This window comes from Sinohyriopsis cumingii, unplaced genomic scaffold (assembly GCF_028554795.1).
Source record: "Sinohyriopsis cumingii isolate HCF-2022 unplaced genomic scaffold, ASM2855479v2 utg002917l, whole genome shotgun sequence".
NCBI classification, from domain to species: Eukaryota; Metazoa; Mollusca; class Bivalvia; order Unionida; family Unionidae; genus Sinohyriopsis; species Sinohyriopsis cumingii.
Window position 1 is genome coordinate 740,600 of NW_028316337.1, and position 72,089 is coordinate 812,688.

Sequence of the window (72,089 nt, forward strand, 5' to 3'; positions counted from 1 at the left end):
AATGTCCCTCGTCGCTGCCTTGGTCTGGAGTGAAATCGAAAGCCCACAAAGCATACCCTCCGTCATAATCGTCGTACGTAATGCCGTGACTGGTGTTGGTTCCTAACTGTCCCGTGGCTTCGTACAGGGACAAGTACGACCTCAAGTAATTCTTCTCTTTAAACTTAGGTTCGAAAGGTCGGGTACACAAGGTCTTGCCATCGCGACTGACTTCGATCTTGGACACGCCAAAGTGATGAAAGTTGAAAGGATTTTCAAGGAAGGCTCCGTTGAAGGCTGAATTCGAGACCATACCAAGGATTAAACGCTTGGGTAACTGTCCTTGGAACAGATGATCTTCGGTTATGGATTGAAGGTTAGCGGAAATGGTGAACGTTTTCACTTCCACGCGTCGGATGGGATACTTGGCGGTCGTTCTGTTCAACGTTTGACTGATGTCGTTAGCTACTTTAGGTAACACTTCCACGCGTCGTACGTAGAGTCTGGCTTCTAGGATTTTGCTTTTAGGATTGCCACCAGTAGTAGCATCACCATCAGCCAACAAATGGAAAGCAGTACTGCTACGATTCAGTCTCAGGCGAATATTCACTCCGTTTAGCAAATATTTCTCTTGCAACCACATGTCCAAATGCAAACGATCCATCAGTTCTAAACTCTGTCCATTTAATATTTTCTTTCTTCGTTCTACAAATCCCTCATTGGTGGTTGCTTTTGTTTTGGGGTCAGCTTCAAGACCTGTTTGATCAAATTCGCCCGCTTCGTCAGATTGCCACACCACACAGGCATCGAGATGAGTATCCTTGGCATCTATTCCGTACGTCAAGAGATTTTCCAGGTAGGCACGGTAAGGGTAAGTATCCATGCTGCTGCTAACCAGTTTGTTGTTCAAGTACAAGTCCACTGAGCTGAACAAGGAATGCATGAAATTGTTGATCGGAGCTACTTTCTCTTCGCCGCTTATAATATCTCCTCCTTTATCTAGAACTTGGACTTTCAAGTACAAGTAACTGCTATTCAAATCGATGTAATCTTCGGGTTGTCCTTTGATGTCAAACTCGATGGGAGCGGAATCGGTCAATGAGGAGACCGGGTGAAATTCCACCCACTGGGATTCTTGCATGGTCATCATCGTGGGGGGCATGGCAAACAGATCCAGTTCCGTCTTGGAACAGGCGCAAGACTCTCGATGCATCATTTTTTGTTCTGTGTTTCAATAATCGAAAACGTCTAAGTCTCGAACGGTTCTTCTTTTCTTGGCCTTTCTCGCTTGAAGTCTAGTGAAAGGGTGTTTTCTTCTTCTTCGTCGTCTCTTTCTGCCTTGTCCTTGCTGAATGTCTGACTCGGTAGCGTGCAGGGCATTTATAGGTGTGTCTCGTCGACCCAAAATGTCTTTGCCCGTTTGCAGCAAGACATTTTTGCCTGCCCTCATGAAGGCTTCTTTAGGGTTTTGTTTGTCGATGATGACATTTTGGAGAAATTCTTTGCCTTGTGTCAGTGCCGCATCTTTCAAGGCGTGCAATCCTCGTGTCACCATCGGTTTCAACACCGGGGCCACCGAACGAAAGGCCGATTTTAACATGTCTCCTAAACCGTGTCCTCGCTGTCGAGCCACCCCTCGGTACACTGGATACATGACTTACTTACGAATCGTGAGAGAACCGTTTTCGAAAATGGAGTTTCACCGTGACTTTTCCTTTGGTGAATGGAATATTTTGTCCCAGATCTCCTTTTATAGTAATGTTGACCGTGTCCAAATACGACTTGCTGACCGGCAAATAGTGAGGATGGACAAATTCGCGGTGGACGTGGTAAGTGTTTCCACCTTCCTCGTCAGCGTTCGTGGCAGAATCCACTTTGAAAGGAATGACACGCAGTAACGGTACGGAGGTGTGTCCCACCACGTTGTATTCCACTACATCGGAGTACACAAAGATCAAATTCAGTCCTTGGTTCAGTTCTACCGGGGTATTAAAATACTGACCAAAAGTCACGTTGTCGTAAATGATGGGTAATTCGTTTTTTTCTTCTTTTAATTTCTTCCTCATCTCCATGTTACCGCCCAACATGTCAAACAATTCAGGACAAAATTCAATGGACACGACTTTACTTCGCTCAAATTTCATCAAGAAGCGACGAGCTACTTTGTGGTACTCCATGGTGACACTTTTGTTCTTGACAATGTCAAAAGCTTTCCCAAACACGCCATTAAACTTGGAGGCTATGGCGCTGACCAAATGATGACCACTGAAATAATAGCCTGGGTGAATGAACAAGTTGTAGGTGGTCGTTTTAGTTTTGTCATTATAGGTTTTACTGATATGTGTGTTACACTATGTATCTTATCCAACTCCTCTTGCAATTGTTTGTCATGAACTTCCACCGTAAAAGTATTTTGCTGGGCAATGACATTGTGGACTTGGGTCGGGTGAATCATTTCCACTAAAGCCACTTCCCAATGGGCTTCGTGATCTAAGGGGATGGCTTGAGGTAATTTGGCCATGAAACAGCACAACGTGTTATTGGGAAACACCTCCATGGAACTGTCACTGGGTAAGGTTAAGTAAAATTGGTTTTGGTGACTCATAATTCCAGAGTTCTGTGGCTGTCCGAGGGGATATTACTGGACGTCAGAGGCGTGTCTCCGCCCAAAATGGGGTTCTGGTTGTGGTTGTTGTTGTTGTTGGAGTGGTGACTGGCACTGGCACTGGACACAACGTTCCCGTTCGAGGAGAATTTCAGGGAGGGATTGGGAAGCAGGTAACCGATGCAACTGCTCAATAAAATGGTCCACAATTGTTTGTCTCCTTGTTGCAAACTCAAATTGGCGATGGCTGCCCCGATGACACAATACACCACGAAGATTTGGCAGAAAAAGACGATTTGCGTTTTAGGCACACGTTCTCCACACCACACCCACAAGGGTTGTTTTTGTAAATCTTGCACAGAAGAACTAGGGGAAGAAGGACTGGTCGACGTAGCTGCGTCTGCTGCTGTGTGAAAGGGCATGATGGTCACTTCTTCTTTTTATAGTCGATGACTTGCGAAGCGTCGATCCAAGAATCGAAACTGGGTGGATATCCTTTCCAACGTACTTTGACTTCTTTGACACGTCGTTTGCCCACTTTACGGGTTCTGCGTTCGAGAATGCTTTCGATGTCGTACACGTCGTCTTCTTTTTTGGTGACACGTTGTAACTCGGGCAAATAAAACGTTCCTTTGAGTACTTCTCCGTTCATGTCTTCCAATTTATAGACGGCAGGATGACGGCCATGTACTCGTCCAGTGACGCGAAACAATTCGGTCGTCCAGTTAGGTAAGTAACCTTTGTCGAAAGTGCGTTTGGTTTTGCCAATGCGCACCCAATCTCCTACGGTCAACTCTCCACTTTTCTTGGGGACAGCCCTCGTCGGGGACGTACCGAACAGGAGCTCGAACACCAGCACTTCGTTGTCGGGAGTCACGTCTTGCGGGGCACGTCTGATGCTTCGATGGTAAGATTGGTTGTACGCTTGCACCAGGTGTGGTAAGATGTCGATGTACTTCAGAGTGTGGTGATGCGTAAAATATGTCCACATGCGTTCTTTCAAAGTGCGTTGAAAACGTTCCACGATGCTGGCTTTGGTTTCGGGATTCTCGGTGGTAAAAAAATGAATGTCACGTTTCTTTAATTCTTTTTGGAAAGCTTGGTTCAGAAATTCGGTGCCTTTGTCCGTTTGCCATCGAAGAGGGTGACGACCGCTTTGTTTCAACACCCGTTGCAGGGCTCGCACTAACTCGCTGCTCGATTTGGAAGTCAAGGGCACGACCCAGGCAAATTTGGAAAAGACGTCGATGACACAAAACAAATATTTGTAACCACGATTGTAGCTGGCCAAATGAGAGACATCGGCTAGATCGGCTTGCCATTGATGATCGATGCCTTCCACTCGGGTGCGACTTCTGGCAAACTTGCGTCGAATGGGTTTGTGTAAAGTGTAGGTAGCTTGTTCTTGTAACCATCGTTGCACTTGAGGTAAACGGAGACTTTTCAGTCGCGTTTTGGCAGCACGATACAATTTTTGAACTCCTGCGTAACCTGCAGGATGCGAGGGATCGTAGTAAATGCTGGCTAAGACTTTTTCCATTTTTTTGTGTTGATTGGTGTGTTAATAAGGCACCCACTCTTGGAAGAGGCTACTCTTTTTCTCTTGGGGTATTTTCTTGGATTGCAATGCTTTGCGTGTGCGGCCAGCAATAGGTGTTGAAGAGGAGGAGGATGTCTGAGCAGGGGATATCGGTTCTTGTTTCACTTCTGTCTTCACTTCTGTCTTCACTTTCTTTTTCTCTTGTGAGGAAGAAGGGGTGGCCATCATCTTTTTAATCCATCCAATTCTGGAGGTAGGTGGTGTTGTTAACTTGCGTACTTTTTCTGGTGGAGTTTGAAACCCTTCTTCTTCTTCTTCTTTTCCTTTTTCTGTCTTGGTCACGGGTACTGGTGGTACTGGTACTGGTACTGGTGATGGTGCTGGACTTTTCATCAAGGTCTTAAAATCTTTCAAAGTGGGTAGAGCTGTTTCGTCTAAAGCTTTCTGGTGAAAGAGTTGCAGTCGTTGCAAGAGTTGACCGTACTTTTGCGATTTTTCTGTTTCGGACAAATCTTGGCGATCCATCAAGGATTGCAATTCGTGTTGTAACTGGGACATCTCGCTCAAATTGGGATTGGGAGGTAAATGCGGGGTGCGTTGTTCTTGCCACCGATGGTATTCCATCCATCGTTTGTAAGGCACTAAAGCTAGTTTTCGTCCTTCCATGGGGTTGTCAGGGGTGAATTCTGAGATCTTGGGACTTCCGAAGGCCTTTTTATCTTGCTCCCATCAGTCCTCCCAACATGGTTCCCAAGACTCCTTTCAGTATGGGGCCTAACAAGAGAGGTAAAATTCCTCCACGTTGGACCAACATCTTCTTTTTTTGACGAATGGGAATTTTCTTTTGAACCATTTTCCGAAGAACGTGACGATGTTTGCCTAAGCATTGTTTCTGGTGTTTGGACAAAGGGATCGTGCCTTTCAAAACGTTCAAACAACATTCGCACACGGTATCGATGACCTCTTTGGAGGCCGTTTGAATGAGTTTTTTTCGTAGGGGTGGAGAAGCTTTGGACAGGACAGATAACAGGTCCCCATGTTTGGCTAAACGTGGTGGTAGTCCTTTCCTTTTCTTTCCTTGGGGTTTTCTGGAGGGTGACATCTTTGAGTCTTTAGGAGCACCTAAAAACACTGATACCCTACTCGGTCACAGGCCTTTTTTATACTGGAACGCGTCGCCACTGATTGTCTTTACGTTTTATCAGTTTGAGGACAGGCATGACACGTCGTGCAGGGGTACGTAACGGACTAAATCGAGCCAGTTCTTGCTTGGACAAATCCAGTAAACTTTGTAACATGCCCGATCTTTCTTGAACTTTGATTTTGGGAGAAGGTACTTTGTGAGCAGCAGCCACTGCCGCTAAATTGGAAGGTCCTGCCACTGGGGAAGTTCTTTTGGGGGTCATCAACGGAGAAGTTCTTGGTGTGATCAACGTCTCCAAGTACTCTTCAGTTCCTGGTGACATCAACGGAGAAGTGGACAAACGTGAGGCTGCCGGAGACGCTGTGGCAGGTCGTGGCTTGCGAGTGTAAGGTTGCGTCCTGGCCGAAGTGCCTCTCTTGCGACTAGTTTTCTTCTGTGGACTTTTCTTTTTCTGGGGACTTTTTCTCTGTTTCTTTTTCTGGGGGCTTCTTTTCTTTTTCCGGGGTGATGGTGGTGGTGTCTGGTAAGAGGAGGGTCCTGCCACTGGAGAAGTTATTCTTCTTGGGGACTTGGTCTTTTTCTTTTTCTTCTTCGGGCTTCGTTGAACTTTTGTCTTGGGGATAACTTTGGGGGCATTAGGATCCCATCTTAAGAGTGAGCGAATGATGACCCCTCCTAGAGTACCGCTCCCTCCAGGTTTCAAAATGATTTGTTTTTTGGTTTGAGTGTCGATGCGGGGATCGGCCAGTTGGACCAAAGCGACTTTGTTTCGATCGAAAAAGCGTTGGGTTTGATGAGGAATCTGAATGATTCCTTGGAGTAATTGACGTGCCGTCACCGTGAACCATCGTAAGACTTCTTTGAGACTAGCTTCTAAGACACGGGCTCGTGTTTGTGGATCTTTTTCTCGACTGATGCCATACAAGGCACGAATCAATTTGACGGGAAGATGCGACTGAAGGGACGTCATGTTCACACTATGTGAGACAGACGAGAAAGGGTCTGAGGTTTTTATAGATTTTTTTTCATGGGGAGTGAAATGAAGTCGAGGACGGAGACGTGTACAGGACAGGCCCTCCGTCTTGGCACCAGTGGTGAAACAAGTGGGTACGAAATCGCAAATCCTCGGGGGTCGTAGGTTTCAAATCGACGAGTAAATAGGCGTGTGGCGTTTGAGTGGCATCGTCGTACGCCTGAGTCAGCCAAGGCGTTCCTAACTGTTTGGCTAAGACTTGCACTTGCGATTTATCTCGAGGGCTTTTAAACAAGACCACGTAATGCGCATTGAGACTGATGGTGCGATGGGCTTTACTTTGTTGAAACAAATTTTGGGTGATGTAAACGACACTGGCATTACGGTGATGCCCTTTGCGCGTGAACCACAGTTTAATTTCTTCTTCGTCTTCTCCTAACATGTCGTCGAAAATGACCAAATGGGTTAGAGGGGAGTCAGAGACGATGCCATCGTCTTCTTTAGGAACGCCTTCCACAAACACGATGGAATCGCCTTGACTTTCTCGCAAGAGGCTGTACGCCGATTGCCACTCTTTGTAACACCACACGATCCGTTGAGGGGGCCGATCGATCAAATGATGTTTATGTTCGATCAAACGTTTGACGAATTCGGTTTTGCCTGAACCGCTAGGTCCAGCAATGAGCATGTTAAAGGGATGGCAAAGATACAAAGCCTCCCAACTGGCACGATCTAAGTGTTCGTCGATGACTTTGACAGTAGAGGAAGAGGGAGCAGAGACAGCAGAGGTAGCCATGGTGTGAGAAATGTCACTTGTGACACGAAAACAAACAAGACAAGAGTTTATATACTTTTTTTCAGAACACGTTTATTGAATGTTTCAAATATGAACACGAAAGACAAAAATACATACAACCCAAATAGTGATGTACAGGAATAAAAAACACATCAAAACAATCAAAGTGGAATATAAACAAGTGTCTGTACAACATGTTTTGGGTAACGAAGATGTCCTAGGGACAGTGTGTAATGTTCTTACAGTCTCTACATGAGGTATTGTCACACAAGTGTCCTCCCGGAATGACCTTTCAGGCATGTCCATGACAGTCCTGTCCTGAAGCGAGTGGTTGTTCTCGGTGACGGGTTCTTCTGGCACCGTCACTAACACAGGTTGAAAAGTAACTTTTTTCCTTGAACAACTCTTGTGCATACTGGGCCACTTCTTGGGTCCAAGCTTCAAAACCCCCTTTTTTCCAATCACGAACATCTGTCCAATGGGGATGTAAGTCACAAGCTACACACACATCGTCATACACGTCTTGGGTAGCTAAAAGTTGACGAATCTTTTTTTCCTGTTGAGGTCGAGAAGTATCCAGATGAAAACGCAAGGCTTTGAGCAAAAGGAGTTTTTCGTGACCATTTAAGGCCATGGAGGTGGTAAGTACTGATCGTAAAGAGTCCACAAAGAATCGGCTGGTAAACGAAATCCCAAAAAACAAGTCACTAAGACACACACCACTTGTCGTCCCAAATTGAATGGATACAGTTCTTGTAATAATCGATGGTAATGATCCACGGTTTGAATATGGTCATTGAGTTCCTTCCACGGAATCTGTTGGATGACATACGACATAAGTCGTGGCAAAGCAGCCTGTTTTTATAGTCTCTTTGTTTCGAAAAGAATACACGTACTTTCTAGCCAGTGATCTTCGTTCTCCAGTTGGGAATGTAAATCTTGCATACTGTAACCGAAACGTCAGAGTTCGATTAGAAGTTTCCTCTTCCGCTAAGTAGATTCCACGTAAAATATGTTGGTAATCCTTTACCTCGTCTTCCTCAATGGGTTGCTCTAGGTGAATCTCGAAGTAACCAAAATGATCAACACGTGAATCATCGGGGGCCTGGAAGTATTGAACAAGGTCTGACCACTGAAACAATTTCTGACGAATCAGTTCTCTTATACCCTTCAGGTACCAGTGGTTAAAAATCTGGTGACGTAACGGATGCAATTGTTCTTTACGTTTCACTTGTATTTTCACCAGCTCTCGGTAAATGCGTTCTCTCAACTCCACAGGCAAGCCCAAAATGTACTCTTGTAAAGTATCCATAATTATATACACTGTTTTTGGAATCGTTGGGTGGTAGCCAATAGCCTCGTTTAACTTTGTGCCTAATGTAATATCCACTCATAATCAGTCTTCTTGTACTTTGGAACAGAGCATAATTTAAAAACGGACGAATCACTTTGAGTTTGCGTTTCACTTGTATTTTGATCAGTTCTCGGTAAATGCGTTCTCTCAATTCCACAGGCAAAGCACGAATGTTCTCTAGCAAAGTATCCATGAATAGGTCATACTAAATCCTCTTTGGTCTGACACAAGAAATGTACTCTTTGCACAAACATGGTTTCACTTCAGTGTCGAATTTAAATCGTTGAGTCACTAATCTACACATTACAATTCGTTCAGAAGTTTCCTCTTTCACCAAGTTGACATTGTGTGAAAGATGTTGGTAATTCGTTAACTCTTCCTCTGGAATTCGATGCAGTACGTTTACAATGATGTAACTACAATCGTCCATACCAAACCAATCCTTTTTAAAACTAGAGGATCGTTGATCAATGTCTGTCCGATGGAACACTTTCAATTGAATCAGTCCTTGTATAGCCTTCAGGTACCAGTGTTTCAAACACCGGTGACGTAACGGATGCAATTGTTCTTTACGTTTCACTTGTATTTTGACCAGCTCTCGGTAAATGCGTTCTCTCAATTCCACAGGCAAAGCACGAATGTTCTCTTGTAAAGTATCCATGAACAGATTATTATGGTAAGAAGTTACTTCAATGTCTCGGTCCCACTAAAGGTAAGTAATGACAATTCGGTGACCATCGAGCATGTTCAACGTAGGCCGAATCTTGCGGTTCCCAGTAATGAAGTGACACACCGCAACTGAAGCACTTGACTTTATCTCCTTCGCCCAAGTAGAAAAATCCGGCTCTGGCTAATTCTTCGGGGGTCGGTCCTCCCAGATACTTTGGCCATTTTCCTTTGAACGATTGAAGACGATTTTCAAAGTCGCAGTATTCCGACAATCGCACAGGGAACGAATATTCGTTTTTCACAGGTTCGTTTCGATGAGGGTTGGGTGACAGGAACAGGAGTTTGCTCAGGGCTGGATGACATCCGTAGGGGGGTAGACGTGAAGGTGAACATTCCCCTTTAAACCCGGTAAAATGTCTAAGAGGACGAGCGGCATCGCTTTCGCATCCCTCAGGTTTGACACGCACAGCATCACTTTCCATGACAGGGGCAGTGAGAACAAAGTTCCCATGATGCTTTACGGCATCGCTCAGGTCACAAGGTACAGCATCGGTCCCATCGCAAGGCTCACAATCGCACTCGTCTGCAAACTCCGTTACACAATTACAATCGTAACCACATGGACAATCGCAGTTTCCTTCCGGACATTTTCCGTCGCAATGCATGGGTCTTATCCATCCAATATTAGTCACACTAGAGGAAGATACAACTTTTTTACAATCCCCAAACTGAAACGATGTCTTTTTCAAAGTATTCATCTTGATCGCTCGATCTTGGTAGTCACAATGAACTATCGATCTTGACCATGGCCCCCTTTTTATACTAGTCTCAATGCAGTCTCCAGCTTGTACATCTTTCCTTTTTTACGTTTTTTATGTCTTGTTTCGGAAGGTACCGTCTCTAAGGTACCGTCAACATTGTACCGTAGTGTAATGGGTGGAAAGGCCATAGAAAGGTAAGGGCAGTGCGGAGACCATCGAGTATGTTCCAGAATAGCTGAATCTTTATAGATACATAGATCCATTCGTAACTTCAGTCCGCAAGCGAAACACTGTACCTCGTATCCCAATCCTGACTCAGGTCCCAAGTAGACAAATCCTGTTCTAGCTAAAACATGCGAAGAAGGTAATCCTTCCCTATCCGTAGGCCATTTCTGAAACGTGTCCAATCGACGGGCACAATCACAATAGTCAGGTAAGAAGACTGGAAAATGGTAGGGTTTGAACTTGGAGTTCTCATCGGGTTTCTCACTCGATTCTTGCTGTGGCGAAGTCATCTTTCTGGTGGGTGGCTATCCTCTTACAACCAATGTTTTATACCAACGTGTCCATACGGTAAGGTGAAATGATTGGGAAGTCGAACTCGCTTCTGGTACACGATCTGATAGACTTTTTCCAAGGGTCGACTGACGATGTGGTGAGTGGGTAAACGTACAATTTTGTTCGGTTGGTGAGTGGTCACTTTAAAGTTTCCATCCTCTCCCGATTGCAAGGCTTCTTTCAATACCCCAAAGTTGACCACTCGACTGGTACGATAATTCAGAGTCAGTCCTTTCACTTTGCACGTCGTGTGCACTTCTCCTTGTTTGTCACGGTATTCGTAGCCGTAATTTTTGGGACCGCCACTGACGAAACTTAGAATCTTGTCGTCGGGATGCTCGTCTGTCCAGGCTCCTAAACGGTCTCCTTCGATGTTAGGGTGATGTTGAATCGTGTGATGGATGTAAATGCAACTGTCCGTGTCAAAGTACAGGACGCGTTCTTCTAACAGTTCTAAAGCTTCGTACAATTTTAAGCGAGCATGGGCTGTCACGTAAGCCGCAATGATGACATTTCCAAAAGGGTCGTCTTGTACAAAGTCCAGATCTTCTTCGTAATTGACCAAGATCAAATTCTCTCGGACGACGTCCACGTGTTTCATGTATTTGTTTTGTCGTGAATCATCTGGAAGTAGCGGGAAGGTTCTGTCAAATATTCCGTCTTCGGTAAACACGGTCGTTGTGCCATTTTACCCCACAAGCAATTTAACATCACTTTGGCAAACGATCGCCTGCCTTCGTTTTTCTCGATGTGGTCTAAAGTGATGCCTTCTTGTGTGTAATATTTCTCTTTGAATTGTATTTGGTCTTCGGGAGTGTGACACCAGGAAGGATAGCCGCTGGCTTCTTGCTTCAGTTTCAAAAAGGCATCCACGTAGTCTGCGAAAATGCCTTTCTGACTGGGATCACCCTTGTGGTATTGTTGTGTCTTGGGAAAGTGGCAAATTTCGTACACTTCTAACAGTTGGTATCCCATGTCCAGAGCTTTGAACAATTCTACGCTGACCCAGGTTCCCGTCAAGGCACGTTTTTCTTGGGTGTGCTGACAAGGTTGGTCTTGGTTGCACGTTTCGGCACAAGTACGGCACAATGGAAACATCAATTTGCCTTGACAATGGTGAGGTAAGACGGGATGGTATAGGTTCGTGGGAGGCAAAACTTTACATTTGATCAAGCCTTCGTATTGTCGAATGTTTTTTAGGTCGATGTGTTCCGTTAACAATTGCGGGTGCCCTACGGGAAAGCGACAATATTTGCACACGTAGGGATACAGCGAACACACGTCCAAGTATTTGATTTCTTCTCCTTTCTCTTCGTCGGCTTGGTACAGCAAACAGGTGGCATTGGTCCTTCCTCCGTACAAACTATCCCTCGGGTTCAGCGGGTCCATGAACTGGTAACTTTCCACGAGGCGTTTAAACTCGGGATCGGTTTTCATACGGTGATCGTACTCGTGTTCCCACATTTCCACCACTTGGTATCCTTGCTGTTCTAACTTTAGGCGCCGCTGACAAGTGTCCTGGTACAAGTCTTCCATGGTTCGTTGCAAAAACTGATTTTTAGTGCCACGGTCAGGGTAACAGACGGGACATCCGTGAAATAAGCAACCGTTAAACTCGTACACGATCTTGGGGTTTTCTAAGTCCCAACCATCGACCGAATACGTTCCGATGGTCTTTTCGCCCCCTCCGTTGCGGGCATGTTGAATCCACTTGTCTTCCTTGTCGCACAAGTAATGTAACCAACGTAGGGCTTTGACCGAGTATTGACGTTTGACAAAGTGGGTCGTTTGAGGACTGATGACAGCCACGGTGTTTTCAGGCATGAATCGTTGTCGATACACTAAGGAACACGCTTTGGCAATGGTGCAAGCTTCTTTCAAAGGATCGACCCCTCCGTGTTCCATGAACAGTTCTCGAAATTTTCCACAGCAACGCCGTAAAATGTCCACGTCGGAACGACAATACTTTAGCATTTCTTCCTGAAAGTCGAAGGGGTCCGAGGCGTGAATCTGGTACCAAGCGTAGAAAGCTTCTCGTTGTTCGGTACGCATGTTGTCGGGGTCGTAATAGTGAGCCTCGGGTAAATGGGGTAGAACGGCGTGTTGATTGGCTTCCGTATTGAAAAAGTGTGGAAAGTACCCTTTAGCCATTTCTGTCATTCCAAACGTTTTAGGCATTCGGCTCAAAGGCATGGCCAAATAGCTCATCGAATCTTTAAACTGTACTTGTCCCACTTGCATGAAAATGATTTTGGCTCCGTTCAAAGTCACTTTAGGACGCTCGGTGCCTTGTTCCGTATAGTACCTCAAAAGAAACTGTCCATCGTATCCGGAGAAATTGTGAGCCATCACCGTGGCATGACGATGACAATCTCCGTAACGTTCGATGTCCTCTTGGCTCCACGTCTTGTCGACGGGGTCTAAGACCCATTGGGCAAAATCGGCTAACGTGTTCGGTCCCCGAAAGATTTTTTCACGCCCTCCAGGAATCTTGCTGCAGTGAGGGCAATGACTGAAGATAGGTTCTTGAATGCACTTCTCGCACGCTCGATGAGCCACGCAGAAATTAGGAATGTGAATGCCAGTCTCTTGCATGCATTCGAAATCGAAAAAGATGAAATTGCCTTTCTTCTTGTGACCGTCCTCTTTCTCTGGTGGGGGTTGGTATTTTTGCACGTAACATTGGTGTTCCAAGTCCACGATGTGGTGACAAATGTGACATTTTTTCTTTCCTCGACATACGTGTGCCTTGGCAGCATTGGTACATATGACTTGTTCACACGTAGGGCACAATCTCAGGAGTTGACAAGCACATTTCTTCTGTGAAACTTGCGTTTTCAGATGTTGTTGGTAACAGGTAGGGCTGACAAACGTGCGCAGACAAGTTGAACAAGGCACTGGTTTTTCGCTCAGACAGGGTGAAGAGGCCAAACATCCTGAGCATTTCGATCCACAATGCTTGTGTTGCTCTCGATTGTTATAACCATGGTCACATTTCTCACAATAATAAACATATCCCAGGAATCCAGTGATACTGGTAATGGTATCGAAATGTTCATCGTGATGATAAAGGTGAATGTATTTTCCATCCTTAAAATCTTGACCTCGAAACAACAGAGGTCCGCGCACTTCTTGAGGGTGCACTTTCAAGGTGTAACGTAGAGCTAGGACATCTTGCAATTTTTGCATCTCGGGAATGCCACAGGGTGTGTCTTTGGACAGGCCAGCTTGTTGTAACAGGAGTTCTGCTTCGTTTCGTTGTTTGGCTCGGTCGGAACGTTGAATAGTGTCCCAGGTTCTTTTCCATTCTACCGTGTCGTTCTTGTTGGCATAGGTTCGTCCCACCACGATGGCACGGGCTAAACACATCTGGTCATGAGGGTTGTTAATTCGGACGAGACTTGTTTTGGTGTTGCGAAGGTCGTCCACCAATAACATCTTTTTGCGTCCTGTCCCTTGAGGAGGAGAGACGTGGGTCATGTCCAGTGTGGCTTTACCATCGGTGATGTCAAACTGATCATTAGATTGTTGTACGTGTTGAATCTTGTCCATGACTTTGGAAGCAGTCAATTCTGCAGGGGTGCTAAACTCGATCCAAACAGGGGATTTCAAACCGTCGTGTTGTATGGAAAGTCTCAAGCGATCGTCTTCTTTGGGTTGACATTGTCGCTTGAGTGCAGTGAGCAAAGAATCCCACACCTCAGTGATGAACACTTCTGCTTTCTCTAACGGCACTTCAGCCTTGAAATCTTTAAACTTCACCGTGTATTTGTAAGCCGTGGTTCTAAATTTTCTAGAGGAGCGCTTTTCCGTCTCTCGAATGGAATAGTAATTTTCAGGGTTAACTAAGGGTGATGAACTTGGTTTAGAGGGTTCGGATTCTGGTTCACTCATGTCCTCTTCAAAATCACTGGCATGAATTTGTGCCAAGATTTCAGCCCTGGTACGAGGCGATAGATCACGTTTCTGCCTCTTACTTTCTTCTTCTTTCTTCTCGAATGAATGGGATCGTTTCATCTTGAAAGCAAAAAGTCAAATGACTCAAGTTCAAACACCATAAACTACTTTATAGTCATAGCAGACCAGCGTATATAAAAGGGTGTGTGTCTTGTCCTTTCACTATTCATTTCACTCTCAAGCCGAGCACAACGATGGAAGAGACTAACCAGATGGAACGTTTCGTCAGAGCTTTGCGAGGGGTCATTAGAAAATTCTCTTCAGACCAGCCTACGGACTACTCTCCTTCCTTTAGAGATAAAAGTCAAGATACTTGCTATATCTGTCAGAAGAAAGGGCATTGGTCTTCAGAGTGTCCAGACCGTCAAAAAAGAAAAAAAAACAGGGGCTAAAAAAGACAAAAGTCAAGATACCTGTTATTATTGTAAAGGAAAAGGACATTGGTCTCCAGATTGCCCAAAAAAGAAACAAGAGGAGTCAGAAGAAAAGAGGAATTCTTCAGAAGAAGAGAGGGATTCTTCAGAGGAAGAAGAGGAAGAAAAAAGACAATTCTATTTAAATGAGGCAAAGAAACACGAGAAGAAAAGAAGAAGGAAAGAAAGCGAGGAGAAAGAAGAAGAGGAAAAGAGTGTGACGGTGAAGAAATTCAAAAAACAGAGAGACTAAACAAGGGGAAAAGAAGAAATCAATGAACTTTTTATTAAAGTGTTGAGTTGTGAACTGTGAATTGGATTGTAAAAAATGGAGAAAAGAATAAATGAATGATATAAGGTAAGAGTCTTTGAGTTTTGATTTTAAAATAAGAAGCTACACTCACGCACTCATACACAGACACATACTATAAGGGTAAAATGGGTGAGTTTTTTTTGAGTTATTGGCAAATTGAAATTGTATTTCTTTTCGAGAAATGTGGGTGGCCCTGAAAAGGGCCTTTTTCTTCATGGTGTAGGGGTGAGTTTAAGCAATCAATTTTAACTGCCTTAAACCTTTGCCACGGCCAAGGCGTACTTCTGGACTGCGTAATGTTGATGATGATTGGGTTGAAATCACTAAGGGTTGTACGGTAGGCTTAGTCACAGGGTTGACATGTTTGGCTCGGGAAGGTCGTATTCTCTTCGGTCGTGATAAAGAAGTCTGATACATTTGTTTCAGACTTCTTAACTCCGCTAAAATGTCCAACAGTACCGTGACCGTTTGATTTTCACCCTCTTGTTTCTTTGCTGCTACTTCTTCTTGCTGTTGTTTTTTTCTTACCTCTTCTGCTTGTTGCTGTTGCTGTAGGAGAAAAGCCTGTTCCGCTTCCTTTTGTCGTTGTATAAATTTCTCCAATTCTTCTTTCTGTCTCTGTCTAAAATTCTCCACTTGCGGTAATGAAGAAGGTAACGAAGGTTCCGGAGCAAATTCTTGCGAGGAGAGAAAATCCACAAAATCCCAATTCACCTCTTCTGAAAGTAAGTCAGGGTTCCCTTGGGCGGTCTCCCCTGCTGGTGCACCCCACTGGATCGTTTTCTGAGTTTCCGTCATGTTGAATCACTATCGCATAGATTGACTGCACACAAGCGCTAGCGAATCTATATTGACTACGTGACGTCACAGACTGCTCTTTTCGGATTGGATGCGGGCTGACTGAATTTTGTAAGGCGTGTTCGGATTGGTGAATGAACTCAATCCGTTTCAATCCTTTCTGTCCCTATAAATAAGCGCAGTTCACTGCATTGATTCACCTATTCTCGGAGCCTCAACATGTGGACCGACGTTGAATCTTCAACCCTTGTGTCAACAATGATGTTCAGGACGGACATGCTCATGTATGTCCGATCCAAGTGGACCGTTGTCCACAGGACCAACAGCAGCCTGTGGATAAGAAGAGTCTATATAGAGAGACAAGGTTGCCTCAAGAGGACTCTGATGTATGGCCCTGCTGTAAGACGAAGTTTGAGGAAAAGAAGATGTCGCAAATGCCCTTTATGTTAAGGGCATATTAACATAAACCAAAGGCCCTTTTCAGGGCCAGCCATATTTCTCGAAAAGAGATAGCCTTTCCATTGCCTACCCCTTTTTTAAAAAAAAAAATTTTTTTAAATTTAAAAAAATCCCATGTTAAATTCCCCTTGTCCGTAGAGTGACCCACGATTTATTGCCATGTTAAATTCCCCTTGTCCGTAGAGTGACCCACGATTTATTCCCATGTTAAATTCCCCTTGTCCGTAGAGTGACCCACGATTTATTCCCATGTTAAATTCCCCTTGTCCGTAGATTGACCCACGATTTTTCGCCATGTTAAATTTCCATTGTCCGTAGAGTGACCCAGGGGTCCCTGTAATGCTAATTCCCATTGTCCGTAGGGTGCCCCTATTCACTACTCCTGCCACGGCGGTGACCGCGTCACCGGCAGCCTCAAGTTCATCCACTTCTCCGTTGATGACACCAAGAACTGAAGAGTACTTGGAGACGTTGATCACACCAAGAACTTCTCCGTTGATGACCCCAAGAACTTCCCCTGTGGTAGGACCCTCCAATTTAGCGGCTGTGGCTGCTGCTCACAAAGTACCTTCTCCCAAAATCAAAGTCCAAGAGAGATCGGGCATGTTACAAAGTTTACTGGATTTGTCCAAGCAAGAACTGGCTCGATTTAGTCCATTGCGTACCCCTGCACGACGTGTCATGCCTGTCCTGAAGTGATACGACGTAAAGACAATCATTGGCGACGCTTTCCAGTATAAAAAAGGTCTGTGACCGAGTAAGGGTATCAGTGTTTTGGTGCTCCTGAAGATTTCACCCTCCAGAAAACATCCCTCTTCTAAACAACTCCAAGGAAAGAAAAGGAAAGGACTGCCTCCTCGTTTAGTCAAACATGGGGACATGTTATCTGTCCTGTCCAAAGCTTCTCCACCCCTACGAAAAAAACTCATTCAATCAGCTTCCAAAGAGGTCATCGATGCCGTGTGCGAATGTTGTTTGAACGTCTTGAAAGGCACGATCCCTTTGTCCAAACACCAGAAACAATGCTTAGGCAAACATCGTCACGTTTTTCGCCAAATGATTCAAAAGAAAATTCCCATTCGTCAAAAGAAGAAGATGTTGGTCCAACGTGGAGGAATTTTACCCCTCTTGTTAGGTCCATTGCTGAGATGAGTCTTGGGAACCATGTTGGGAGGACTGGTGGGAGCAAGATAAAAAGGCCCTCTGAAGTCCCAAGATCTCAGAATCGACCCTTGACAACCCCATGGAAGGACGAAAACTAGCTTTAGTGCCTTACAAACGATGGATGGAATACCATCGTTCGCAAGAATAACGCACCCCGCATTTACCTCCTAATCCCCATTTGAGCGATATGTCCCAGTTACAACACGAATTGCAGTCCTTGATGGATCGCCAAGATTTGTCCGAAACAGAAAAATCGCAAAAGTACGGTCAACTCTTGCAACGACTACAACTCTTTCACCAGAAAGCTTTAGACGAAACAGCTCTACCGACTCTGAAAGATTTTAAGACCTTGATGAAAAGTCCAGCACCATCACCAGTACCACCACCACCACTACCAGTGACCAAGACAGAAAAAGAAGAAGAAGAAGAAGAAGGGTTTCAAACTCCACCAGAAAAAGTACGCAAGCTAACAACACCAGCTACCTCCAGAATTGGATGGATTAAAAAGATGATGACCACCCCTTCTTCATCATAAGACAAAAAAAAGAAAGTGAAGACAGAAGTGAAGACAGAAGTGAAACAAGAACCGATATCCCCTGTTCCGACATCCTCCTCTGCGACACCTATTGCTGGTCGTACACGCAAAGCATTGCAATCCAAGAAAGTACCCCAAGAGAAAAAGAGTAGCATCTTCCAAGAGTGGGTGTCTTATTAACACACAAACACAAAATGGAGAAAGTGTTAGCCAGCATTTACTACGATTCCTCGCATCCTGCAGGTTACGCAGGAGTTCAAAAATTGTATCGTGCTGCCAAAATGCGACTGAAAAGTCTCCGTTTGCCTCAAGTGCAACGATGGTTACAAAAACAAGCTACCTACACTTTACACAAACCCATTCGACGCAAGTTTGCCAGAAGTCGCACCCGAGTGGAAGGCATCGATCATCAATGGCAAGCAGATTTAGCCGATGTCTCTCATTTGGCCAGCTACAATCGTGGCTACAAATATTTGTTTTGTGTCTTCGACGTCTTTTCCAAATTTGCCTGGGTCGTACCCTTGACTTCGAGCAGCGAGTTAGTGCGAGCCCTGCAACGCGGTCGTCACCCTCTTCGATGGCAAACTGACAAAGGCACCGAATTTCTGAACCAAGCTTTCCAAAAAAAATTAAAGAAACGTGACATTCATTTTTTTACCACCGAGAATCCTGAAACCAAAGCCAGCATCGTGGAACGTTTTCAACGAACTTTGAAAAAACGTATGTGGAAATATTTTATCTTACCGCACCTGGTGCAAGCGTACAACCAATCTTACCACCGAAGCATCAGACGTGCCCCGCAAGAAGTGACTCCCGAGAACGAAGTGTTGGTGTTTGAGCGCCTGTTTGGTACGTCCTCGACGAGGGCTGCCCCCAAGAAAAGTGGAGTATTGACCGTAGAAGATTGGGTACGCATTGGCAAAACCAAACGCACTTTCGACAAAGGTTACTTACCTAACTGGACGACCGAATTGTTTCGTGTCACTGAACGAGTGCATGGCCGTCATCCTGCCGTCTATAAATTGGAAGACATGAACGGACAAGTGCTCAAAGGAACGTTTTACTTACCCGAGTTACAACGTGTCACCAAAAAGAAGACGACGTGTACGACATCGAAAGCATTCTCGAACGCAGAACCCGTAAAGTGGGCAAACGACGTGTCAAAGAAGTCAAAGTACGTTGGAAAGGATATCCACCCAGTTTTGATTCTTGGATCGACGCTTTGCAAGTCATCGACTATAAAAAGAAGTGACCATCATGCCCTTTCACACAGACGCAGCTACGTCGACCACTCCTTCACCTAGTTCTTCTCTGCAAGATTTACAAAAACAACCCTTGTGGGTGTGGTGTGGAGAACGTGTACCTAAAACGCAAATCGTCTTTTCTGCCAAATCTTCGTGGTGTATTGTGTCATCGGGGCAGCCATCGCCAATTTGAGTTTGCAAGAAGGAGACAAACAATTGTGGGCCATTTTATTGAGCAGTTGCATCGGTTACCTGCTTCCTAATCCCTCCCTGAAATTCTCTTCCAACGGGAACCATAGGAACCTTGTGTCCAATGCCAGTGTCAGTCACCATTCCAATAACAACAACAACCCTATTTTGGGCGGATACACGCCTCTGACGTTCAGTAACCCCTCAGACAGCCACAGAACTCTGGAATTATGAGTCACCAAAACCAAACCTTACCCAGTGACAGTTCCATGGAGGTGTTTCCCAAGAACACGTTGTGCTGTTACACGGCCAAATTACCTCAGACCATCCCATTAGATCACGAAGCCCATTGGGAAGTGGCTTTAGTAAAAATCATTCACCCGACCTTAGTCCTCAATGTCCTTCCCAATCAAAACATTTTTGATGTAGAAGTTTATGACGAACAATTGTAACGGTACTTGGATAACTATGGCAAATATGACAAGAAAACCCCTGGCACAAAAAAACAAAAGTACACCACCTATCACTTGTTCGTTCCCCCAGGCTATTATTTTAGTGGTCAACATTTGGTGAGCACCATAACCTCCAGGTTTAATGTCGTGTTTCTGAAAGCTTTGGAAAGTGTCAAAAAAAGTGTCACCATGGAATACCACAAAGCAGCTTGTCGCTTCTTGATGAAATTTGACGGGAGTAAAATCGTGTCCATTTTATTTTGTCCTGAATTGTTTGACATGTTGGGCGGAGACATGGACATGAGAAAGGCCATGCTCAAGAAAAACGAATTACTAATCATTTACGACAACGAGTCTTTTAGCAAGTTATTTCGTGCCCCGGTAGAACTGAACCAAGGACTGAATTTGATGTTTGTGTACTCCGATGTGGTGGAGTACAACGTGGTGGGACACACCTCTGTGCCGTTACTGCGTGTCATTCCTTTCAAAGTGGATTCTGCCACGGTCACTGACGAGGAAGGTGGAAACACTTACCACGTTCACCGCGAATTTGTCCATCCTCACTATTTGCCTGTCAGCAAGTCTTATTTGGACACGGTCAACATTGCTATAAAAGGAGATCTGGGACAAAATATTCCATTCACCAAAGGAAAAGTCACGGTGAAACTCCATGTTCGAAAACGGTTCTCTCACGACTCGTAAGTCATGTATCCAGTGTAAAATGTCATCATCGACAAACAAAATCCTAAAGAAGCCTTCATGAGGGCAGGCAAAAATGCCTTGCTGCAAACTGGCAAAGACCTTTTGGGCCGACGAGACACACCTATAAATGCCCTGCACGCTACCGAGTCAAGCATTCAGCAAGGACAAGGCAGAAAGAGACGACGAAGAAAACACCCTTTCACCAGACTTCACACGTCTAAAGCTAGAAAGGCAAAGAAAAGAAGAACCGTTCAAGACTTAGACGTTTTCGATTATTGAGAAAGAGAAAAAAATGATGCACCGAGAGTCTTGCGCCTGTTCCAAGTCGGAACTGGATCTGTTTACCATGCCCCCCACCATGATGACCATGCAAGAATCCCAGTGGGTGGAATTTCATCCCGTCTCCTCTTTGACGGATTCCGCTCCCATCGAGATTGAAATCAAAGGACAACCCGAAGATTACATCGATCTGAATAGCAGTTACCTGTATTTGAAGGTGAAAGTGATCAAAACGGACAACACCAATCCAGGAGGCGATGCTAGAGTAGCTCCTGTCAACAATTTCATGCATTCCTTGTTCAGCGAAGTGGACTTGTACTTGAATAACAAACTGGTCAGCAGCAGCATGGATACTTACCCATATCGTGCCTACCTGGAAAATCTCTTGACGTACGGAAAAGAAGCCAAGAATACTCATCTGGATGCTTGCGTGGTATGGAAACCTGACACGGCAGGTGTAGGCACGTTTAGCGACACAGTCCTGACAGATGATGACAATCCTCACAATGTGGGTTTTAACGACCGTCGTAAGAAAATTCTGCAAGGGCGAAGTTTAGAACTGGTGGATCGTTTGCATTTGGACATGTAGTTACAAGAAAAGTATTTGCTGAACGGGGTGGATATCCGTCTGAGACTGAATCGTAGCAGTGCCGCTTTCCATTTGATGGCCCATGCCAATGAATACAAAACTATCATTCAAGAAGCCCGATTTCACGTGCGTCGTGTGGAAGTGTTACCTAAAGTGGGAAACGACATCAGTCAGACGTTGAGCAGAACGACCGCCAAGTATCCGATACGACGCGTAGAAGTGAAAACGTTCACCATTCTCGCTGGACAGCGATCCATGATCGAAGATCATCTGTTCCAAGGACAGTTACCCAAACGTTTGATTGTTCGTATCGGCAGGAATTCACCCTTCAACGGAACCCACGATCAAAATCCTTTTGAGTTTCAACATTACAATGTGTCCAAGATCGAAGTCAGTCGCGACGGCAAGACATTGTGTACCCGACCATTTGAGCCCAACTTTGGTGTCGCGAAGAATTATTTGAGATCGTACTTGTCCCTGTACGAAACCACCGGACAGTTAGGAACCAACACCAGTCACGGTATTTCGTACGACGATTATGCAGGAGGCTATGCTTTGTGGGGTTTTGATTTCACTCCAGACCAAGGCAGCGACGAGGGACATTTCCACCCTATAAAATCGGGTCAGATTCGTGTGGAACTTCAGTTTGCAAATCCACCTCCAGATCACACAGTGAACGCCCTCCTGTATGCAGAATTTGACAATACCATAGAAATCAACAGTTTGAGAGAAGTCAAATTCAACACGATAAATGCCTAATGCTGAGTCAAGAAGAAAAATTGAACGAGTATCTGGACGAAGCTTGGAGTCTCATCTCGGACGAAGTCGTGTTGCATCAGTGGTATAAAGACTTGCGTGAACATTCTTGTCCACCATTAGCCACTCAAGAGATCCATCGTATCGAAGCTCTCCTGAATCAGAGTGGGGAGACTAAACGAAGAAAAGGTTATTTGTCAGACATTTTCAAACAAAAAGTCAGGATCGAATTGATGACATATTATTACCTGTGAAGAAGAAAAAAACCCACACAAAACATGGATACCTGGGAACTTTATTACCTTTTGAACCACAGCTCGTACACGGCTTCTTGGAATCCTGTCGTCTGTGCTAAAGATGAACTCCCTCATCGCAAACCTCAAGACCATCTAGCTTATGTGATCAACACGGACGACAGTCATCTGCCAGGAACCCACTGGGTATCCGTCTACTTTCCTCAAGAAGGATGTGTGGAATATTTCGATTCGTATGGATTGCCCCCTTTGGAAGACGATATCATTGACTTTATGAGAAGAAATGCTCAGACCACCCGATTCAATAATGTGAAATTACAAGGCACAGATTCCTTGGTGTGTGGACAATATTGTGTGTATTTTCTGCATCATCGCAGCCTGGACTATTCCTTAGAACATTTAGTGACTCATTTTGATCCTCGTTCTTCTTCTAGAAACGACGTGAAAGTAGATCAATGGTTTTGTGACCATTATGCTTATCTTTTGTCTCAAGCTAGGAAACGTAGTGTCCATCAATGGCCTAATGACTTCCAACAGTGGAAATCAATTTCATTCACAACGTTGTCAGCCTTGTCCAAAATAATGTGTGAGTTGGAAGAAAAATGTTTGTCATTTGAAACAAAATGTTTGATGTTATATTGTTGGATTATTGTTAAAAATGTTAGAGTTGTTTGTTAGTGTTAAGTGATTTTGAATAAAAAATGTTGTGTTTTGAAAAAAATGCCTTTGTGGTTTGTTTGACTATAGAAATCTTGATTCATGCTCTTTGACTTCTTACTATCCCTCTCATGGCACTCACTGAACGTTCCGGCTCGAAAACCGTGGAGGGATGTTTTCTTCACGTCCGCGCTTTGACTTTAAAGCCGGGGTAGCCTCCAGTCTAACCATCCATTGTCGACTCATCCTCCTACAAAGATGTGCTCCAAACTAGCTAAGCTAAACGTAGCCTACGTGAATTTGCATAGGGTCAGACACAGTCTGATACCGAAGCCAGAAGAGATAGAGAATGTGAGAATGCTAAAAGTCACTGAAGAGCTGATAGAAGAGCTCTTCAGAGAAGAAGTGAACAGGGAGAAAGAAGAATGGACAGAGAAGTACAGACTTCAGAAACAGCAGAGAGAGCAGCAACAGCAGCAACGGCAGCAGCAGCAACCTGAACCTGACAGAGGCTTTGTCGATTGTCGTATCGACAGCAAAGAGTTCTTCTCTTCTCTTTCCGAAGAAGCAGACCTATCGTCAGAAAGTCTATCCTCAGACGACATCGCATTCTTAGAAACTAAAAGATTGCCATAGCAAACAAAAAAAAACCAGCCCTTTTCAGGGCTACCCAATACTCTAGAAAAGAAATAGTAATCCATTTACCAATGTGTGCAGGTAGAGTAGTATGAATATAAACACTGACTCTTTTTTATAGTGTGAGTGTATGTGTTTGTGTATATGATTGTGTGTTTGTAAGTGCTCACGTACGTTTGTGTGGATAGTAGATTATGATGATGTTTTTTGCTGTTTCACGTGTGGGGAGAGTAGATTTGGGGGTTTGGTTGGATTGCTTTGCGTATGTGGATAGTATATTATTTGTTTAATAAATTTTTTTAGAATAGTCATGGGTAGTATAAAAAGTGAGTTAGTGTTTCTTTTAGGTCCGCGCGTTGTTTGGTTATGATCTAGGTAAGATCAATTTTGTTTTAGGGGATGTTTTCTATCACGTCCGCGCTTTCAGTAAAAATTAAAAATCGTTCGGCAGCTAGCTACACTTGTTGATTGATCAACACCACCAGAATGAACACCAGACTAGCTAAACTGCTTGAACTTCATGTACACCTGGAATATGCCAGGCGTATAGTGAATGAGCTGGCTGCAGAGGCCATCGTAGAAGAGGGAAGGATGAAAGAGGAGGAGAGAAGAAACAAAGAAGAGGAGGAGAGAAGAAACAAAAAGGAAGAAAAGGAGAGAGGAAATTTCAGAATCCCAGAGACAGAAGATTGGGGTTCTGAAACCACTTATCCCGCCTCTGCTCTCCCCCAAAGAAGAGTGAAAAGAGACTCGGGAAGAAGATGTGTGTGTGGTGCCAGGCCTGGAAGGTGCCATCATTAACCAGGTGCCATGCAGTTCAAAAACAAACAGCCCTTTTCAGGGCTACCCAGTACTCTAGAAAAGAAAAATAATCGATTTGCCAATGTGTGTATGTAGAGTAGTGTGAATATAAACACTGACTCTTTTTTTCTAGTGTGTGTGTGTGTGAGTGTGTGTGTGTGTGTGTGTTTGTAAAGCTCACGTACGTTTGTGTGGATAGTAGATTTGGGTTTAGTTTTAATGCTTTGCGTGTGTGGATAGTAGATTAGGGTTTTTTTTATTGATGCTTCACGTATGTGGATAGTAGATCATATGAAATGAGAAAAGTAGGGGATGTTTTCCTTCACGTCCGCGCTTTGACTATAAAACTAACAGTGTTTGCCATTGGAGCCCATTCCACGGAATAAGCAAACAAGAAGATGCCAGCAGCTTCAGCTTTGTATAACAACCTTATGGGAAGTTGGTACTGGATGGTGGATGGACTGAATGTAGCAGAAAGGCTTGAACAGGAATGGAGGCATGCAGTGACAAAAGACTTCGTCTCAAGACAAGTAACCAGCCTTCACTTAGCAATCGATATTGTGAAAGAAATGATAGAGGATGAGGAGAAGAGAATCAGAGGTTTCATTAACCCACCGTATGTGAAAGCTGGCAAGTTGAAAGAAGCCATAGTTTATGTGACGAGTGTAAGGTGTTTTTTAGAAGACATTGTAGAATGGACAGATTGGTCTCTTGTGAAGTGGGGCTTAGACAAGCTTAAGAAAGCGGAAGAAGTAATGAGGAAAGTGCTGACGGAAGAGGTCAAGAACATCAAAGAAAAGTGGTCAAAGGAAAGAAAAGAAGAAGAAAATAGAAAGAAAAAGGAAGAACTAGAGAAACTAAACGCTAACTGGATGAAAATCCAACAGAAGTTCCAAGCCATGGGTCACCCGGACTGGATACCGGAAACAGAAAAGAAGAAGAAGAAAGGAATGATGGAAAAAATAAGGGGATGGATAAAGAAGTTAAGGAGTTAGAAGAAAAAGAAGAAGAAACCCAAAGGCCCTTTTCAGGGCCACTCCAATTTCTCGAAAAGAGATCGACTTTTAATTGCCTACATCTTTTTTTTTCTTTTTTTATTTAAAAAAAAAAAATCCCATGTTCAATTCTCCTTGTCCATAGAATTTCTTTTTTTTCTCCCATGTTAAATTTCCCTTGTCACTTAACAGACCCACGATTTATTCCCCATGTTAATTTCCCTTGTCGCTCAACAGACCCAAACTCTATTCCCATGTTAAATTTCCCTTTACGCCAAAGCGACCCAGGGGTTTTCGTAATGTTAAATTTCCCATTGACGCCAAAGTGACCCAGGGTGTTTTTTAATGCTAATTCCCCTTGACGCTAAAGTGACCCCATTTACTACTAACAGCGTACCATCCTATTTGTGTAAATATTTTCTTCAATCTGCCATTGAATTCAATTGCAGATTGAAGAAAATATTTAGACGGTTGAACACTGTGCGACCCAGAGACTGGGACAAATACTTGAATGCGATGTTGTTTGCATATCGGTAGATTCCACAAGAGACTGTTGGGTAAGCAACGTTTTTGTTATTGTATGGCACAAGGGTTATGAGCCCCATGAAGATTCTCAATGAGTTAAGGCCGCCAAACGTAGATCATATTAAGACAAATGGTGCATATCAATATATGGCGGATTTACAGGAAACCTTAGAAAATACGTGTAAACTGGCACAGCAAGAATTAGCGAAGTTTAACATAAAGTACAAAAGTATTACGATATAAAAGCAAGCGATATACATTTTAAAGTAGGATGCGAGGCGCTAGTTTTTATTACAGTGGATACTAACAGGGTTGTTGTTGCTATTGTGATATCCATATATAGTAAAGGAGGTACCTATCAAGGTCGACTACAGAGTACAAATACGCAGAAGACATTGCTTGCATGCTGAAGCTATACTCTGAGTGAAAAACGGAAGTAGCTAATTTAAAGGAAGTAGTATTGCCTGATGTTTGCAACTGTGTTGCTGAAGAGGGAGATGAGACGAACGATGATGTCAGAAATCTGAGACTAAAATATGATTTGATGTATGTTTCCAGAATCCAGCTAAGCTTGATAAAATGTAGACGTGAGCTGTCAGTAGAACCGAGACTAGAAGTTGAGAATTTCTTGCAAGATTTATCAGACCTATTCACATGACATTCATTTGAATACTGAACCAATTCCTATTGCTTTCTTTTCATTCTCCGAATGTAGTGATCGGGGAGGCAGAGAAGATGATGCGGCTAGGTGTCATTGAATCTTGAAATTCTCGATTATCTTTGCCAGTGCGAAACAAAGAAAACATTGTTAAGTTAAGGCCAAATATTAAATAAACATTATCAAAGATGGAAAGATACAAATACTTCAGCAAATTAGATTTGGTTAAAGGGTACTGGTAAGTACCATTGTCAGAGACGGCAAAAGCAATGATAGCATTTGAAAACTTTCAAGAATTATCTCAGTTTAAAATGATGCCATTTTGATTAGTTAATGCACCTGTGACATTCTTTAGATTAATGAGAAATGATCTGAATGGTTCATATCTGAGACAATGTTGTCTTTCCCCTAGAGTTATGTTAACTTGATTGAGAGCGTTACTATTAAAGGCATATCGTACAAATAGTCAAGTTCGATATCGCCGACTATAATCTTTAAGGCAAATGATAGGAGAGTCTATGTAAATTATTTAATATGCCTAGTAAGGTCCAGCAGATAGAGTGAATAAAACATCCTAAACACGTAAATTTGGTGCGTTCATTTCTAGTTTAAGTAGGTTTACATGTGAAATTTATTCCTAACTTTGCGGCTATTACTGTACCACTCACAGACTTGACCAAAACGAATCAACCTAATAAATTGGTGTCAAGTGAAATCCAAGAAAGAGTTTTCGAGGCGTCGAAAAATAGTTTGATATAATGTCACATCACAAGACAGCCAGATATTAAGAGAAAAACTATAAGCTGTTGCCTATGTCATCAAAAAAACTATTACCTAGGAAAGGTAAGTGTTACGTCATTCAGAAGGAGTGTCTAGCAATGGTATGGAATGTTTCCAAATTCACCAGGCACTTGTTTGGAATCAATTTTCGGAAACGGACCACCAGCCACTCATTCATTTGAACAAGTCAAAAAGAGCGAATTCCAGATTGATGAGATCGATGATAGCACTGAAATAGAATTCAAGCAATTTCAGGTAAAAAAACAAAGGTGCAGTGAGCTGTGTTGATTAGGCACTGAGGTAGTTTTAAAATGTTAAGTATGCTAGTGGCTTAAAGTCACACCTCCTAATTGTATACTAGTCAATTTGACTTAAATAGAGCATCAAATAAAACACTAAAACTGATATATGAGGTTCAACATAGAAGACACTTTTGTAGATAGATATCTTTGTAAACGTCGCTTTGTGACCTGGTTATTCACCAAAGATATCTATCTTATTCTATTTTGATGTAAATGCGATTGAATTTGGGATCCAAATTTAACCAAATAATAACTTAACTAGATTTTCCGAGATTAAAAAAAAAACAGAGAAATGTTACTTGGATATGGCCAAACTAAAAGCGTAAAACTTACATATCTTGTACAATATAAGATACACTCTTGTAGATGGATATCTTTGTAAACGTCGCTTTGTGACCTGATTATTCAGCAAAGATACCATTATGGGATATAAATTTGACTAAAAAATAACCTGAGAATATATAATGTTTTCTTAGCGTCAAAACTAAAAACTTCTAGATGGATATTTTTTAAACGTCGCTTTGTGACCAGATTATTCAGCAATGATATTTGTCTCATACATTTTGATGCATTGCGCTTAAATTTGGGATCACAATTTAAAGCAAATTACAAATTTCCATAGCAATTTTACTTAGGTCCAAAACTAAAACTAAAATTACATAGGTGGTTCATTATAAGAGACACTCTTCGAGATGGACATATTTGTCGCTTTGTGACCTGATTATTCAGCAGAGATGTCTTTTTTCCATTATGCTACCATTGCGCTTGAATTTAATTTAACCAAATTATAACTTATACATTCACCTCCGAAATAAAAAATCGGCAATTATACTTTGATAGGGAACAAAATAAAAAAAAATAAAACTTAGGTGGTTCACTTTGGGAGACGGCTTCTTCGTAACGTGAACCGGGCAACGTTCTGAATTCTAATTTGGAACGGTTAACAGTGTCCCATCATTTTGTATGATACTTTTTATAGTTGAGGCTGTTAGCCAGTATATAAATACTGTTTCCCGAACCTGGCGACGTAGACTCCCCACAATATGCGAGGTTAATGTTGGCCCTTAAAATGGCCGTTTTGTTTGTTGGTTTTATACAGATGTTGATGCTATCATTCTACTATTGCGAAGTCTGGTACTCGTATTTGCAAAACTAAGTCCCAGTTCATGAGACTTGGGTTCACCATGAATAGACTGCAATCCCGAAACGACCAGAATTTAAATATACACATACAGTCGTAATCTGTGCATTCTACATTCAAATTATTGACTGTAATAATGATCCATATTGAACTCCCCATATTTATCTCCATTTCCTTCATTCGTATCAGAAGCACTACTACGTCAGCTTCGTTTTAAAAAGAGGTCATTTTCCATTGGTCGGTGTCATGGTGTATTTATTTTGTTGATCTTAGTCATTATCAGCCATCGTCGTAGGATTCTCGTGTTGATTGCTCTTACTTGTGTGAAACATACACGTCTCCTTATTAAATAATTTCTGAACCGTCTAGCTTGTACACTAGAGAAGAAAAACATCATCGTCATGTATCCAAAACTGTAGTATTCAATATGGCAATACTTTTCTGTAATAAAATTGATGAGCTCTTCTCTAAGTGTTGTGTACTCGGTCCTAGATATAATCGTATCGAAAATATTTACATAGGCATTATTATCTTCTTGATATGGCAGTCGGAGATGAAATGTTGGTTGCTAAGATCAATGTTCTACTAAAATTAAATGACGGTTACTAATACCACTGATCTACCAATGTCTAAATCGAAATTATTAGTTTAGTGTTTAGATCTGTCCAAAACCAAAAAAAAGGTATTAAATGTGTTAAATCCAATAGTAAATGTAATACCTGTATGTAAACGACAAAAATATTATCCAAATCTAATATTTTGATTAAAAGTTGTAATTGCTTGTTTTCATTTCTTTGCAGCCATACATACATACATACATACATACATACATGCATACATACATACACCTCAATTCTACATATTACCCAAAACCCATAAAAATCCTGACCATAATTTACCTTTAAATTATCCAGGACGAACCATTATATCAGGTTATAATTCATATACTGAAAACCTGTCCAAATGCATTGTTAGAGTTTTACAACATTCAATGAAATCACTTCCTTCATACGATAAAGATACAACTGATTTCATTAAAAAGTTGAAGTCTATAACACAGCTATCTGATAGCTCAATCCTTGTATCATTAGATGTAGCATCACTATATACCAACATTCCGCATGCAGATGGTATTGAAGCGTATAAATATTTTCTTGATAACAATCCTGATAATAGCACACTATCTAGGGAAGATATTTGTAAAATAATAAAACTTATTTTGGAAAACAATTATTTTCAATTTAATAATACGAATTACATACAAATAATGGCTACGGCATTGGGTAGTCTTATGGTTCCTTCATATGCTTCCCTTTTCATGGGTAAATTAGAAAACGATTTCCTTCAAAACGAAAAGTTTAATCCATCTGTTTGGTTCAGATTTTGTGATGACATATTTATGATCTGGAACCATTCAACTGAAAAACTGACAAAATGTATTGATCGACTAAATCATTTTCACCCGACGATTACATTTAATTATACTGCATATAGTAAGCATGCTTCATTTTTAGATGTAAATGTAATTAAAAAAATATTGATAACACTGTCTCTGCCAATATCCATATAAAGGAACCTAATACCCACCAATGTGTGGAATATTCTTCATATCATCCCATGTCATGTAAAAACGGTATAACATATAGCCAGGCCAAAAAATACCGACGCATTGTTTCAGATGAAAAATTCCTTGAATAAATCACAAACATATTTCCAAAATAGAACTTATCGTACTGAACATGAGGCTTTAATCACAGCAGAATGTAAAATAGAGAGAGAGAGAGATGTAATTCCTTTCACAATACAATATCATCCTTCACTACCTAATATAGGTCGTATACTTAATAAATAGTATAGTCTCCTAAATTTATCCAATAAAACCAGCGTAAAATCACTTTACAAAATTAAACCCATTCTCGCTTATAGAAGACCAAAGAATTTGCAAGATTTTTTAATTAGAACTAAACAGACAGAAAATAAATAAAAAAATACACTTTTCGTCATCTAAATGTACCAGACACCAGTGCTCTCAATGTGCAAACATAAGAGAAAGTACTTCTTTCAGTAGTGCTAATACAAAGAGGTATTTCCTCTACGTGATAACACTTTCTGCATATCAACTGATGTGAATTTTTAATAACCTCTAAAAGATGTAGCATTCAATATGTTGGACGAACACTTGAACAAGTTTCTAAGAGAATAAATAATCATCGCTTTCATATTTAAAAGTATAGTGGTCCTCAGTTTCGCTCTAATATTTCAATACACGTTAGCACCAATAAACACTCTCTACTCGATTTTTCTTTCATGCCAGTAAATAATGTGCATGGTGACATGAATAGACTCATAAAAGACACTTACTGGATTCATACGTTAGATGCTTTGTATTCTAATGGACTTAATGCCAATGCAGCATCTAAAACTGTATGATTATCATTGATATATTGTATATCCTTTATAACCATATAATTATATGTATGACTGTCTCTATTTCATTTTATTATTTTACATGGTAACATTATAACATTCATTTTGCCATTTAGAAAATATGATGTATTAAGATTATTATAGCTATGCCTCACACTGCCTCCAAATCGTATAAAACAATTCAGTGTTGGCTTTCTTATCGGATACTACCTTTGTATTTAATAGTTAATATAATTACTACATGAAAGTCCCTTCCTCACAGTAGTAGTACCATTCCGGTGGCCTATGTGGATAGGCGAACCGCCTTAGATACGGGAGGACACAGGTTCGAACATTTCCTGAGTCATGCCAGGTATTTACAAAAATGGTACTAACAGCTACCTTACAAGGAGCTCAGCAATAAGAGGTTAGTGTTGAGACTGGTCGGCCTGGTGTCCGGATAATGTGACTGGGTGGGACATCATGCTACATGTCTGCAGCACGATGCCCCAGTGCTAGATATCACTACAAACTGCCACACAGACATCAATGTCATATGAATGAAAAATTGTTAAATGTACATTACAGATCAGAATCACAAAAATACAAATAGTAATATTGCTCTTATAATTATCAACTGTGACTACCTTCCGTATTCAACATTGTTGATCTCAGTGTAGTAATGATATAACCCATCATATGACCTTGTGTAGAATAGAACAATTCCATTCTAAGCTTAGAATTTTACGTCATACACAAGGACGTTCGTTGAGTTTATTGCCGATTTGTAATCCCAATGTTGGACTTCTCCATCCTACTCTAAAGTAGGTTCTTTTCCCCTCATTTCGTGCTAAATATGGTAGCCCAGGTCAAAAGGTCATTCTGTGAATACTGCAGTAACTTTAAAGCAGCAAAACTAACATTGAAAATTTCCTTATCATACTATAGATCATACATAGATTTACTCTGAAATATTCAGTATAATTTTTAGTGATATTTTAAAACATTTCAGCTTTCAAAGAATAGTAGGAGTAGTTAAAATAGTTATAGTGCCTGCATTGTGTACTGAATATAGCTTGTTTAATAAAACCTATATGAACAGATCACAAGATGAAGTCCAATTTTATTGGTAAGATTAATCAAGACAGACAAATAATAACAACACAGTTCTTAATTCAACTTTGTGCAGTACTTGATTTAATTTCTAAAGATACCGGGAATATATATTTCTTAAACAAACATCAATTACAACAAAAGCTTTTTCACATCAGAATTTGGCTACAGATGTTATTCAGGTAGCTAGGACATCAGTGTGAAACATGTTATGGGACTTAAACCAATTTAATATTTAAATATGTTGCAAATGATGTTTAATTTGATTATTTGGGAAAACATTAAAGTAATGATGCAGACAAGTGTTTCATATTATGTGTGCACTATGCTACCTTTAAACTGTCAATATTTTCAGAAGTCATGATAAGGGTCAGGTTTGAATCATTATCAATCCATCTTGCAGTGGTTTTCTAAGGGGGAAAATACAACCATAAACATATGAATCTGAGAATATTAATATAGTGCCTGCTTAGGGTCAGAGCAGCTGATTAAGATGCATATAACGTAAAATTACTTTCTTCATGCTGGGATCAGCCTGGCATAGATAAGTGGAGAGCAGCCCAGTACACACTCTAATGCTGTGATCAGCCTGGGATAGATAAGTGGAGAGCAGCCCAGTACACACCATAATGTTGGGATCAGCCTCGCATAGACTGGAAATCATCATAATCTTGTACAGTGTTTCATTCAGATTCGAGCTCATATGTAATCCTGTATAGAAAGAGCCAAAGCTTTTTTAAAATTGTCAAGTTACTATATATATATATATATATATATATATATATATATATATATATATATATATATATATATATATATATATATATATATATATATATGTGTGTGTGTGTGTGTGTGTGTGTGTGTGTGTGTGTGTATAATTGGGTTTATAAAGCTGACGAAATGAAATAGTTGTGATGTTGTTAGATTACTGCATAGCAGATGCAGCCTTGTCAGACTTTATCTGGCTTACACTAATATTGCTAAAATGTTGCTCTCCAGTTACATTGGAACAACTGCAGAATCACATAGCAACACATTTGTCTTTGCAGCAACTATAATCAATTGGATTCGAGCAAATTGATATTGATTGTACTGAAATATGATAGTCTTCATATCCTAGAGTCCAGCAAATGTGTCTCTCATAAAAGCAAACTGGTATCAGTTGTCTGGTAATTTCTGAAACGTTATCCTCAGCGAAGTTAGACTGTAGGGCAAAATGGATCCCAAACAAAAACAGGAGATAAAAGACAATGTTTTTGTTTCCAAAGACACAAAATTTGATGATACAAAATAAGACACTACATATATCTACAGCATTAATCAGACATCATGTGAAGGTAGATTTCCATCTTTTGATAGTTGAATCAATTGATTTAATAGTTTCTTGTAATTTAATAGCATATTTCATTTGTTATTTTTATAATCTATATGCAAAGTAGAATCTAAAGATACAATTGAAATCACACAGGTTACCATACATTAGTTAATTAATTTATTTTAAAAATATTTTATATTAGATTTTCCAAGTTATATTCACTTAGCATTTTTAAACACAATTCCAAACAATCTATTTTTAAACACAATTCCAAACAATCTATTTTTAAACACAATTCCAAACAATCTATTTTTAAACACAATTCCAAACAATCTATTTTTAAACACAATTCCAAACAATCTATTTTTAAACACAATTCCAAACAATCTATTTTTAAACACAATTCCAAACAATCTATTTTTAAACACAATTCCAAACAATCTATTTTTAAACACAATTCCAAACAATCTATTTTTAAACACAATTCCAAACAATCTATTTTTAAACACAATTCCAAACAATCTATTTTTAAACACAATTCCAAACAATCTATTTTTAAACACAATTCCAAACAATCTATTTTTAAACACAATTCCAAACAATCTATTTTTAAACACAATTCCAAACAATCTATTTGATTAGCGATATCACTTATGGATGTAAAATGTATAGAATATAAATGGGCTGCAAATTTTGTTTAAAATCAATAATGCCCTTATAGATAAAAGTAAATGTACTTTTAAAACATTTTAATATTGCATTTGTAGAACATTCTATGTACATGCAATGTGAAACACTCCAACCACATTTTTACACACATTGGAAGTAGTTGAAGAGAATTAAGTAAACAAAGAAAGCTCTTACATACGATACCAATAATGGATATTGGTAAAGAGATTGCATCGGCACTACTTTTGTGGAAATTATATTAAAGTAAATAACTGGCAATCTGGTGGATTAGTGTTAGAAATGTCACAATTAAATGTTCCATCATGTTGCCATGTAAAGCAGAAACCCGTATGTCTGCAACTCTTATAATCCCGTTGACTATACATGCTATTATCCAACCGTAACGAAAAATATTATTAACAATATGTGTTTTGGTACTACTCATGTGTAACTTCTTAAATTGTACCTTTTCTATATGACATAATCCACATATGTATTATAAAAATGTATTTTACGTGACTATTTATCCTTTTCGATATGCTTTAAATTATATGTTTCTCACAAGTCACAAACTTGATTTTATCTTAACAGTTCGTATGCAACTCGTTTCCATATTAGTTGTTACCAATTAATTGTCATTTTCTGTTTCCGTGCATGACGGAGAGGGATGAATAGCTTTCTCTGGTCGAATATAACATATAGCAGTGTTGTTGGTCGAGTGGCAAGTGATCGGGCGTTACCGACCGATATTGTTAGTCACTGATTGCTTGATTGACCAACCTGGAATACTGACTGCTTGATTGCTTGATTGACCAGTGTGATTGGTAGCCATGTGTGCTGGTGACGTAGTGTATAACTCCATAAATGTAATCTTTTAGCCGTGGACTAATCATTGGGGTTTGTAATACCCAATGTATTTTTCCGACTGTATAGATATTTTGTACATCTGTCCCGTTGTTTTCATCATTTGCACTATTTGAGTGAATACATTTTTACTATGATGTGTTATACTCATATATAGTAAAGCTGTAGTATTTTACTCACATAGTCAAAATGTATTCGGTGAGTTATGTATACACAGACAATGCCGCAATAACTTGTCCGTGCGCTGGAAGTATTCGGATCATCCCATCTAAAACATCTCGCACGTGCGGCATAGAAAGAACCGAACACACTATTTCGAAATCTTTGTACAATATACATAAATCACCCTCGTGTATCGTTGTACACAATTTCATCACAATGTCTTGATAACAACCATAAGTAAATTTGGCTTTGTGTGTTTTTGAGTAATTGTTCTTAAAGATTCCTACAGTAACTGTTATATTATCAACCCCTACAAGCCAGCTTGATGTGGATGGTTTTTTCGTGTTTATGTTGGTTTTGTCATTACTTTTTAACACATTGTTGCCCATATCATTCCAAGGAAATGTGAGTGTAATACATTTTCTAAGGACTCACCAAAGCAATTGGCCCAATTCTGGCCTGAGTAAGTAACAAATTGTGAACATTAGGATTAAGAGTATAATTCCCGGTCACCTGAGCTACTGCAACTCTCCTTTCTGGGTGAAAGTGCATACATACATAAAATCATACATACATTGAGACATACATACATACATACATACATACATACATACATACATACATACATACATACATACATACATGTTCCACTGCACATTTTAAACAAACAGTTTCGACCAATAATGAAGTAGATGGAATGTTGTGAATTTTTTGGGCTTGGAATTTTAAAATAGCAAGTTCAAGTACAAAATGTTCATAAATGTGTAAAATAAACGCAAGGAGACTGTAATGAGCTGAACATCTATCAAAACATATATATTTATTTATATTTTATCGGTTTTACCCAAATAGTTTTGCTTATTTGTAATAAGAAGATTTTTTCTGAAAAAGGTTTGAAAAGACTACACCCAAGTGATCTGCAGAGTTCAACATAAACAACTGCAGGATCACATAGCAACACATTTGTCTTTGCAGCAGTTATAGTCAATTGGATTCGAGCAAATTGATACTGATAGTGCTGAAATATGAAGTCCTTCATGTCCTAGATTCCAGTCATTGGGCCTCTCATAAAGGCAAACTGATATCAGTTATCTGGTTATTTCCAAAGCTTTATCTTCAGAGATGTGAGACTGAAAGACACAGTGCATCCCAAAAATAAATAGGAGATAAAAGACACTGTTTTTTTTTTCCAAAGACACCATTTGTTTTATGATAGTATCAGTCAGACATCATGTAAAGGGATATTATCCATCTTATTATAGCTGAATCAAATGATTTAATAGTTTCTTGTAATTTGATAGCTAGATTTCAATTTTTTATTGTAACCTATATGCAAAATAATTTCCAAAAATACAATTGAAATCAAACAGGTTACCATAAATTAGCGAATTACTGTCTTTCAAATGAGGATGAATATTTTGTATTAGATTTTCCAAGTCATATTCATTTAGTATTTTAAACACAATTCCAAACAATCTATTTGATTAGCGATATCACTTATGCATGTGAAATGTATTGACTATATAATGGGCTGCAAATTTTGTTTAAAATCAATAATGCCCTTATAGATAAAAGTAAATATCTTTTATAGCATTTTATTTATGCATTTGCAAAACATTCATTGTACATGCAATGTGAAACACACCTACCACATTTTTACACGCATTGGAAGTATTTGAGGAGAATTAAGTTAGGAAAGGAAGTTCTTACATACGCTACGAATACTGGATATTGGTAAAGAGATTACATCGACACAACTTTTGTTGAAATTATACTAAAGTAAATTCCTGGAAATCTGGTGGATTAGTGCTAGAAATGTCACAATTAAATTTTCCATCAGGTTGCCATATAAAGCAGAAACCAGTATGTTTGCAACTCTTCTAATCCTGTTGACTATACATGCTAGAGCATAAAACGGTAACGAAAAATATTATTAACAATATGTGTGTATGTACTACTCATGTGCAACTTCTTAACTTGTACCTTTTCTATATGACAGAATCCACATATGTATTACAAAAATGTGTTTTACGTGACTATTTATCTTTTCCGATATGCTAAAAATTGTATGTTTGTCACAAATCACAAACTTGATTTTATCCTCACAGTTGGTTTGCAACTCGTTTTCATATTAGTAGTTACAAATTAATTTTTATTTTCTGTTTCGTTGCAGGAAGGATAGGGATCAAGAGATAATTTTATATGGGCATTATTTTCTGAAGAAACAACGTTTACATTTTGTGAAGCGCCAATAGGAAAAGTGCAAAACAGTGACTTAATGTACAACACCAGCAGAATGGCAATATAACTTGATACAAATGACAAAAAGATATACAAATTGGCTATCTATTATGTATATTTCTGTAGATATAACAATAGGTAAATTTTTATGGAAAAGATATAACAAAGAGAAAGTGGAAACTGAATGAAGAAACTATTCAAAATCAAGCTAACAGTTATTATATATATATATATATATATATATATATATATATATATATATATATATATATATATATATATATATATATATATATATATATATATATATACATACATACATACATAGATAGATAGATAGATGGATGGATGGAAAGATAGATGGATAGATAGATAGATAGATATAGTACCTTCGCTATTTAAAACAAAATTGACTTTGGCTCTCACTATATATGGGTTACATATGAGCTAGAATCTCAATGAAACACTGTACAGGATTATGATGATTTGTAGTCTGCGAGGCTGATCCCAGCATTAATGTGTGTACTGGGCTGCTCTCACCTTATCTATGCCAGGCTGATCCCAGCATGAAGAAGTAATTTAATTTTACGTTATACGTATCCTAATCCTCGGAGATGACCCCAACCAGACAATATAGTAATATTCTCAGATTCATATGTTTATGGTTGTGTCTTCCCCTTTAGAAAACCACTACAAGATTTATTGATCATGCTTCACACCTGTCCTTAATCATGACTTCTGAAAATATTGACAGTTTAAAGGTAGCATAGTGCACACAAAATATCGAACACTTGTTTGCTTTTTCACATTAATCATTTCACAACAATCAAATTAAACATTATTTGCAACATATTTACAAATTAAATTGATCAGTGGTTTAAGTCCCACAACATGTTTCACGCTGAACGACCTGGCTACATGAAAAGCATCTATAGTTAAATTCTGAGATCAAAAAGCTGTTGTTGTAATTGATGTTTGTTTTAAAAAATGTTTATTCTCGGTAAAACAAAATTTGAAGATTAAATCAAGTATTGCTCAAAGTTGACTTACGAACGATGTTGTTATTATTTGTCTGTCTTGATTAATCATACCAATAAAAATGGACTTAATCTTGTGATCTGTTGATATCGGTATCATTGAACAAGCTATATTCAGTACACAATTCAGACACTATAGATTGCAATTACTATAGCTATTTTAACTACAGGTACTGTTCTTTGGAACCTGAAATGCTTATAAATATCACCGAAAGTTACTCTGAATATTTCAGAGTAAATCTAACTTTTTATGGTTTATAGTATGGTAAGGAAATGTTCAATGGTAGTTTTGCAGCTTGAAAGTTACTTCAGCATTCACAGCATGACAGTTTGACCTGGACTACCATTTTTACCACAGAAATGAGGGAAAATGAATCCATCATTGTGCTTTAGTGTAGGATTAAGAATTTGTAATCATTGGGATTACAAATATGCACACAGACTATCCTTGTGTATGACTTAAAATTCTAAGCTTCGAAAGGAATTGTTCTATTCTACACAAAGTCATATGAAGGTTATATCATTACCACACTGAGTATGGAGATGAACAATGTTGATTTCGGAATGTAGTCACAGTTTATAAGCATTAGAGTAACATTACTATGTGTGTGTGAGTTTCATTTTTAATGTAGACTTAACAATATTTCATGCATATCACATGAAGGATGATGTCCGACCTAGTCAAAGTATCCTGACACCAGGCCGACCAGTCTTAACACCAAACTCTTCATGCTGAGCATATAGCCATGTAGCTCTTAGTACCATTTTTACAAATACATGGTATGACTTAGGAGATGTTCGAGAACATGACCTTTCGCTTCTAAGCCGGTTTATCTATCCACGTAGGCCACCGGAATGGTAATATTCCTATGAAGAAGGGATTTGCAAGTAGTAATGATATTTAGTATTAAATACAAAGTAATGTCCTATAAGAAAGCCAACACTGAATGTTTTATACATTCTAGAGGCAGTGTGAGGTATGGCTATAATAGTCTTACTATATCATATTTTTAACTGACAAAATGAATGTTAGACTTACCATGGAAGCAGAGTAATTTTGCTACGTGGGTTTGGGGGATAGCAGGAGAGTTATGTAGTATTGTTACTACATCAGTTGTAGCGTTGTTACTACATCAACTCATGAAGATCACAAAGTAAGTACCTGAAAATAGGGTCTTATTACTATACGTACATGGGTTGGTGGGTTCGCTATGTAATACTGTTACTACATTAGGTTTTGGAACTCATAATAGCAGTGCCTGAATTTAAGGTGATATTAGTGCATGGTTTATTGGATAGTTATGTAGTATTGTTGCTGCATCAGGTCTTGGAGATAGGGTAATACATGGATTTCGGAGGATGTCAGTGATGGCTATGTACTATTCTTGCCACATAAAGTTTTGGAAGTCACAAATCAGTACCTGGACATAGGGTAAGGATACTACATGGGGTTCGAACCTGCGATCTCCCGTATCCAAGGTGGATGCTCTAACCGAATATGTTATTGAGTAAGGATATTAATACCAAATCTGAACGCATCAATGACTGAAGATGAATATTCTAGATCTCTATCACATTCGTTTCCTCAACATCTGAACTGTTCACAACATTGGAATGTATCCATCGTTGGTTGGAGTCCATCCATATGTTCTCCAAAGTGTATCGTGTAACAATGCTACATAGCTATCCCCCAAACCCATATAGCAACATTACCCTATGCCAAGACACTGATTGTGTAATCTCCAAAACCTGATGCAGTAGTAACACTACAAATGATGAAGTAACGGTACCACATAGCTTTAATGCTATCCCCCATACCCAAAACGAGTCATATCAAACAAATATAAAAATTGATAGAAGCATTTGGCGCTCAGAATTAAGAGGCTAGTGTTAGGTTTGGTCATCATAGTGCCGCACTACAGAAATCGTAGCAATATGACTAAACCATTGCTGAAACTATAAATCACACACAGATGCAGAATAACCATCTTCGTTGAACGATGCATTGAAAATTTCCATTCCTAATGAACGATTAGTTCAGATAGAGAATTACTATCTTTAAGCATTGGTATGTTCCGATATAAATTCCCATCTAAACCAATAATGCGTTTAAACAGAAAGTTACCACACCCAATCAATGAGGCGTTCACAAAGACAATTATCATCTTGAATCAATGATGAGTTCAGAAGGAGAGCTTACCATATTCAATGAAAGATGAATTCAAGTAGAGAAGAGTCTTCAAGAGATGAAGCATTCACAAACAGAATTACCAAGTTCAACAATATGATGCGTTCAGACAGAAAATTACTATTTTTAATTAGTGATGTGTTTTGGTAGAATTGCTATCGTCTATCATTAATGCCATCAGACAGAATTGCCATCATCTATTTATTATGAGTGCATCAATCTAGGGTGACTTCATAGAGATAACTATCATTTTCAACCATGATGCGTTCGGATAGGCAGTGCCATCTTGAATCAGTGATGTATTTAGAGACAATTACCATGTTCAATCAATGATGTTTTCGGAGAGAAATATCTTCAATCAATGATGTGTTCAGAAAGAATTGCCATCTTCAGTCAATGATGTATTCAAATAGAAAATAACAATTCTCAGTCATTAACGCTTTCAGTTGTAGTATTACCGTATTCAGTCCATGATAAGTTCAGTGAAAATATTATCAACTTAATGAAAAATGATCGTCGATATAGAACATTACTATCTCCAATAGATGCGACATGAATTGAAATTGATAATCATAAATCAAACAAGGTAACAAATGAATATTCCAGAACGCCCCATAATGGATGTCTTGGCTAGTAGTAGTTGTAGCAGAGGTGCTAACAACATTATTAATAGCAACAGTAGTAGTAGTAGTAGTCATTGTTGTTGTGAAGATTCTGATTGTAATGTGTTTTATGTTGTAGTTACAGAATGACAGACAGAGGGAAATAGAAGTATTAGGACCTGCTACACCTGTCACGGTCAATTTCTATTACAATATCATCATAATGTCACTTTCTTGCTGTCTTCCGAATCATTATCTTCGAAACTTAGAATCTAGTTATATATGCCGTTCTTTGAAAAGGGAAAAAAAATAAATTTATAATTTTGAGGTCTTGGGAGTATTGCGAAAAGAGCGTGTAGAGTCACGTGCTATTGTTGTTCTAAATACAGTATTGCGCATTTATACCAATATCTTAATGAAGGCAATGGGACGAACTGTCGACCCTAAGTAAACACGTTCTACGCGTTAGAACAAAGAAACATAAAACCAGTTGATATTATTACTTTATTATCACATTTAATCGATGGGTGTTATATGAGAATAACAATAAAAAATTAATATGTTTCATATGTAGAACTTTTCAATTTTTACCAGTTCAAATGTATAAAGGTTATCTGCAAGGTAACTGCTCTAACTACGTATGATTGGTAAGAGCGGAAATTTTCATTTATTAAAAACTTTGTATTCAACAGGCGCTGTTGGGAGTGTAATGAATAAGTTTGAAGAGCACTCGTCTGATAACAAATTTATAGTTGTTGCTGTCTTTGCATTAGCCATTGAGAGAGTATGAACTTTTCATTTTGTAGAGAGTCACGAGTATAGTCTGTGTGCCCAGAAGAATGTTTCCTGTCATAATTTGTTTCACACAGCATAACGAATTTTATCCTATCTGTGGCTATAAATGTTTTCAGGTTTTACATATTAAATGTAGCTAACAGTATTTTGTACATTTTATACGAAGTATTTAAAATCAAGTAAGGACTTTAACCTACATTTAGTGGCACTCACATTAAAAGTTAGTGCATAAAGATAGAAAAAAATTCACCATGTTGTATGGAACAAACTACAGTTTCTAGAATAACAGCAAATATCTTGATTTCGTTTGCGTGCCTGATTGGCAATATGTTGTATAGGATATTTTTTGAAAAGTTGGAGATATTAGTTTGCTAAATCGTGTTAAATATCTGTTGTAGTTTTTGTCGTTTGATTTTAAAAATACTCCATCAGTTACAGTAGAAAACTAGAAGGATTTTTTCTTTTAAAAAGTAGTTCCTAGGGTGTGGACACCATGAATGAGATGACCTAACTGGGACAAATAGACTAAGAAAAGAGAAATAATGTTTGCAGAAGAGCTAGATTTCTCTGTCGCATGAATGATAAAATGTAGATTCGCATTATTCAGTTGTATCATGTAACTAGATCAAGTCAGGCAATACATGGACTTTATTTACAGCAGTCACGTGATTTATTGGTATTACATTGATCCTGTCTTTCAGACAAAAATAATCCGTTTTTTTGCCCATAATTCATCTGTTGACCAAAATAATCAGCTGACAAGCCTTGAGACAATTAAGTTTAGCGTCTTGTTTATGGTGTCTTTAAGCAAAGCTGAATCGAGTATAAAGTTCATTAAACTCTGCAATTTGGCTCCATAGAAAAATGCATCTAAAATAAATCAATTAAATTGGATTAAAAGGCAAAATAATTTTCTTTTTTCTGCAAACTCTGATTATTACATGAAAGAAATGATTTATGTTTTCTCTAATTGAACTTTTGTTCGCAAAGTGTATTGATTTTGTCTTTCTCTTTATGGTAAAAGTAGGAAAGATTATAAATTTAACGAAGATTCTATATTTATATTAATAAAGACCTAAACGTCAATGAATTAAAATAAACATGTCAGTTTTAAATGACAAGGTGACTGATAAGTGGAAAAAACTAGGGAACTACTCACACACACGCACACACATGGTCGGTTTGTTTGTCAGTTATAGAACTGTTCGTTTTTATTCTTCTGGTACACATTCCCTATAGGAGTCGCTTCTTTTATCTCCCACTATATAGCACCAAAAATAGCTCTTACCATGCTTAGCGCATTTGCTATGCGGTGAACAACAATAGTCCCAGTTTCCAGCTAAATCGACATAGCACCAATAATATCTATCTCCAGCTTTGAGTTCATTCTTATGCACACCACATGGAAATGTAAAAAGACATTTTGTTCCTTTCACATTTTTCGTTAGACAATTCCCACAATATTGCCATGTACTTCCAGCTGAACACCACAAGTATGAATATTCATGAAAATCGCACGATCCAACGCAGCAATAATCCCATCCGTCGCTGAAGTCAGTATGGCACCATTTATATGTTGTCTGTTGATGATAGTCGCATCGTTCGTTTGACCGACAAAATGAACGCCCAGCGGTATTTACTTGCGGAAATTGAGGTGGTTGGGGACAATCGTAAGGTGAAATATCTCGTGCTTGGATTGATTGGATGCTTTGTTCTGTAGTATTAATGTAATATTGTGATTCAGTACAATGTATCACAACAAGTACCATTAACACAAGTGACCTGAACATCATCCTTCAGACCTAAAATAAAAATAAGACCAATTATTCCGGGCTTTCTCTTGTTATATGAAATTGTACATACCCAAGTCGTGATATCTTGCACACTTTATTGTCTCGGTTTAATTTTCACTTCCCCAGCCAACGTATGTGACAGGTAAACTAACATAACAGTACACGTAATAAATCGGTATCCAAAAGATGTATGTATGTACGTATGTATGTATGTATGTATGTATGTATGTATGTATGTATCTATGTATGAATGTATGTATGTATGTATGTATGTATGTATGTATGTATGTATGTATGTGTGTATGTATGTATGTATGGAAGTACGTATGTATGTATGTATGCATGCATGTATGTATGTAGCGAGACGATTGCTATACTTATACATATTATGACTATAAATGTGTTTTTGTGTTCATGTGTCCGTGTATATTACGTGCCCATGACCCAAGCTAATCGCGGAACTAATCTTGGTCACAGTACACAAGACCTAAGCTAATAGTGTAGCTAATATTCATCACGGTGTCGAAGACTCAAGCAAATGATGAAAACATGGGGGCACGTTATGAGATGAGAAGTGAGAATCACTAAAACTAACGCTTGATAAGAGATGAGAAAAAAAGGATAAAACAACATGGCGTCGGGATCGGAAAATGGAGTGCAGGAGCACTAAGACTGTTGGTTATGAGATGAGAAGTGAGAGTCACTAAACCTAAGGCTTGATCTGAGATGAGGAAGAATGATAAAAAACATGATCTGAGAATATAGTGCAGGATCACCAAGACTGTTGGTAATGGAGGAATACTTAAAAGATAGTAATATTCATCGGTAGATGTAGAATATATTTCATTCCAATATTCAATGTGCTTATCTGTTAATAACCTGTAATATGTCGATGTGCTAACAGTATTGATGCAATACAATGATATTATCCTAAATCCCATTAAAATAGTTATGAATGGATTTCTGTTTGAGATGATTCATCGTTTAAGAATGAGGGTCATAGTTGTGTATATTGCAAGTTCAATCGCATGGTAAAGTCTATTGATTCGTGTTAGAACATCTTGAAAAAAGTGCCTATATTTATATAATAGTTGTCTTAGTTCATTCGTTTCTTTTGGTTGTTGAAGTGAAACTTTCTGATCCTAGATAGTTCAACATTTCTGAAATCCAAAGATTAGTTTGTTATGTGTATTTAATTTGCTTTTCTTGTTCGTTAGTTTTATTCTATTTTATTTCATTACTATTGTTATGTAACATTATATGTTTGACTTGACCTTGTCCGAAATTGAGTCCCTATCTCCTTGACCCACACTTACTTTTTATTTTGTTCATTGTCAACAGCTGATACATAACTAAATTATTCTCTTTATGCATGGGTTTAAAATCAGTGTTTTTATTATCAGAAGAAATAAATATGTTTATTTGGCTCAAGATTTTGGAATTTTCTAAGCAAATTATACATAGTCCAGGTTATTGTTTTGTAAACATTAGGATGATTCTAGGAGGGCTTTTTCATTACGTAATTTCTTCGGAAATGCTTATTGTGACCTGAGGTCAAGTAGAGAGCTATAAATAGTGTGAGTGAGAGAATTTTATCAGTTACATTAACATCTAGCACATTGAAATTGTGTATTACTTTGTGTCCAGTTTGGCTGCATTTTATTCCTTCCAATTATTGAATTTGCGTGATTATTTCCTCTTGAAATACAACAGTTATCTGATAGATTTTATGGTGAATTCAAACCTGGAATTATATTAGTGTGATTTAACAAAATGTCTGTTGGCATATAAAAATTATAGGAGCAATAGCAGGAGCAATGTCGTCTTCAATTTTTAGACTTATTCAGGACTACAACTAAAGTTTATTCAGGACTTTAAATTAATAGGACTTGTGTCTGTAAAATTCTTCAGTTATTCTGGTATTTAATTCGTAATAGAGTAAGATCATTTTGCTCATTTTTGCCTTATATTATATTGAAATACATTATTTTTTACATTGTACAAGCCTTGTTGTCGTTCACTCTTTTCTGTTACTTATTTTCAGAGCACAGACTCGTAACAGGTTAAGCAAATGTCAACACATCCGATCATATGCCAACTGGAATCCTTATTCATTTGGACAGGCACAACTAAATTTATTGAATGTTGAACTTTGCTATATCTACCAGCGTGGTTCGTTAACATATTCATATGACAAAGTGGTTTATGTTTCCTTCTCCATGAGTACTAAGTACTAAGAATAAAACTTATTTACTTAGTTTCATTTCAATTGTATAAGGACAGTCATACTTAGCGGTAGAGGATATTTAGGTATGGGCCATAGAGCAAGAACTCCAGGCTGAAAACTTATTTCTTTTGCAATTCTTGCATTAACTTCATAATTGACAAAGTAGAGTTAAGATTAGTTCTTGCGACTTCACAAACCTTTGAGGACGTATAATCGAAATCAGAAACTTAGTCCCGACAATTAATGTTAGAATCTTCATTTGAAAGAATTTTCTCGTTTAATAACCTTAATGGTCCATGGACAGCAAACCCAAACATTAGCCAAAGATAACCAATGCCTAATACTTCTTGAACAAATAACATCAATGAACAAGATCGTCCCAGTTTTATGTTTCCTTCTCAATGCAGTTTGATCCAATATTATCTTTAAAAGTGTTTTAAAAAATCATTCTAAAGATCCTTTAGGTTCAGGGTGATAGACTAATTCATGCATTACTTTTTGGAAATTCTAGACATATTATTTAACCTTTCATAATATTTGAACTATTTGGGAACTCAAAAAGTGCACTATGGATATTCAGTTTTAATATTCGTCAAAGATATTGCCTCTCAAACTATTGTCGACGCCCACATTATTGTTAAAAATACTCGTCCCCGACTTAGTCTTAGTTGGTAAAGAATCGACACAGTCTACTTTTTTCCGCTAAATGTTTCGTCTAATGCAGATGAGCCTTATATATCGTCTGATTGGGATTTCCTGCAATTTGACAAGTGCGACACATTTTGCAGTATTTAGAAACATCAAGTTTAATTTCGGCCAATGCAAATTTTTACAAGATCTTATGTTAAGTCTTACTGATTCTTTAATGTCAAGACAAGAAGGTTAAATCGGCTGTATCAAGTATCAAGAATTTCCTGTCTATACGACATGTGGAACAATGTAAATATTTGATAACTCAGAGACCACAGGTACCTCAGCTGGGCCCCATTTTCACAAAAGAACTTTAAAACATATGAGGAGACGGCTAAAATAAATGTGCTGTGGCAAGAGATTCCAACTTTTTTGGACAGGCATCCAGAATACAAACCATGAAGGATATAATCAAAATCAGTCGAAAAAGAAACACACATCATGATGTTCGCAGCAATAACATTCAACCTGTTACTGAAATGGTTCAGTTTTTGGGAAGTGATAGTGCTTCTTTATAATCCCACAATTGGAAGCTAAGATATTGGTTACATAATGATGGCATGTTATCGGACTTAACGTGAATATTTAGGCGTTTCCTGGTATTGCTCAGCCATTGATTCGGATTTTGATAGAAGATATAACATAAGCATGGAGCGATAATTGTGAACAAACCTTTAACATTCTAAACCATAAACTGACCACATACGGTTTTGGATTTGTCTTTTGAGTTGTTTTACCCCAAACGATATAAAGTACAATCGAAAGACAATATCATATAGTCGTAGACAATTAAAAAATCTGAGACAAATGTATCACTAATTGAAAACTAAATCCTTGCAATAGCGTGGGGAATATAAACGTTTGGAAAAGATATGTTTGGACATAACTTCAATGCAGTCCATAAAAATGGCATATGAGAATCAAACATCAGAGTGGGAGGCTAGTCCAATAGCATCTCTAAATTCAGGAGCATGACATAATAGCAAAGTACAGTCCTTTAAATTCTCAAGGAAATGCAAATTAGGCTCAGTCGTGCGGAGACGAAAAAGAATACTAGGCACAAATGAATACATAATATGACAACGTTTGCGTAAATGACCGCACAAAAACCAGACATTAAAATCAAATTATTCCTTGTGTGAAAATTATTTATACAAGATACAATAAATGCCTCCAAACTGTGGCTGATATGGCTCCCGATTATGAACAGATTAACTTAGTGGTATACCTATATGGTTATCATGCACAGATGTTAATTATAATTGACTGACTAGATTTATCTGATTCAAGAAAATACATTATGTTGATACAAACACAATCTACATGTTACACCATAAAAAATTAATTATCAACCAATGCATTTAAAATATATAACATCTGATTAATTACAACATTATAAATATTTATATGGAACATTTAATCAAATACAGCAATATAAATATTTGTACTGAAATAACAGAACTGATAAAATTAGCCTTTTCTATGGCACTGGTGTTATCTAACTATTTTCTGCCACCAGTAATGATAAATTAATGCAAGCATACGTGTTATCTATTGTTAGAAAATTAACATACCATTTGCGATACTAACCACAAGTATTTTCATTAATGGTTTTGGAATATATTTCAAATAAATGCAACCATAATTACAACTGCAACCTGTAATTTTTCATACTGTAAATGATTGATATATGTAACGTCGATCATCAAAAAAATGTATCCATGCACATATATATGCATATGTGCTTTTATATATATATATATATATATATATATATATATATATATATATATATATATATATATATATATATATATATATATATATATATATATATATACATCTATATAGATATTTATGCATATAAGTGCACAATTATGTACATTAAATAGGCTAATTCCAGACATTACCGAAACCTAAAGATTAATAATATCGCTCTCACACTAGAAATCCAGTTCGTTCTATTGCTATCAGTAAGCATTTATGAGTACATTTTTTGAGGCATAACATTGTTTGCATTTTACAATTTGAATCAGCGCTTGTTGTTGCGCACATACCTACTTTAATAATGTAGATATTTGTCCAACTCTTCATATACAAACATACCCTTGATATATTGGTTAACATCAGTACTCACTTGGAATATTTACCCGTTCTATATTCTGTATTTTTAAGATCCCCAAATTTCACAGCAATGAGACAAAACTGAAAAAAATACAAATGAATGAAATAAAACACACATTATATCCACTCTACCATAGAGATTGTTAGCATTATTCAGAAGAACGTTTATTGTTATTCCAATCCAATCTAGCCTCTGTTAGGAAAAACAAATCCTAAATAATTAAAATTATGAAAATTGTTCAGAAATGCATGTCCGTATCTAACTGAAATGTTCATCCTTCTAAACCTTTAGCAAACAATCATAAACGTTGGTGTATCGATATTTCCAATATGTACTATCATATACAATGTGCGTATAACTTATCTAACGGTGTTTGTAGGCAATCATTGGATCATCAACACACAATAGAAGACATTAAGACAGTTGTAGTCTATAAATCCATTAGAATGTGGTCAACGGTTCAGGATATTGATTGTATGCACAGTTTAAATCCGTCAGATACATCAACATCAATATAGTGTTTTTCCTTTCCCGCAGACCATACACTATAGATTATTTGCTTGATTTAATTTAAGTATTTGTTAAGATCATATGTGCCGTTTACCTAATCAGTTTTAATGTGTGTTAGGACCACAGTTGTCTATACACTGACGGTTTAATGTTTCTACACGCATCTAAATAGCCAGTTTCTAGGAGCAGACCGAATAATGTACAGGATTGATTAAACTTTATGGTACCTTGGATTAGTTTGTGGAATGTGCTCTTCTTATGATGAAACACTGCAGTATATTGAACAAAGGTGTGCTATTGTGTATCAAAATACAATGGAAGTCGACCAGTTATGGTACAAGTGGCATACTGTTGATTACTTATGCATGAAATAGAAGCCAAACAATTGTGAGACGGTCAATGGTTTCAACTCTCTGAGCCAGTGTATACAAAAACCGAACAAATGGTCGTCTCTGAAGTCGTTCACTTTGGTGATAGAACCACAAAGAAGTGTAAGTAGGTGTATCAGCATTATATATGTAACATTTTAGTGATTAGTTGTCTTATTATGTGGAGTAATATTTTGGAAATATACTTCTTAAACCAATTAACTAGTCATGCTCTAGGAGTAGACGTTACAAGCGCAGTGTTAAATAGACCTTTTGTCAGTATATATAAATTATTCTCAGAAAAATGAATTTTAGTAATATTGTAAGATAGAAGGTATTAGTAATATGACGTAGAAATAATTCTTTTCATCAGGTCTTTGGATCAGGTTTCACGGTGCATAGCGAACAGTAACATTCTTCGGCTTGGAAAAGCAAACTGATGCGTCATACAATATTGAATCAATAAAACTATGTATATTTTACATGCATACGCTCATCTTAGAGTGAAAATGTGCTGCTTATAGGCTGTAACTAGAGTGCGCATAGGCTGCATATATGCTGTGCCTTAAGTTTACATAGGCTATGTATAGGCTGTACCTAGACTGTACTCAGGTTGAGCATAGACTTACCTACAAATGTACATAGGCTGCATATAGGCTGTACCTAGTGTGTACATAGGCTGCATATAGACTGTACCTTGAATGCACATAGGCAACATAGATGCTTCATATAGGCTGTCCCTAGAGTGTACATAGGCTGCATAAAGGCTGTACCTAAAGTGGACACATGATGCATCTACGTTTTTCCTAGAGTGTGACATAGGCTGCATATAGACTGTACCAAGTGCGTGCATAGGCTGCATATAGACTTTACCTAGATTGTACATAGGCTGTACATATACGGTACATAGACGGTATGGAAGCAATACATAGATGGTAATTATTGACCTGTCATGAGATTTAAAGTTTTAACAGGAACATGCCACAAACAATTTAACTTCTCTTTGGTTTGATTGTTCCAATTATTTATTATTCTGACTTCTATGTCAGTAGCATTTTTTCCTGTTTTAATATTAATTCATTCTATCCTATTGCGAGAGTGAAGGGGCGCTTACTAAGTGCCTATAATTTTATATTGGGTTCGTGTATTGGTTGTCAAATGTATCCAAGTAAATTGTGTTTAACTTCTATCGGATCGTGCTGTGTCTAAACAGTGATAATCACAGCAAGCTAATGGTCTCACATCATTCAATTAACCTTGAAAATGCTAACTCACTGGATGTTCAGTAAACGTTTGGTTAAAGTAGAAATTCGTATTCCATTCGTATATAATGCTCATGCGTCTTCTATGGAGAGGTTAATCCATACCAACGATCGATATATTTGTTCCAAGATGAGAACCACCAAGTTTCTTGAAAATCAATAAATTTGTCAGCAAAAAGAGTGTAACGAAGTTTAATTCAATTCATTCAACGCTATTTCAGTATATTTTCAATCATTAATATTGGCATATACATTAACCAGTATACATGCATTTTAAAAGGTCGTGACTTGTATCTATCAAGTTAAATACTACATTTTATATATGAGGTGGTTTGCCTTTGTTTGTCACTAACAAGTTATAATTTATTCATCGATATATTGCAAGACTATTAAGGCGGACTATGACTCAGAGGTGTTAAAGCAGTAAAATACAGACATGCGTCCAATCACGGATTGAAAATTACAAATATTCGATTCCTAGATAAGTGGTAAAACTGCACGGTTCTTGGCACTAGTACGATTCTTGGAAGAACTTTACAACAGGAGTATGGCATACATGTATTAATGAAAAAATGGTATAAATGATAAACAACCCCCTATTTGTAACTTGCATACGGCCGAGAGATTACTTATAATCTGAAATTATACTTTAACCATACTGACTTTAAATGAGACAGGCATTATTTCTGTAACGCCCTGTCTTTGTTCGTACTCCAATGTGTAGGTGCAATTAGCATTCAATAGCATCAGCACTTTTTACAAAGCAGCCAAAGAGAATTCTCTGCTTTCTCCAGACGGGTTTACATAATTTATAAAGTGTCCATGGGTAACAAAAAAGTGGATCTGCATTTGGAGGAGCAGCAATTCTCTATCGAAAGTCACTGCCGGACTAAACTATCATGTTAAGAGACGAAGAAATAAAAAACAAACAAACAAAAAAGTAAAATACAAATGAAAACTTTTGGAAACGACGGATCTATCACAGTCGAACTTAGCTTGCGCGTTGTTAGATTATTAATGTTCTGTGTGTGATTTCTTGTCATGAATGCTTCGGTAGATGATTATAATGAAGTAATGGAAATTGTGGAATGCCCCGTTTGATCAGTATAGCCAGAAATATCTTCTAAGTATTTGTGGAGACTTCATTGAAGAGCTGACCAAACAAGTGGCTCCAAAATGTATGAATGACAAAAGTTATTTGCTGCATTCCTTTTTCACAACAAGGTATCTAACAAATGTAAGTGGTAATAACCCTTCGGTTACACTGCCTATATACAATTTTGCAGATATACAATGGGCTTTTAACACTGTTGCATCTGTTGTACGCAATTCAGCTGATAACAACATCCCCAAGAAAACCTTCCAGCAACATATATTAAAATACAATCGTCCCCGTCTATGCAATATAAGCTATATGCAGAATACAAAAGTACAAAAAGAAAATTCAGAAACAGTTAAGCAAGGCAAAAAAAAAATATGAACAGAAACAGTTCGATGAATTAGAAAAGAACAATATGAACAGAAACAGTTCGATGAGTTAGAAAAGAACAATATGAACAGAAACAGTTCGATAAGTTAGAAAAGAACAATATGAACAGAAACAGTTCGATGAGTTAGAAAAAGCTGCAGAATACGATGTTTTATAGAAGAATAATACTGCTTAATTAGAGCCAGAAGATATAAGATATTGCTGAAGTAAACGTAGAAGCAGATATATTTTGTTTCCATCGGTTGACGTGTGACGCGTGGCGTTAACGTTATGAAATACAAGGATCTAGAACACTAGATGTTCATTTCAACGTATCTTTTGCAGAGAAATTAGGAATACCGGGAAGAATATTTTGGATCTAATATGGAAGAAGGCACAGACAACAAATTGTGTGGTATGATAATTCACAATGAAACTAAGGATTAGTAATAACATCAAATATCATTTTCGATATTAACATTATACACTTGATATGATCTCTTTTCGTTAGCGGTATACTTTGCCTACAGTACTTGCAGTGTCTTATTTGTGATATGACAACAGGCTAAAATGTCAGTTTATTTGCTTCAGATTTGTCTAAATAAAATCACGACATTCTTGCGGAGCAGTCTCTTTTACTAACTGAGTGAGCCCCTGGGAAAATGTTTTTACACTGGCTTCTAGAACGTTTAGTACACCTATCACACTATGGGGTAGAAATCTATCATCTACTGTATCCTCTCTGGTACTGCATTAAACAATGTGACATCAAAGGTATTGAACATTGTAAGTTGAAAAAAGTTTTTGTCTGTGTAACATGGTCTTATTCGGAAGGATCATTATATTTTATGCAAGATCTACATGTAAATTTTAATGGTTCGGGAAATTATGTCTCAGTCTATATTTCTCGTACAACTAATACAAAATGCTTGTGATAAATTTAATCTAAATGGGTAATAATTTAAAATTAACTTTATGAAACTCGTTGAATAATGTCCGGTGTTTTCTATCCATGGCTCGATACAACTGGATATTATTCAACTTGGTTCATAACATCAATATTAAATCATTACCCATTTGAGATAAAATGCGTATTTCCTCTGATTTTCAAGTTATTTTCTCTGAATATAGTAACTTTGGCACACAAATCTTTCAACTCTCAGCTACTCTAGATAATTGTGATATTTTATTTAAATACAAATATACAAATTCAGTCTTTCCTTTATTTAATCTTATCCTGAAGTTTTCATTAAAACTATTTTCATCTCGCTAACAGAACATTCTAAGAATTGCATTGTCATCATACATTCCATGGCAACACCAAACACTGCCAAATCCATACGTAAATATAAGATTTTTAACATTGCTAGCCCTGCAATCACAGTTTATCTCCACCGTAATTAATAATTGTAATTTTATTTTGATATCTCTCTTCTAGCATTTTTAATATTCTAAGGCAGCAGTTCAAAATTCATCTATATAGTATACTTTTTCGTGCTCATTCTTTCTAACTCTTTATATTAGACTTAGTTATACCAAGAATGTATTTACGAAATAACAAAGGAAGATTTTCAATAGCATTGCCATCATAAAAGTCCAAACCTTGCACATATCGTTAAAAATGAGAGCTCGTTTCATGTTTAACAGACGAAGCAATCCAAATACCCGTATTTTGACAAATTTTGATAGACTTCGCGTCAAGATAAACAAAGCCTTCAATGGTTGTAAAAATATTGTTTTCTGGCACATATACCAGTTTAATTTTTAAGTCAAAGTGTTATTCTTGACACTTTTAATATGATACAACCTTTACCTCTCTACTCCTATCGTACCACTTTTCATATTTTGTTAGAGAATGACCTCTATGAATCAGTTTTCGTTTTCCAACATTCGTATGAAGTTTCCAGTTTAATAAATATATCTGAAGTCAAAGGAGCATATTGTGTCTCTGGCTGGCAGTGTCAGCAAACAACAAATAAATGTTCTGTATACAACAGTACAATAATAAAGTCGATACATCAAAACGTGGCGTACATGGACAATTGAAAGCAGTAGTTAAGTATGATTGGATGTATGCAGCAGAGAGGGTGAACATACATTTTGCTGGAATGTCATTTTTGAACAAATAAAGCTTCATACGAAAATGAAAAAATAAGGTTAATAACGCTAAAGCGAAGCCACTAACTTTACCGAGGGTCTCTCATTGGGGTTAGTATTTCGTTACTTTATTTTTGTCGTTAGTGTTTTTCTCAGTTTGTATGTGTTTTCGTTTACCCACCGGACGTTTCTTTGAGGTCGCACCCTCTCTGCTGCTATAATTAGATCAACCAAATATTATATCAAGTCCTACACGATATCTTGTTCCAGGATCGTGTAAATTTGTTGTTATCATTCCGTCTGGTAGATTGTGCTTTTGAAAAGACGTTTTTGAACTTAATCATGTCCATATCCCCACTACACCAAGTCTGATGAATATTTCGCAGACCATGGGTAGCAACTCCATTAAACACAACTAAAATATTACAGTTATCTCTGATCACTTTAGGTATTTGTGTATATCTCTGAGTAACATAAATCACATCAGTATTTGTATGCCTGCCTCGAGAAAATATCCGAGCTGGATTTGTTTGTTTGTCCAGCATTACGTCGTCGTATACTACGAGATTATTAATAAATCCATCTAATTCATCTATGGACGGTGCTTCATCAATATCGGTGATAAAATTAAAAATGTCGTCACCATCTTCATTTAACAGTCTTGCGTTTCATTAAAATCTTTAAGTACATCGTAACATCTCTGATCATCTACTGACGGGGATAATAAATATAACTTGTCCCACTTGAGCCATCTCATTATAAGATTAAGCAGTAACTGTGTTTTACTTGGACCTATTATATTCATTCTGATATAATTCGGTAATGCTGAAATATGGTTGACTGGCTGTTGTTTTCGTGACGCTGAGAAATCAATGACATCCATGTTGTAGAAATATTATAAATATACATGAATCTATACTGCTTACGTTACAGAGTTAAAACTCCAACCACTGATTAAGCCATGGTCACAACAAAAAATGGAAAATAGCATATGGTGGAAATTGTGCAATATGTAACATAATTTGTTTCTCCGTTTTTACATAAAATTCAAAATAAGGATTTTGGTGATATTGCTACCTTTATGTCAAACCTTCCAGCAACTTCTTGGCTAAATACCAAGGAGAAAAACGTCTTCCTGGGTATGATTATTGTGGTCCTGTTACCCGAATTGACATTCAACTTGATAAACAAGATTAACCAAGACCTGGAGAGTATACTTTAAATGATATTGATAAAATATATCACGCTCATGATGTAGTTTATAAAAGTAAAGATCTGCAATAACGAAATATTGCAGATGTGGAATTAATTCATGCATTAAGTTATATGAAAGATTTATCTTTGAAAGAAAAATTAGCTAGATTGGCAATAAAATCTGCGATGAAAGCTAAATTATTTTTCGGAGTAGGTAATTAATCAACCAATTATTGAAATAATGGAATGGATTTGTTATGGCTTAAAAGGATATTGGAAGGGTAGAACAGCAATTAGTAAACTCGCTGATGCAGCAAATGTCACACGTTCTCCTGCTGAAAAATAGTAAGCACGACAGGCAATATGGCAAATGTACCTACACCAACCTAAAAATATTCAGCATGCACATTTTGATGACAGCACTTCTAATGAAGTTCATCAGGCAGATATTTTATTTGTACCACGCGATACTATCAAAATTGGTATATGTCAATTAACATACAAATACGCGTTGACTGTTGTTGACGTTGCAGATCTAAAGAAGCAGAATCATTATCAACTAAAACAGCTGCTGAAGTTATACCTGCTTTTGAACAAATTTATCAACGAGGGCCATTGCGGTAGCCGCAACTATTACAGGTTGATCCAGGCAAATAATTTCTTGGTGTAGAATTATCTCTGATGAAAATCTTATGTCGAAATCAGACGGGGACATACCGCAATTCATCGTGATGAGGCAATTGTACTCGTACAACGACATGATTTTTCAAAACAACCAGTATTAGGTAATGTTAATGTAAGATATTTCTGATAAGTGCATGATTCAATCTTTCTTTCTCTCATTTCTCTTGCAAGTCTGTGTGTGGGAGTTAAACTGATCATATCAAAATTCCGAAATATTTCAATCACATGAGTTGTTTTACGAGAACTTCCTGGTCCATTAAGATAAAGATTTTATATCTAGATACAGGATCATACATCGACGGTGCTGATGACAATTTTCTTATTTGATTATTTTTCTAATTTATGTCTTTAATTTCAACTTCATCGAATTAAGAACAATCAAGTATATTTTCTTGTTTTATTCTCCATTCGCCCCATGATGCATAAGTACCGATATTCAATTTTTCCAACAATCCTGAATATTTTGTATTGATATAAAACGAATCCTTTGCGACTCTGACAGCAAACATAGAAACTCTATAGATCATTGATAATATATTTGTCGAAAGGTGCCAGAGCACTGAAGATCTTAAATGAATAAACTGCGGTGACTCACTATCAATATAACCCTTAAATTGTACTTAATTTAGTTCCGTCCGATAAGATAGCATTACCTCGACATATAAATGTATTTATTTTCGTTGTATCAGTAATTATAAAATCTAAATCAGCATCGTCGATAATTTATATTGTCGTTTATGATCATATGATCCTCCTTGTGTAAATTTACCTATTATTTTTCTGCCGGGAACATTGGCAATTTTATTTTCGTAATCAGTTATATCAGGATTTACATCAACAGAATATATCTTTTGTTGTGGTAACCAAACTTCTTTAAATGGACGACATGACATAATTGCTTCACTTACTGTCAGAAATATCATTATTTTTACATCGAGCATATACCGTAAAAATACTGTTGGTGGCCATAATTTTCTGAAAAGTGTTTGCCAAACCAGATATAACAAATCGGAAGAAGATTTTAGGCAAACTTAAAGGATTCGGCACAAGCGAATCCAGGCAGGTCAAAATTTGGTAATGGTCCGTTTATCGATAAACTGGGCATATCCTGTATGGGATGACCAAATCTTTTAAAATATACAGAACATTCTCCCATTCCAAGAAATCTTCCGGGATAAAATCCAACCATATCAACCGAAATAACATCTTTATGATCGATTTGCAAATACATAATCCACCGTGTCCGTACTCGATATTATATCTTTAAGAAAATCCAATCGTGTTGGCTTCCACGATATTTTCTCTCTAGCAAAATGAGCCGCAACTGACAGAATCGTACAACAATTGCTGAGTAATTGTCCAGCATTTTCGGTATATTTTAACGCAAGATTTTTCATTTCTTCGTGGAGGGATTCTGTGCGATAAATAACGCCATTACTTCGTACACACTGATCAAAGTTTTCATCATCAGACCTCTGAAATAACCATCCTGATACATTATCGTTTATACTTATTTTGTTAATAAAATAGAATATATCTCTTCGGTAAAATTGTACAGTTCGATTACGTGGAAATATTGTTAATGTATTAGTCCACGCATATGCATTCTAATCAATAATTTCAATCGAAGCTCCTTTTGATTTATATTTTGATTCGTACACAATCTATCCCGTTATCGTTTTTATTGTTATTGGGAATTTTAGTTTCTTTCCTTGCGCAGCGACATCTTTGACAGACGCTCCGGTATCCCTACCTATTTGCAGACTATTTACTCTTTGGGTACAGTCTATATGCATCATATATACACTTTAAGAACAATATATATGCAGACTATGTACACTTTAAGTACAGCCTATATGCAGCTTAGGAACACTATGTACAGCCTATATGTATCATATGCACACTCTAGGTACATCCTATATGCAGCCTATGTTTACATAGGTTCAGCCCATATTTAGCCCATGTAAACCCTAGTTCAGACTATATGCATCATATGTATAATATATGTATAGAATATATCCAACCTATGTGCACTCAATTTACAGTTTATTTACAGCCTATGTACACTCTAGCTACAGTCTATATGCATCCCATATGCTGTCTAGGTACAGCCTATACACAGCCTACATACACTTAAGGTAGAGCCTATATGCAGCCTATGGACACTCTAGGTACAGCCTATATTCAGCCTATGTTATATGGCTTTGTTTCACAATGTTACTCGTGTTATATCTCGTTTTTTATACAACCTCAAAACTTGTTTCGTAGCTGCTTATAATAATTCACAGGACATTAATTAGTCTATCTATTCATTCGTAATACTACTACTACTACTACTATTACTACTAGTACTACTACTAATACAACAACAACTACTACTACTAACAATAATAATAATAATAATAATGTTCTCCATCAGTAACTTGTAATTGTACCCAAACCGCTATGCCACCGCGTCAGTAATTTGTAATTTCCCTCTAGGCGTATACAATAGTCTTTTTTCGGTCAATGCTACATTATTTTGTTTCCCAATATTACGCTAGCTGTCTCTCATATGAGCTTATAATAATTCCCGGACGATAATTAGTTTCTTTATTCATTTGTGATAGATATTTTCTCCTCTGAAATACAGTAATCGATGAATAAATAGAACAAATACGATTAATAAAGAAAAAAAAAAAAGAAATTCGCACTGGCGAATTTGTTGAGGCTTTTGATAAGAACGACGCTACTAATGCTTTTATTAACAATACTACTACTACTACTACTACTACTACTACTAACAATAATAATAATAATAATATCATTATTATTATTATTATTATTATTATTATTGTTATTATTATTGGGCGATCCATAAAAATGACTAATGATAATTAATGTCGTTGAGAATGTTGTTGCTAATATTAATATTATCAGTAACAGTAGTACTTTTTTCTTAGCAATAGTGCAAGGAGTCGTGACAACATTATTAGCAGAGTTAGCATTGATAGTATTATAATTGAATTTAAATTGAATTATATAAACAGCATATATTATTATGTATTACATTTTAAAGTTGAGTACTTGTGCATTTCTTTATGGAACTGCCGATTTCTACATCCCACCTTCTTGACACATCACACACTAATGGGATCAACTCAACATACTTTTTTTTTAAATACTTGGAAATCATCAAGCCTTGCCAACATTTGTGGAATGTCTGTCGATGGATTTCTATTAAAGGCTGACAAAATAAAGCGATATGTTTTCCGTCCTCATCGCCAGAGAGATTGACCTTTAAGCGGTTATTGTCTTCCGGATACAAAAGTTTACACTGATCACATGCTATGTGAGAGTATTGTTATATATTACCTACCTGTGTTTTCACAGCTGAACTAAGACTGACGCTTCAATGATACTGTCATTCGTATGGATGACACTGTCAATAGAGTACATTAATACACATTACAACTTATCAGGTGTTAGCCAGTGGTTTTCTTTACCACAGTGGAAAGAAAAGACTATTGTGGTCACGACTTCATATCCGGGTCAATGGAAACGTATTTATTGACCATACCCGTAATTAGTTTTCATATGCGTTTCCTCCATACTGCTTTCACGACCAAACATTCTCACCCATCCATTAAAATATTTACCATAAAAAGGAAGAAGTTAATAGTTTGAAGAAAAAATAATATCAATTACAAATACTTTTTTTAAAAAGAAGTTCAAATTACTTATAATATTTGACTATTTATATGTTTGCGTGATTTAAATTGTTTGAAATATGACGTTATGACAAAAATATGATGTCCTACTAGATGTGGATTGGGTAATGTTTCAATTTATATTTAATTAAATGTCAAGGGTGGAGGGGAGCTGCCTTAATTAAAGACACATAATTAATTTATATTTGGCTGGAAATGATATTCATCGTAGCAGTTGAATTCCGTGCCTTTAAGTGGCAGGCGAGGAACAACAACTGTACCTGGTACTTATGAGGGAATGGGGATGGAAGATATAGACTAAAATTCACTCCATTATCTATAAACATAGCTAACTGACAATTAATGAAACTACCTGGCACTTAACGAGGCTCCCTGGAAATTATTGAGAGAAAGGGGAATACATAGTAAAATACATTGCATTGTCTATAAATATAACTACCTCGCAATTAATGAAGCATCCTGGCAATTCATAAGGCTACCTGGCAATTATGAGACAAGAGGGAATATATAGTAAAATAATCTCTACTACTAAGCTGCTTGGACTAAATACATACATACATACATACATACATACATACATACATACATACATGCATGCATGCATGCATGCATACATACATACAAACATACATACACACATACATACACACAAACGTACACCCATACGTACATACATACATACATTCGCGCGCACGCATGCACACACACACGTACGTACGTACGTACATACATACATACACGCATGAATGCATGCATACATACATACATACATACATACGCATGCACGCACACACGCACCCACACACACACATTCATACATACATACATACATACATGCATACATACATACACACATACATGCATACATTCATGCATACATACATACATACATACATACACATACGCATGCATGCACGCATACATGCATACATACGCACACATGCACGCACCCACACACGCACACACACATTCATACATACATAGATACATACATACATACATGCATACATACATACATACGCACGTACGCACGCACCCACGCACGCACACACACATACACATTCATACATACATACATATATACATACATACATATACACATGCATGCATACATGCATACATACGCACGCACGCACGCACCCACGCACGCACACACACACGCACGCACGCACACACACACATTCATACATACATAGATACATACATACATACATGCATACATACATACATACATACATACATACATACGCACGTACCCACGCACCCACGCACGCACACACACACATACACATTCATACATACATACATACATACACACATACATACATACATTCGCACGCACGCATGCACACACAAACGTACGTACATACATACATACATACATACATACATACATACATACATACACGCATGCATGCATGCATGCATACATACATACATGCATACATACATACAAACTGAATGCAATGACGCACTGTTCGCAATATCTGCTCTCTAAGAAGGCAATCGTTTTATCGACTAGCAAAAAAATGTTGTCATTGTTGTTGTCATCGAGTTTAAAACCATTTTGCAGCACAAGATAGGCTATAAATGGCGGTCAGTATTAATGGTATAGGAAGAACCCGGAAAACCCCCGGATAGAACCGCAGACATACGAGAAGCTAACGGCATGGTTACTCACATACCCACATTGGCTGAGCCCGTGACTCGAACTTACGCAGACTAAGGTGTGCGCTTTAGACCATTCGGCCACTAGGGGCCCCTGCAAACAGATGTAAACACATTGAAGAAAATAAAACTTGATTGCATGTTAAACATTTGGATTAAGTAGAAAATAATACATAAGGATAGATTTTGACGTGTAAAGTTATATTGTATTTCGGTTGCACGTGCTTATGGCGTGCAAGTGTCACGCAATATAATCAAAACAATGACTGAGAGAGAGACGCTCCGTACAATTCGGCTGATACATTTCATGCTATGGTAAAGAAAAAAACTCTTATGCCTGGCATACAAACGTTTATGTTATTGGTTAGAGAGCACAAAAACACCGAGATAAACGGTTCAAACCCAATACCATCTTTTATTAAAATTAATGAATCTACTGGATTTAAGCAGTGGACACAATTAATAGACTAAACTCTGGTCAAAAGTATGTAGGCGTTTATTATCCCAACACATATTTGAATTAAATCAGGTAAATAAAAGATTGTGTCCGGTTCGCATGAAAGGAAAGGCGGTAATGACATTTCAAATAAACAAAGGCATCCTTTATTACTGATTGTTTGACACAAGTGTATTTCCGCATGGGATAATATTAGTTAAATGAAGCATGTGTTTACTAGATGTTAAACTCATTACCAACAAAGTTTTTGTACATCATTAGTTGTTCATATATTCGCTTTATTCAAATATATATATATGGGTGTCATCAAGCACGGTGTCAAAGTGCAAAATACAAATAATTATATACTTAACAAAATCAAATCAATGCTTTCCAAATGAGATAGTAATAATTTATAAGAACCTGGTTTATCATCTGAGAAATATACCGTTCTTCACGTGATTGGAAGAGGCGAAGTTTACCCTGACTCAGTCGTTATTCCGTCATTTTTATTGCTTTTATACCAAAGAATAAAACAAATATTTCATTCTGATTGGCATTCAGCAGTTGCATTGAGCACGTCGTATGTATAAAGATATAAAACACATGTTAGAAACTAACTCTCATCATAGAATAATTGTTATTGTCAAGAAGGTTTTCACGACTCTCAATAAATACTGTAGACATGAAAGGCTATGTAACCCTTGTGTAAATAATAAGACTGAAGATTGCTAGTATTTTGTTTTAATATTACAAAGTTTGACACGTACTAATATGAAGATTTAGCAACTGCACATACATCGGTCAATATGTGTATAAATAAATTCAACTCAGAGTATCTTCTTCCTCTTATCGAATCACACATGATTTTTAGTGGCCATTATTCATTCATGTATCCATTCATAAATGCAGTGGTACAGTCTATATAAATTGTGGTCTGCACTTACTGAGTTATTTTTCAGATTTCAAATCAATGAAATTCTCTTCTGGTCTGATCATGATATACATATATACAACTACGATCTTGTCATGAATTCATTTGTGAAACGTGAATATTATCTTAATTGACAGTCATTATAAGCTGTGTAGTAAATAATGCAAACTAATTTAGATTGCGCAGATACTCAAGTAAAAAGTACTCAAGTATAAAGACCTTAGCAAGATATATTATTGATGAAAAGTTGCTATCAAATATTTAAACTGGTGTAATAATTTCTGTTGATTGCACGGTTGACTTGGTGGTTCTCCAGGTCTCTGATCCATACAGTAAGAATGACTTCACGTTGGAGTTAAACCGCCTGATCATTTTAGTCAAGGCAATATTTTAGAGCTCCTGGTGTTCTTGCGCTGTATGAAAGCTGCTCTCGCCCTTCCGATCCTTGTCCTGACGTCTTTCAGGGGACTTCCATGCAGTGTGACTGTTGTTACTGTAATAATTGATATTGAGGATTTTGGTAGTGTCATTGTCGGTGTTGAGGCCAACGTGTGCTGATGTGGCTGCCGGTACGTCGGTTTTGCCCTGGATTTGCTGCTGACTATGGTACAAGAGCGCTAGGTCATCGGCAAAGTCCAGGTCCTCAAGCTGACTCCACAATATCCACTGGATCCCATTTCTCCAGCCATTGGTGGACGTCTTCATAATACAGTCGATGACGATACAGAAGAGAAACGACAACAGAAAGCCACATTGTCTCCCACCAGTCCACACTAAGGAGCTGTATGTGTGCTGCCCTGCATGAATAACTCTGCAGGACATTCCGTTATATGCGTTCTTGATCAGGTACACAAGCTTCGTTGGGATGCTGTAGTGGCGAAAACATGTCCAGAGTGCCTCTCGGTCCACGCTGTCAAATGCCTTCTCATAATCGACAAAGATAATGTAGAGCAAAGAATTCCACTCCAAAGATTACACGATCTGTTCTGCTGGAAGCCCGCTTGCTCGTCTCGTAGCTGTGGTCTACATCCTCCAGAAATCCTCTCCAAGAGGACCCGGTTGAAGACTTCCCTGGTACTGACAAGAGTGTGATTCCTCTGTAGTTAAAGCAGTTGCTGAGGTCGCCTTTCTTTGGGATCTTGATGAGGTATACCTCCTTCCAGTCAGTCGGTATTTATTTACCTCCCAGTTCTTCTCAAATAGGGGGTATAACATTTCCACTGAAGCCTCTAGGTCTGCTCTGAGGGCTTCTGCTGGGATGCCGTCAGGTCAAGATGCCTTGCAGTTCTTCAGTTGGGTGATGGTTTCCCTGATCTCGTCTCTGATGGGATTGCCACAGCTTATGGGGAGATCTGTGTTCGCTGGCTGCATGTCGGGGGGTTGGTTTAGTGGTGCTGGACTGTTCAACAGTTATTCAAAATGATCTGTTCATCTAATCATTAGGGGTTTTTTTGTACTTGGTATGGTATTTCCCAGTTTGTCCTTCTGTTTTGCTGTATTTGCCGGATAGCTTCTTGGTGATGTCTTACAGCTTATTCATGTTTGCACTTATGGCCGCCTCCTCTGCCTCTGCTGCCAGTCCTTCAACGTAGTTTATCTTGTCTATCTTGGTTCTTCTTTTCACTTCTCTGTGGGCGACAGTGTACTCTTTTTGTATCGTTTCTTTTGCAGTTCATGTCCTACTGCTATTTACTGCTGCTTTCTTTTATTTCCGTTCCTGGATTTTGGGCAATGTTTCGGCTGAAACGGTTTCTTTCTGCTGGTGCTTCATCGGGCCTAGTACTCTTTATCATGTTGAGGTTACTGCATTCTTAACATTCTAAGGGTATGATTTTAATGAAGATAAAAAAGAAAATAAGGTGCAAACAAACAAATTAAAATACATTAAACTAAATTTACAACTATAATGTTAAGGTAACCAGAGGAAGATTTCGTGCGTGTCTTTACTTTATACAATAATACAATAAATATGGACGATTGGTGGCTGTTATCTTCCCTGATCATGCATTACTAAAAGGTTTGGTGTATCATATAAGGTTGTTATGGTCAAGTGTGGTGTATCACATAAAGTTGTGATGGTCAAACTTATGATGAACGCATAAATATACAGTTCACGCTTTGTAATGCACTGCTGTATTGATGACGAAACAGATGAATTCATTAACACATACCAAAATGTGCAAAATAGATTTTAGTAGGTTAGCGTGCTATACGAAATAGACTTTATGGTTCTAATCCTGACTTTTTTCTTACTCGTGTGCCATTGTAATCATATATAAAATAATGATTTTATTGAGAATGTTTACCGGATTACAGATGGTATATGGGAAAACATTTACATCTATTCCAAATGGAATCTACTCAATTCAGTTAAGTTATAGGATGTCTGTTCTTTTTTGTATCTATGGAATTTCTAAATCTTGGAATACCAAATCTATCTATAGCAAAAACTCATTTGAAGTTCAAACTGCCATTTACGTTAATGAGTAATTTTATTCATACTTTCAAAAAAAAAAAAGGTCAATTACACAGATGGACAACTCATGCAGGAAAAATACTATTATCTGAACACAGATCAATTATTTTAATTTTTTTTTAAAAAAATGAAGTTCTCATTTATATTGATAGGTTATAACATCCAGCATACGTTTTCACTATCCGTCACGTAAGCAATTTTATAACTTTTATGTGCCCAGGAACACATGGGGCGTTTTCAGACACAACTAATCCGAGCTTTAGGGAACCGAAATTAGAGACCCACTCAAGGTGTTCAACTGACGACAAATCATAACTAACAGCAAGTACATTTTTACACTGACCTATGTCTCACATACGCCACATATGTCCGTTTTAAACTGATTCAGACTCATAATTCCATCCATTGAGTTTCGAACGCAAAGGGCGTACAAATTATCAATGGTCCACATTGATGACTTGAAACTGTCATTAATGCTATAGTGAAATTTTAGTCTAATTTTCTGACCAATGATGTAAAAATAGTCTCTGAAACAATTGGATAAATAAAGCAAGGTAAACAATTATCCGATGACAGAGGTTCTATTTGAATATTATTAATAATAATGACAGAGTTCAATTTCTCGCATACTATCCCACAGTCCGTCAATAAATCGATTTGACAACAATTCAGTGTCCTAGTACACCCCGTGAGTTTTCAAGCACAACTTAACCGACCTTAACGTTTGTGATAAAATCCATCCATACCCTACCAGGTTCAAATCCAAGTACTACCCAAACTTTTCTGCGTTAGGCAGCTTTGACCTCATTTGTCAACTCATTCATCCAGTCAGTTGTGTCGGTTTGACGGATAAAAATGTCAACGTAAGAAGAACAATGACTAAACAGGATAAATCGTGATTGTTTTATTCACTAGAAAAGTAGGTTAGGTCTACTACTCATTCTTGAAGGTACTTTTATATGTCGACATATGCGTAATTTCTTTGAAAATGAACATCGACCACTATTATTAACGTAGGACTTCTATCTCGTCTTTTGCGTCTTAATCTATATGTCTATTCATCTATCTATCCATATATATCTATCTATCTGTCTATCTATCCATCTATCTATCTATCTATCTATCTATCTATCTATCTATCTGTCTAGGGATATATCTACCTACCTACCCATCTGTATATCTATATATCTATCTATCTATATATCTATATATATCTATCTCTCTATCGGTCCATATCGGTCCATATATATATATATATATATATATATATATATATATATATATATATATCTACCTGTCTGTCTGTCTGTTTATCTATCTATCTATATGTATATATCTACCTACCTACTTGCCTATCTATCTATCTATCTATCTATATATCTATCTGTCTATCGATCTATCTATCTATCTATTCATCTATCTATCTATCTATCGTTCTTTCTTTCTCTCTCTCTCTCTCTGTGTCTCTCTTTATACACACACAAACACACACGGGGCCCCGAGTGGACGAGTGGTCTAAAGCGCTCGCCGTTCCGGATTACTGCCATGTCACCTCTGTCTGCGTGGGTTCGAGTCCAAGGCTCGGCTAGCGTGGGTACGTGGGAAAGCCTTCCAGCAGCTTCTCGTGGGTCGGTGGTTCTTCCCTGGGTTTTCCAGGGTTCTGCCTCCACCAATTATACTGGCCGCCATGTATAGCCTATCTCGTGCTCAAAAACGGCGCTAAACCCTAGAACAAGAACCACACACATACACACACACACACACACACATATATATATATATATATATATATATATATATATATATATATATATATATATATATATATATATATATATATATATATATATGTATGTATGTATGTATGTATGTATGTATGTATGTATGTATATATATATATATATATATATATATATATATATATATATATATATATATATATATATATATGTGTGTGTGTGTGTGTGTGTGTGTGTGTGTAATCGATTTTATAAACAAAAACAATAAAGTGACTATATTCGTTAATTATTTTGTATAATCAAATATGTCAGAGAATAATTGAAAAAGTAAAGCAAACTATGTGAAAATCACCTGGTTTCAGAAATTATTATCTGAATCATGTTATTTAAAATTAAAGCTTTCTTGTATGTCTATTTCATCGTGTTCTAATTTTAGATTTGTTTCTTGTAGACACTTTATACATAGTATTTTGTTGTTATAAAATTCATCTACCATCCAAGGCTGCGACTGCCGTCCGCAAAATCCCAAGCAATGGAGTAGGTAGATGAAAGATCAAGATTGCGATGTTTGGTTGAAAGTATGCGATGTAGAGTATAAGACATTTGATACAAATTCTTTCCTAAATTAACTACTTTGTTAAATAAAATGATAGGTATGACTACAAATGGACCTTATTTCTGAAGAAGAGTAAGTCCTTAAGAGTGTAAAAACCGAGAACTCGAGGATAGATAAATTCAGAATCATGTATTTCTTAAGGCCAGGACTAATTTCAAACTATCGAATACTAATGTAGCTTTGGAACAAAATAAAATAATCTGTAAGTAGAAGATCGGAGACAATGGTAATCACACTAAATCATATGTTAATGTATATTATATGTGGGCAGCATGCATAATCTAAATGATACTAACTTGTAGGACTCAGCATAATGCATTCTTTATTTGACGCTGGACACACACTATACACAGATACATGAAAAGTGGATGTACACACACTATACACAGATACATGAAAAGTGGATGTTGTAAGACAAGCTGATCAACATGAGTCTTGATTCTCCATGTACGATCTTTAACATGACGGATATCGGTGCATTACCCTCATAACGACGAGTAACGTAGTGGTTAGAGGGCAGGGAACGAGACGAAACGGACCTTTCCTTGACCTATTGTTTTGTTTGTGGGACGTTTTAGCGCCTGACTGCCGTATCGAAGGATTGTGGGTGCCTTATAAATTATAGAATATTAAAATTGTTACTTGATAGGATTCATTCTACAATTTTATTTCCATATATATTCACCATATTTCTTTTTCAGTACTCAACATTCCAGTGTTGCAAAATTGCAATGAATCCTATGATAATATAGTGTGTGTGTTTCTAAACGAACTAGCAATGTAATGTTCGTTATAGACTATTTTGTATTTTCGTGGAAGCAGTTGCACAGCTTAGCCTCGATACAGAAATATTATTGAGTAATGTCAATAACGCACTGAAAAACACATTTTTTTTTACCCGTACAAGTAGTATAACCAAACTTAATTTACCTACCTAGAGAATTTCCTATTCTTGTACAGTGTTTGGTTTTGGGAGCGATTGTCATCGTAAGATTTAATGTAATATAATTTGTCAGTAAACATTATGAGGTGTTACCTTACCAATAGTTTTTTATAAGATAAATATACAATGTGGGCATGCAAGTGTATGCTAGTTGTCGATGTGGGCACGGAAAGCCCCGGTCTTCATTCATGTACGGTTTGGGACCCTCAAAATTATATTGATTGCATCCTAATTAATATATTTAGTTGTGCAAAGAATCGAACACAAACTACTGCATGAAAAATGCCTTTACAAATATTTAAGTTATATTTAAATACCAGTAAAGATGTAAAATGTATCAGTATCACCTTTACAATACCTTTACATAACAAAAAGATGAAAGTTCATCTTTAGTCACTGTAAAGACTAAAAAAAGCTGTTGGGTTGTCTTTACATAAATAAAAGGCATTAAACGTTTGGTTTTACAGATATTAAATCCAAACTAAACTGCCACATGCTTACAGACTTTAAATAATTTGTCCACGTGGCTTCATTTAACTTATGGATAGATGGTATAGTTAGGTCTACCAAAGAGATTTGTTTAATGGGACTTTTCCAGTAAAGCTACAATAAATCCAGATAAAGGTCAAAAATGATAATAACAAAAGATCAATAGTTTAAAAATGTATTGCAATCATTACATCAAAGTGTACAGTCAACATCAGAATCACAAACAGCATCTTAATGAAACCTTGGTGAAACCTTTTAGAGAGAATATTTCTGTGATTCATGGATTTTATATTTCAACATAAGCACTGCCATATCACCACCATTATGGAATACAAATTATATGAACTTGATTGCAAGTAATAAAATTCAAATTATAAGGCTACAAACATGTTTATATATAGAGTAACACGATGCAGAAACCAAGGTACTTGTATATCTAATAATCGCCTATATAACCCTATTGTTTAAATATCAATAATGATAATTTACTTCTTCTTCAAATTCCTGCAAGTTATACATATGCACAGTTTCATTACATTTTGTGTGTTATGATGTGCATAGTTTCACACAAGCTTTTTATTTACCAGCTTCATGTTGTGCATGTGCATGGCTTCACCCAAGCTTTTTGTGTACCAGCTTCTTGTAAATTATACAAGTGCATGATTTCACACAAGCTTTGTGTGTACCAGTGCCATTAGTGATGTGAATCGGTCTGAATTTCATAGCTGATAATCAGTTTCCCACAAACAATAATAGATTAAATTCAGTTGCTGAGAGCAAAATTTCCTTTTCGTTTGTTATACAGCTATATTTTTGCTCTCTATGTCAAAATGTTAATAAATGAACATGAATAATCTCTTTTATCGATATACATACAATTAACCAAATCAAAATGTTACTTTTTTATGTCATTTGTGTTCCACAACTTTGTTAACTGAAAACAACTGCCTACGGCTGATCGGCTTTATGAAGCTGAAATACTGTTACAAGCCCATAATTAAACACATTCATTTATATCTGGCTTGTCCATCGCTGAAAGTATATAAGAACATGCTTTGCTTGTTTAGTCAGTTTTTACTAATATTTTGATCAAAATATTTTACATTTCAGTTGGAACACAAAAAAAATGTTGATATATATTAACTCAACAACCAGAAAATCAAAAATGCCTAATAGTAGGTTAAGCTTCTGATGATTGATATGTTTCAAACATGACACTGACAATTGGAAAAAATCTTAACTATTTTGCCACACATAAAAACATTCTTTTATTTACTGTTACATACGATACATCCACAAACTAAATACATGATTTCATGAATATTAAACAGTAGAATTTAAAATTCTAGATATTGAAATTTCAAGAAAAGTTTATTTTATCCAAAACAACAATCACTCTCTGAATGCAGTTCTACTATAGTCAGCTTCCAGTCTGTACATAATATAATAAAAAAGATAAAAATAGCTATACTCAACGTGCAGGATATTTTTAAGATTGAGAGAATTTAGTCAATGTGGTCTTATCTCATTTTATTTTAATTGTATTCATTATAAAGTTGCAAAGGGATTAATTAATTCTCAACTAGACTTTTGGCAGGTAAATATTTTTGGATGGTTGGGCATGATTCATGATAGATTGGAAACTAACAATAGCAGTTTTTTTTCTAACCTTTGTATGTGTACTCTTTGTAGTACAAGTTACACACAGCTTTAGACGTGCAAGGTTTCCTTTGATTCTGGACCATCCGTCACTATTGTCCTGAATCCAAAATAAGTCCAAATACATGACAGGGCATTTTTCTAGGATAGGAATGCAGTGGTTTCTTGCCTGACATTTTATGGCTAGTCAGACGGACATAAATTTATACATATATTTGTTTCAAGCAATAAATCATATTCAAAAATAATAATTTTGCATTATCCACTGCCAAAAATTTGAAAAATAAATCATAAATTATTTTTTTAAAACTGTGTAAAACAAACGAATGAAAATTATCAAATATCATTGCTTGACATAATACAAATCTACAACTGTTCAGAAAATGTTATCTAATAAAAAATGGCAAATTAAGTGAATAACTGGCTTCTAAAAACTATTCTGATTTTTTTCATTCTTGTTTCCGATTAACTGAGCATTTGTTTTTGAGTCAGAGTGCTTAGTTTTTCATTGCTATCAACTAATTTGTTTATTATAATCAGTGATCGGCCCATCACTATGTGCCATGTAAGCAATAAATGTGCACAGTTTCACAGAAGTTTGTGTACCACCTTCATGTAAGTCATACAT